The sequence below is a fragment of the Ipomoea triloba genome, chromosome 12 (genome assembly GCF_003576645.1).
Source record: "Ipomoea triloba cultivar NCNSP0323 chromosome 12, ASM357664v1".
In the NCBI taxonomy this organism is placed as follows: Eukaryota; Viridiplantae; Streptophyta; class Magnoliopsida; order Solanales; family Convolvulaceae; genus Ipomoea; species Ipomoea triloba.
Window position 1 is genome coordinate 26334354 of NC_044927.1, and position 66125 is coordinate 26400478.

The 66125-nt window shown below is 35.5% G+C and overlaps 12 protein-coding genes across 19 annotated transcripts; 5 read left to right on the forward strand and 7 right to left on the reverse strand.

Moving 5' to 3' along the window:
* The first annotated feature begins 4479 nt into the window (after positions 1-4479).
* LOC115998251 (21 kDa protein-like) lies at positions 4480-5341 on the forward strand. The gene has a single exon (XM_031237759.1). It carries the CDS (start codon positions 4556-4558, stop codon positions 5162-5164), a length of 609 nt encoding a protein of 202 aa, XP_031093619.1. The 5' UTR covers positions 4480-4555; the 3' UTR covers positions 5165-5341.
* A 417-nt stretch (positions 5342-5758) lies between these two features.
* On the reverse strand, positions 5759-15431 carry LOC115998250 (probable serine/threonine protein kinase IRE). Of its 2 annotated transcripts, XM_031237757.1 has the most exons (17): positions 14826-15431; positions 14314-14381; positions 13999-14175; positions 12520-13872; positions 11193-11362; positions 10730-10979; positions 9851-9943; positions 9603-9743; positions 9417-9509; positions 8581-8776; positions 8404-8489; positions 7323-7411; positions 7188-7239; positions 7042-7098; positions 6783-6953; positions 6416-6496; positions 5759-6092 (listed from the first exon to the last, which is right to left on the reverse strand). In XM_031237757.1, the coding sequence occupies exons 1-17, from the start codon at positions 15175-15177 to the stop codon at positions 5985-5987; spliced, it is 3537 nt and encodes a 1178-aa protein (XP_031093617.1). In that variant the 5' UTR covers positions 15178-15431; the 3' UTR covers positions 5759-5984. The 2 variants fall into 2 exon arrangements, with proteins under 2 accessions (XP_031093617.1, XP_031093618.1); XM_031237758.1 differs by lacking the exon at positions 9417-9509.
* A 1491-nt stretch (positions 15432-16922) lies between these two features.
* Positions 16923-18445, reverse strand: LOC115999590 (receptor-like protein EIX1). The gene is made up of 2 exons (XM_031239431.1): positions 17773-18445; positions 16923-17116 (listed from the first exon to the last, which is right to left on the reverse strand). The coding sequence occupies exons 1-2, from the start codon at positions 18443-18445 to the stop codon at positions 17106-17108; spliced, it is 684 nt and encodes a 227-aa protein (XP_031095291.1). The 3' UTR covers positions 16923-17105.
* Positions 18446-18511: 66 nt separating this feature from the next.
* On the reverse strand, positions 18512-19096 carry LOC115999592 (receptor-like protein EIX2). The gene has a single exon (XM_031239432.1). It carries the CDS (start codon positions 19094-19096, stop codon positions 18512-18514), a length of 585 nt encoding a protein of 194 aa, XP_031095292.1.
* Positions 19097-19242: 146 nt separating this feature from the next.
* LOC115999593 (receptor-like protein EIX2) lies at positions 19243-20686 on the reverse strand. The gene is made up of 2 exons (XM_031239433.1): positions 19328-20686; positions 19243-19281 (listed from the first exon to the last, which is right to left on the reverse strand). Exons 1-2 carry the CDS (start codon positions 20684-20686, stop codon positions 19243-19245), a joined length of 1398 nt encoding a protein of 465 aa, XP_031095293.1.
* A 2211-nt stretch (positions 20687-22897) lies between these two features.
* On the forward strand, positions 22898-32052 carry LOC116000478 (mitochondrial intermediate peptidase, mitochondrial). Of its 3 annotated transcripts, none has more exons than XR_004094113.1 (18): positions 22898-23182; positions 23323-23404; positions 23527-23579; positions 23679-23733; positions 24171-24309; positions 24392-24446; positions 24773-24995; positions 25813-25908; positions 26396-26515; positions 26607-26732; positions 26876-27031; positions 27341-27457; positions 27603-27725; positions 27815-27882; positions 28020-28155; positions 28272-28437; positions 28588-28903; positions 31895-32052. XR_004094113.1 is itself a non-coding variant. In XM_031240567.1 (17 exons), exons 1-17 carry the CDS (start codon positions 23016-23018, stop codon positions 28833-28835), a joined length of 2130 nt encoding a protein of 709 aa, XP_031096427.1. In that variant the 5' UTR covers positions 22898-23015; the 3' UTR covers positions 28836-29093. The 3 variants fall into 3 exon arrangements, 1 of the variants encoding a protein (XP_031096427.1); XR_004094112.1 differs by lacking the exon at positions 31895-32052 and adding an exon at positions 29378-30028; XM_031240567.1 differs by lacking the exon at positions 31895-32052 and having other exon boundaries at positions 28588-29093.
* A 983-nt stretch (positions 32053-33035) lies between these two features.
* On the reverse strand, positions 33036-34592 carry LOC115998194 (protein EXORDIUM-like 3). The gene has a single exon (XM_031237688.1). The coding sequence runs from the start codon at positions 34327-34329 to the stop codon at positions 33319-33321; it is 1011 nt and encodes a 336-aa protein (XP_031093548.1). The 5' UTR covers positions 34330-34592; the 3' UTR covers positions 33036-33318.
* Positions 34593-38678: 4086 nt separating this feature from the next.
* On the forward strand, positions 38679-40748 carry LOC115998390 (40S ribosomal protein S13-like). The gene is made up of 5 exons (XM_031237961.1): positions 38679-38801; positions 38898-38970; positions 39128-39266; positions 39612-39798; positions 40505-40748. Exons 1-5 carry the CDS (start codon positions 38779-38781, stop codon positions 40536-40538), a joined length of 456 nt encoding a protein of 151 aa, XP_031093821.1. The 5' UTR covers positions 38679-38778; the 3' UTR covers positions 40539-40748.
* Positions 40749-41614: 866 nt separating this feature from the next.
* LOC115998409 (chloride conductance regulatory protein ICln) lies at positions 41615-43926 on the forward strand. Its single transcript, XM_031237983.1, has 7 exons — positions 41615-41856; positions 41941-42064; positions 42627-42744; positions 42878-42937; positions 43043-43102; positions 43185-43282; positions 43557-43926. The coding sequence occupies exons 1-7, from the start codon at positions 41699-41701 to the stop codon at positions 43626-43628; spliced, it is 690 nt and encodes a 229-aa protein (XP_031093843.1). The 5' UTR covers positions 41615-41698; the 3' UTR covers positions 43629-43926.
* Positions 43927-44751: 825 nt separating this feature from the next.
* Positions 44752-46262, forward strand: LOC115998356 (40S ribosomal protein S20-2-like). Of its 2 annotated transcripts, none has more exons than XM_031237911.1 (4): positions 44752-44854; positions 44943-45070; positions 45614-45727; positions 45875-46262. In XM_031237911.1, the coding sequence occupies exons 2-4, from the start codon at positions 44959-44961 to the stop codon at positions 46015-46017; spliced, it is 369 nt and encodes a 122-aa protein (XP_031093771.1). In that variant the 5' UTR covers positions 44752-44854; positions 44943-44958; the 3' UTR covers positions 46018-46262. The 2 variants fall into 2 exon arrangements, with proteins under 2 accessions (XP_031093771.1, XP_031093770.1); XM_031237910.1 differs by having other exon boundaries at positions 44756-44854; positions 44940-45070.
* Positions 46263-46374: 112 nt separating this feature from the next.
* On the reverse strand, positions 46375-47136 carry LOC115999594. The gene is made up of 2 exons (XM_031239434.1): positions 47080-47136; positions 46375-46992 (listed from the first exon to the last, which is right to left on the reverse strand). The coding sequence occupies exons 1-2, from the start codon at positions 47134-47136 to the stop codon at positions 46375-46377; spliced, it is 675 nt and encodes a 224-aa protein (XP_031095294.1).
* A 6578-nt stretch (positions 47137-53714) lies between these two features.
* On the reverse strand, positions 53715-59371 carry LOC116000066. 4 transcript variants are annotated; one of them, XM_031240081.1, is made up of 4 exons: positions 56708-59371; positions 55148-55989; positions 54929-55047; positions 53715-54153 (listed from the first exon to the last, which is right to left on the reverse strand). In XM_031240081.1, the coding sequence occupies exons 1-2, from the start codon at positions 58946-58948 to the stop codon at positions 55921-55923; spliced, it is 2310 nt and encodes a 769-aa protein (XP_031095941.1). In that variant the 5' UTR covers positions 58949-59371; the 3' UTR covers positions 53715-54153; positions 54929-55047; positions 55148-55920. The 4 variants fall into 4 exon arrangements, with proteins under 4 accessions (XP_031095941.1, XP_031095940.1, XP_031095942.1 ...); XM_031240080.1 differs by having other exon boundaries at positions 55134-55989; XM_031240082.1 differs by having other exon boundaries at positions 55134-55989; positions 56685-59370.
* Between the last annotated feature and the right edge of the window lie 6754 nt (positions 59372-66125).

The window sequence follows — 66125 nt, forward strand, 5'->3', positions numbered from 1 at the left end:
TAAAAAAAGGATTTGCTTAGGGGCAACTAATTTGACTAATGTTTTGAGGGACGTTACTTATCAATCAATGACTAGATTGAGTAGAAGGTTAGATTCATACAATTTTTTCTTTCTTCCCAAGATTGAATTCTCAACTCCAAAGGCTCTCATATACTCGGATCAAACAGTACATCTGAAAGAATGTAAATCAGTGTAACTCATTTGAACACAAATCAGTTGAATATACCTTACTTTGAGAGGTTATTCTTGTCGTTGGTGATACTCGATCCCTGATTTTTTTTTTTCAAACTTTAAATATTCGATCATACGAAGACTAAATTAAAGAAGACAAAGATGAAAAAAAAGGAAGTGAATGAAAATGTTGTTGCCAAGTTTCGGGAGTAGGTTTACACATTAATTTCTTCAAATTTGGACAACATGTCAAATGGGTTCTCCAAAATTTAATTAAGAAAATAGAAAATTGTTACCTTTTTCAAATTGGAGAAATAACATGTCATTTCTACAATTTTCTATTTCTTAAAAAAATACATTTTCCTAATTAATAGAAGCACCGAGTTTGATTCCTATAAAATGATGATATGGAATTAGCTTGTTATGGAAACAAAACATTTTTCAAAAAAATAAATAAATAAATTATATACTAAAGCACACCTACAATTTATCTTGTCTACTAAAATTTTAAGATAAAAGCATGCATTAAGAACTTATTAGGGCATAATTTTTTTTGAGTTCTATCACATGCATTTTTAATTTATACTTCCTTACTTTTACTCCCCGATGTGACAAGGGATTATAAATTATTTTGATCCTCCGAGTGTTTAGGAAAATGTCGAGCATCAACATTTTGAGTGAGTGAGTAAAATTAGAGAATAGAGCTTTATTTGTTGAGTAAATGTAAATGATGTATTTATATACTCAGAAGTATACAAAACATGGGGCATATATCTCGGTCCAAAAGAAAAGTCTCAAAAGCGAGCCAAGCCAAATACAACAACAACCATTGAAAATAGACGCTCAAAGATAAAATAAAACACTAATTATAAAATACATAGAAATTTTCTCAAAAAAAAATAAAATACATAGAAATTAAAGGTGGGAATCCAAAATTGAAGAGCCATAGAAATGTGAGGTGTCATCTGAATACAAGATTTTTGTCACGTATTTTTCAAGTTGTGAGATCCAATCCCATTCCTTGCTTGCATGACACAAACTTCATGGCTGTCTGAAATCGACTATTTAATTAATATCTATAGCAGGTAGTATGTAGTGCAGCATTAATGCTGCCCTTACCGCCGCCCCACATGCCTGCCCCAACATTTCTACCATGCTCACACTATACATGTTCACATACATACACGTACCAAAATTATTATTTTTTTGGTGATAAGATAAATATGTGATTACTATATGAGAGATTATATTGAAAGTATATATTAACTAAATTTTGTTTTATAATTTTAATCATATTTAATAAAGAATCACAAGAAAATAGTCACTCTAAATTACTCATATATAGTTAACCCGTTCAAATCAAGAATTTCAATAACTACTCTACCCGAGAATTGAATTTGAAATATTATAGTTATTGAGTTAACAATATGATCAATTTAATTAAAATGTCATTTAAATTATTATTATCCAAAAACACAATGTTTATTTTATGCACATTTTTAAATTATAGTTGTAAGTTTTTCTTGACATCTTTAAATAAAGAAAAGAAGAAGTATTGTTACCTGCGACAATATATCTTACGAGTTGAGTTCCGGTACGCAATTTAATTCTTTACCCGCTACTTGTGACGTAACAAGCTATCCATCTTTTGATTACTAATTATTATACACGGTATACCACAAATAAGCAATCCAAACGCATACTTAGAGCCAGCCCATCCCTCAAAGGAATGGACATGCAATCTGGCATGGCAAACTGTCACACTAATTATGGTCGAGTGATATAGCAGTGAGTTTTTAAAATAAGAAGTCATATATTGTAACAAAGTCAGTAATATTTAAAAAATATAATAGTAAATTGTAAATGCTATAATATAATAGTAATATTCACTTTTAAAAATTTTAAAAATATAGATAAAAATAGTCTTACTACACAATATAATATAATTAGAACATGCAGTCTCTATCAAACTCCAGTCTAATTGGTCAGGTGGTTGACTTGATAACCATAAGGTTCTATGTTACCTACCTTCTCATTTTTGAGTTAATCAATTATGAACAATTTAAACTGATTTACCATTTTACCGACTAGAGTCACAAATCACAATACTATCTTCATTTTCTATTAAAAAAAAAAAATCTTCATTAAATACTTTTAGATAGTGACTCCAAAATCAATAAATAGGCAGTCTCTAGGGAATGGAGTCAGTAACGTGGCCATAGACAAAAGAAAATAAAACCTATACGATTTAAAAATGAGTGCAGGTAAGAAATCAGAATATTGTGCTGTATGGTGCATTTGTCATGTTGTTTATCAAGTTCATTCCTGCCAGCTTAATTCATTCCTCCTTTATAAAAAATTTATAATCACTGCTTATCGTTATTCATAAATAAGAGAGCAACCCAAATTAGTTGATTAAACAGTTAATTTAATAATCACAACATTTTAAATTGAACCCCTATAAAAACTATCTAAATTAATTTAAATTTTTTATTGGTTAGATTCACAAGGTAGTAACATCTTTATTTGATTCGATCAAATATAAATATTCCAAACAAATTTACTTTTTGTAATCTTTTACCGACTTAAATTACAAAATAAATTTCACTAAAAATATACATTCTTTTTTTTTTTAAGTGCTAAAAATATACTTCTAAATAATAGGTGTGGGCCTTTTTCATAAATCTCTACTAACATTTATAACCTAGTGGGGTAGCTCAAGTGGCAAGTGAGCTCTCTTTGTGGGGAGGAATTTCGGGATAACCCGGGTTCAATTTCCAGAAGTGATGATTCCCCCTGGGCCAGCTCCTGTGCCTCTTGGAGCGAACGTGGACCCCGGACAACAAAAAATAAATCTCTACTAACATTTATGTCTTTTGAGGGAGTTTGTACCAATCAAACTTTTTTTCCAACAGGCCGGTGCCTAGCTATTATAATCTCATGTGACTTGACAAAACAGTTGTTTGTGATCAGATGACCTGGGGGATCCAGAACAGCTTTGAACTGTAAAATCTTGTCTTCATTGAAATCTACACAACAAATATAATTATTTATAAAGGAAAAAGTGTCTTTTAAAAATATTTTTAATTTTTGTTTTTTTATTTATAAATTTTATTTATTTATTTATTAAAAATATATTATATAAAAAGTAAATAAAATAAAAAATAAATAAATAAACAAAAAAAAAACATAGCCACCGTCGAGACCTCCTCTGCCGACGTTCTTCTCCCGCAGTCCCGCGTACAGTGAGCAGCGAAACATCGATCTATGGTGGACGGGGTGACTGGGACAAACTTGAACAACAGATCCGGTGACCTCTTCTCTCGCCGGCGTTAATGGCCAGAGAGATCAAATACATACCACGAGAAGCAAGGACATGGAGTTGCAGAGAAACGAATAAAAGACGCCACCTTTTTTACAGCAGCATCAATGTTGTCTTTCTGGTTATAACCAACTGTGAATGTTACCAAATACTTAGGTCCACTAAAGCAGAACAAATAACCTGTTGATGATAATTCAAGAATCCACTAAACCAGAACTGATAAATCGATATTATGAAGCCAAGAAGCACTGCAATGCAGATAGTTAATAAAAGATCCTCTACGCCGGTAGGAGCTACTGTTGGTCGGAGAACCAGTCGCCATCTACGCCGGAGAAAGCTCGCCGGGGATTCGATCCATCCATCGTTGTTGTCCGCCAGAACTGGCCAATAACGCCGGCGAGAGAAGATGTCACCGGTTCTGTTGTTCAAGTTCGTCCTAGCCACCCCGTCCACCATAGATCGATGTTTCGTTGCTCACTGTAGGCTGGAGAAGAACGTCGGCAGAGGAAGTCTCGCCGGTGGCTATGTTTTTTATTTTTTTTATTTTTTTTGTTTTTGTTTGTTTTTTTTTTATATAAAATATATTTTAATAAATAAATAAATAACATTTATAAAAAAAAACAAAAATTAAAAATATTTTAAAAAGACACGTGTCAACCATGCGAAGACTTAACCTGTTAAGCAAGTCACTTTGGACTTAATTGAACAATTTTACAGGTTTAAGGGATCTGAATGGAGCTTTTTTTAGTTAGGGGCCCAATTGCACTATCCGATCAACTTAGGGGACCAATTTGACACTTTTCTCATTATGAACAGATATTGACTCTTTGTGCTTAGGTTGAGAGAGTAGTTATGAACAAATACTACATTGTAAATTTGTAATCTAGTCAGTAGTACTGGAAAAAACAGTAAAAATTAATTTTTAATCACTGCGGCCATATATATTATTTATTATTATATATGATCCCCACATGAGCATGGTGGATGCTACATTATTGCCCTCGTACAAATGGGTTATAAACCCAATAACCCACACCTTCTTCTTCGTCCTTCTCACTGAAAATGGTATCACTTCGCCATTCCCATTCTGCACCCATTATCACCATTCTCTTCACATTACTGCCATTCTTCTCAACCGCAAGAATTCATCAATCCAATTACCCACACACAGACATTAAGAACGAGGAATTCATCAAAACATCATGCGGAGTAACGTTGTACCCAAAGCTATGCTACGACTCTCTCTCCCCCTACGCCAACTCAGTCTCCACCGCAGCCCAGCTGGCGGACGCGGCCCTGGACGTGAGCCTGAGAGCGGCGCGGTCGGCGTCGGAGACGGTGGCGAAGCTGTCGAGAGAGCGCGGCGGTTTGGGGGCGCGTGAGGCGCGTGCGGTGGTGGATTGCGTGGAGAACATGGAGGACTCGGTGGACGAGCTGGAGAGATGCGCGGGGGAGATGAAGGATTTAGGGGGTCAGAGAATGGAGGAGAAAATGGGGAATGTGATGACTTGGGTCAGCGCTGCGTTGACTGATGAAGGGACTTGCATGGATGGGTTTCAAGAGAGTGGGAAAATTGTTAAGGGGAGAATTAGGAAGTGTATTGTGCATGTTGCTCAGTTAACCAGCAATGCCTTGGCACTTATCAAGAATCTTTCATCTTCTTTTCCTTGATTACCTCACAATGTCTTCAAGGAAAGTGATCCTTGTCTCCAATTTTTTTTAACCTCATTATGTTTTAAAGGGTGTAATTTAATTTGTGCTTGAAAGATGTGATCAAGTGAGTAAAGTATGATCGTTATTTAAAGGTCACGAAATTGTAATTTATATTAAATATAGATTTTCTCTCTATTTTGTTACCTCCATTTTGGGTGAGTGACATAAGAAAATCTTATGTAAATCTAAATTATTCATAGCTGAACGGTTCAAACCAAGAAGATCGGGGATTTCATGGGATCAAATTAACAGTCATAAAATCTTGTGAGTTGTGATTACTAAATCCACAACCAAACTAAGTTTTGCAGCCTTTTCTATGGACTCTGTAGTGCATCATTATTTGCACCAGATTAATAAATTATATGAAACTTTTCCTGCTTCTCGAGAAGTTAAAGTAGTTCCTGAGAAGAAAAATAGAATTACTCTGTTGGTGTTGGGACATATTATTAGTTGTCTCCATCAAATATATGTAAATGTTTTTGAGGGTAAAAACATTTTTTTAATTTCATTGTTTTGGAAATAAAAATAATATTTTTATTAAAAAAGAAAGTCGATTTTCAAAGTAGTACATATTACATAACAACTAACAAGGTGTCAGGATGCCAGGTAATTTATGCGGTGAAAGGCATCTGCAACAACTTTGTCGTCTAGTCCTTGACACGTTACTGTTTCCTAGTTTGAATAAAATACATATACTTACCCGTATAACATTCTAAGGCTTCTGTTTCTTCCCAACTTCTTAGGCTAAAAGGAGGAAGAAAGAAGAAAGTCTGTTGATTCATTCAAGTTCATGGAATGGATTGGGTGGCTTCTTGGCAGCTTCAGCTGATTCTTTAGCACCCTTTACAACCATATCATAGTTGATCGAAGCCAGTTGTGACAAGTTCTGAGATAATAAACATGTCTCAGAATTAGCTGCCATCACCAGTTTTGTATATACAAAGCAATGCAAATTTTCTTAAAGCCACTACTCGAAGGTGTGCACGGGATAAACTATAATCCCTATGTATAGCTAATAAACTACACAAGAGAGATAAACTATACTAGGGAAGACCTGTGTAGCGGACTTGACCAAGAGGATATTGACAAGAATTTAACTTGTGACCTTCAAGTACAGAAATCATACTTCACCTACTTGGCCACCCCTTTTCGGGTGCAAATGTGGTTTCTTGAACTATGATACTAACAGTTTGGGATGGCAGATCTTACCTTGAATGAAAAATTACTGAAAGTATATTTCAAGTTAGGGGATATAGCACCAAACTCTGCAAAATATCCAAATTCCTCCCCCTGTTTCAATGGAAAGAATAGAATTTTAATTTCAGAAAAGAAGAATAGAATTGTAATTGTCACACACTGCACAAAAACTTTCAGTACTAAAACAGTAAACATGGAGCCTGGTAGAGTAAACTGTGCTTTTATCACAAGACCAGTCCTTAGAATATTTATTCGGCTTTAGGTAGGTAGGTAACAATAGTACGATAGTGCAGTGACGACGACCTTGGTTCAGTTTCATCAATATATACGGAAATATAATGCCTTAACTAAGGTGTTGTTGCATTTGCAACAAGCATACCTCATCATCCTGATAATTGCTATAAGAACTGCTGCTGCATGAAATACTCCCTGCCTCACTTGTCTCATCAAACTCGCTACAGACATTAAAATCTTCATCTTCTGGATTCCAAATGTAACGGCTCATAAAATAACTAGTATCATGTGGTTCAGCAGCTGGTATGAATGCAGCCTATAGGCAATAAGAGGAATGTAAGTCCTACTTTTCCAATAGCCAATTTCCTTAGGATATTTTGTGTGTATGAAAGAAAGATAGAGACCTTTCGCCTTGCCAATGTGTCCCAGTTGATGTTCTTAAAAAATGTATGTTGTTTTACCTAAGTATAAGAAAAGCAAAAGAAATTGGATTCCTTATTATAAATTCGAATTCTGGCTGGGTGGGGGATGGTGGTTGTAATTTTCTAACCTCTCCGGCCCCACATGCACCTAATCTTTTTACAGGGCTTTCAGACAACAACCTAATACAAAGATTAACCAAAAAATCAGTATTCATGAATCACATTCCAGCATTAAGTCAAGAATATGAGCAGTTGTAACTTACTTGTTAATCAAATCATATGCTTCAAAGCTCATTTCCTCTGGTACCTTAGGCCAAGGTATGTCTCTATTCATGATATTGTTAAAAATTTGCTGTATAACACAATAGAAAACTTTGAGACACACCAATCAAATTGTACAAACATGATGTGTGTAATGAAGAAACACATTAAATTTGAGAAAATTAATTAAATATGCATCTCATAACTTTTGGCACGTCAGGTTCTGTTTACAATTCACAGAACTTTCATAAAATTTAAAATTTGACTGCACTATTTTGCAGTTGATTAGGGAAAGAGCCAGATCAAAAAAGCACAAGGATGCCCACCCAAAAATAAATTTACTAAAAAATATACCAGTACAGCCAGCCAGTTACAGAGATACTGCAGCTTAGAAATCATTCAAAGAGAAATATATCTCTCTGATCATCTGTAAATAAAAGGAAGACTATATAGGAGTATAGGATAGCACAACACCCAAACTGAAGGTTCTGTTCCCCCCAACCCGATTAGCACATGTCAAATGTCATGCCTCCCCAAGTAGATCCCCTACTGCCCATTATGGCTAGGCCTCTGCTCACTCCTCAAGAGGTCCCAACCCACACTGGTTCCTAGATTTGAAATGTGAGATTAGTAGATATAGAGTGGTTGGGCATTGACTACTTGTGCCCAAGTAACATATCAACTCTGCCATTTTATGTACCAAAATGAAGTGTCATAGTTATACATATTTTTAAAAAAGGAAATACTTGCACAAGCAGGCAGAACCTTGCATCAAATGAACACCAAAAGCCAAATTGTCATGGCCTACCCGGCTACCCTTGAAATGAGAAATAACTACAATTGGACAGCTGTTAAGTTGCCAAGTTGGCAATGAAATAACAGCGAGAACCTCATCAAATGATGTAAGAGATTCTTTCAATTTTATACGAATCAGAACATAATTGCAAAAGTTACCACCACTTCCACTTAGTATGTGAGAATTCCATCCACATATTGATGTAAAAGGTGTAAAAGAAAACTGACTCTGGCAGCAATAAGCTAAAACCTCTCTTAATGCTTTGGTTTGCCTAAATGTACAGATACCTGAGGCTGTTCTGCATTGAAAGGTGGAATACCAACAAGGAGCTCAAACATAATTATACCAACAGACCACCAGTCAGCTGTTGCACCTACAAGAACACGAGAAAAAATAGGATGCAGCAAATGGGCCAAGAACTTGATCTGTTTTATGTCAAATCAATCATCAAAACGGATTCGTACCATGTTCCATACCAAGGAGTATCTCAGGTGCCAAATAATCTGGGGTTCCAACAACTGAATTCTTTTGCCTCTGTTCTCTTTTAAGTGATGATTGCAGTTTTGGTTTATCATCCTCAAGAAATGTGGAACTTGATGGGTGTGACAAGTAATCAGTGCTATTGATAAGACCTGCCTTGGAGAGTCCAAAATCTGTCAACTGAGATTGGAAGAATTATATCTATCAGGAACTGGCAAGAAAGACAATCACAATAGATATTCAAAGACTTTTTGGAGGGAAGGGAAGGTTAGATTTGTCAGGAATTCAGGATATGAACTGCCAAGAATACATTAAAAATACAGGTAAAAGAGGTGCACAGTTTAACTTGCATGAAAATAACAAAAGCCGAATTACTTTTTAGGGTAACACTTGTGTGAGACCGTCTCACGGGTCTCAATCCGTGAGACGGTATCACACAAGTTTTTGCCTACTATTTATGCCTAGAAAATTTTACAAACTGGTAAATTTTCCCTGAGGCATGCTAGTAACTTTGAGTGAGACAGGAGAGAGTAAAATAGATTACTACAGAGAGCTTTTAGCTCTATCTAAAACTTTACATACTTGTTTTCCTTTACGAAAGTAGAAATATAACTCCCAGACTTATTTCTATTCCATTCCTCAGTTGCAGCAGCAATGAATATATGTATACTAGTAAAATGTGTTTGGGGGGAAGGGGGGGGGGTGGGGGGGAGTGTTACACCAGACAAAAAATGATTCACAAAGTTATATGACACATTAGGAATTTCACAGGAATGCTAGAAAGCACCATTAATTTGGGAAGCAATAGGGAAATTATGACCTTGATGTGACCTTCTGGACCTATCAACAAATTATCTGGCTTCAGATCTCTATGAATAATATTTAAGGAATGGAGATATTCCAAAGCAAGAATCTGAGAATAATAAAAACAAAAATGCATCATTCCATGTAAAACCTGTTTGTTGAAATTTCTTGGTAATGGTAAGGGGCATCAATATGTACTTACAACTTCAGCAATATATACGCGAGCCATATCTTCTTCAAAGCAGCCAAGATTTCTCAGCAAAGAGAAAATATCTCCACCATTTAGGTATTCCATGACAAGATAAAGATTTTCCCTGCATGTGAAAGAGTAGAAAAACCGGACCTGTTTCCCATCAGATCTTTGAATTAGTAAAGTCAGTTTTGAAAATTTCCTGCAATCATGCAAGAGAGTATAACAAGAATGAATAAATAATCTAAAGATTTACTAACCACAAATGGATTGCGAACTGATATTAAGATATCACGTTCGGCCAATATACTCTCCACAGCATTTTTGCGTATCATGTCAGCTTTTCTCAAAACCTGAAAGAACTTTTGATTGCATGAGCAACCGTAGCAAACTGTATATAGCCCCACAAATGCAGAGATATTGGGGAAGATATCATATAATACTTTTATCAAGACAAGTTTCAGCCAAGAATACAAGAAGCTAGGAACCATTAAAGTATGCCAAAAAAAATTTTAAAAAAATAAAAATAAAATAACAATAATAATAAAAGACATGTAGATAAGAAAATTATTGTCTCCAACAGAGAGATGCAAGCAAATCAGGGAGAACAGATGATTGTGTACGTAGCAGTCCTATTGAATGAATTATATATTTTGATTATTATGACTATGTTTCCATTGTTGATTGGTGTAAGAGCAAACCCATTGGTAATGGAGTTTGTTATGAGTTTTTGCAGGAAAAAGGAGGCCAACAAGGAGAGGGAGAGAGAGGGGCCAAAAAACAGAATACTCGTCCACACGTGACTTGCTCAGTTTTTTTGTTTTTTTTTTTTTTTAAGATTTCTGACAAAAACCCATTTTAACAAATAACCCACCCCACCCCCTACCCCCCCACCCACCCCTCTATCCTCCACCTCCCCACGCCACAAACACAAAAAGGTGTATAGAGAGAGAATGACAGATTGCTAGTTGCTAGATATATGCATATTGCATTTGATCACCAGATATCTCTGATGAGAAGGGTTCTACTTGATTTGAACTCAAATGCACACTGATAAAAGGAGGATGTAGAAGAGAAAAGATGTTGGATATTGCTCAAAATCTTAGCCATTCACCCTTCCCTAAGTTTAAGATTTTAACCTTTATTGCAAATAAATCACCAGTGGCCCGTTTTTTAGCCAAGAATACTCGCCCAAAAGCACCCCTGCTGATTGGCTTTATTATCTCAAAATCTTCAATAGATGTTCGATCCTTAGAGCATTGGTTCATAGGACTTGCACGCAAACTGCGTACCGTATCCTCATCCGTTGAACTTTCCTCATCAGCTGCATTATTTGTTGCATCTGATTTTTCATCTTCAATATGTCCATAAAGTAGAACGTATTTCTCTCTGTAGAGTTTAGAGAACTGGTAAATATGGTCAGTGGTCATAAGAAAAGAATGCATTAGTAAGCAGCAGAAGGCAAAGATAAATATTAATTATTTCTGATATGTTCAATCAAACTAGCTTTTAAGTAGTTTAAAACCACGGCAATTTTATTTCTTTTGTACAGGCCACAATATAATCTTTTGAAGCAAATGCACAAAAATGAATTTAACTCACTGCAATAATTTTTCGATGCGTCTTCCAATTGTCTCCACAACAAGGGCATCGACTTTTCTGTCTTGAATGGCATACTTTAGGTCATCTAGACGGTCAAGCAAATATTCCAAAGAACTATCATTGTTGTTTATGGTAGCAACAGATCGAGCAATTTGCAGTAGCTTATTTATCTGTCATGCCACTCAATGTGGTCATTAGCAATTTTAAGAAAAAAATTACGAGGGAAAAATGAAAATTAAGACTAGATAATAGCTCCATGTAATCAAACTATCAAGGAAATAAGTGCATCATTGCAATCATTTTCTTAATAAAAAATTAAAAGATAAATTAGCCATGGACAAGAACCGGTGATCTATTCTGCTGGAAATGAGTCAGGATAGCATAGCAACAACAAGTCAACAACAACAATCAAAATAATTCAAGAAACCAAATTTGAAGAAAATTCAATATCTTCAAGAAATAACAGGAAAAGAAAAAGAAAAAGTTGAAAACAATATATCTAGGTTACTTGGTCAGCTTGAAATGACTAATGTGACTTTTATAATTAAAAGGCCAAGTGCTCAAGCTTTGAATGTTAGGGCATACTGGATTGGATGAGTCACTTTTAAAACATGAGTAAATTTGGGCAGGTTGAATTTAAGCTGCACTAGAAGCGGGTCAAAATGAGTTGCATAGAATATAATTCATCCAACTTTAGTTTTTCAATTCATAATAGCATATTTTATTTATCTAATAACCTAACTTCAATTCTCTTAAACAATTTTACTTGGATGAAAAATATTAAATTTTGAAGCCACCCAAATGGCTCGGCCTACCGCCCTACCCTCTAATATGTTCTTGGCCTGGTCTTCAACCCATTGTAATTTTGGGTGGGTTGAACAAGCACCAAGTTTTTCCACAAACCTATTTTTTACCTGCCCAACCTACCCAATCTATCACCGATCGACATACATCTAAACCCTAAAAAACAACCTCTCAAAAGAAATAAAAGGTTGCATGCATGGTAAAACTTCCTGTCCCAAAAGTTGCAGGAGCTTTAGCACTGGGTTTAACAGTATTAGAAGAAAGAACCATGCAAATGCACACATTTTATTAACCCAAAATGGCACTAAAAGTTGTTGAGTGTCATGCAGCAAAAATGAAATCAGTAAAGAAAAAATTACAATTGAAGACCAAATAATTGGACAAGAGGATAAAGCTATCCATTAGGACCACACATCAAGCAAATAGTTGCATTGTTAATGAAACAAGCTATGTTGCAGTGAACAATATCAAGGAAAGATGAAGATTCTAGGTTTTCAAGAATGTCAAGAACACCGTGAAATACCTGTTGATAACTTTCATATTCAGATATCATCTTGAGCCCACTGAACAGCAATTTCATCTGGTTTGTTCTTGGTGTCAGCAATGGTGATCGAGGTGTTGAGGTACCAGCTGATGAATCCTTCCTAGGCAGTTCAGACAGACTGTTGAGATCTGTAACAGAAATAGTGTCGCACTCATGGATGCAATTTAGCATGTCTTCAGAGCACTGACAAGACAGACCATTCTGCTTTGGTGACAATTCATCCAACTCTTTGGGCAAAGTCAAAGTGGACAGTCTTACTAACTCAGGACTTCCCAACTCATTGTCAATGCTTTTCGGTGTCCATGATTCAAGTATCTTCTCAAGAGTTTCTGCAACTCTTTGGAGTCGTTCATTTACTGTCAAACCTTTTAAATCACATCTATCAGCAACTGTACAAATTCTTGAGTGTTGTTCTACAAATATAGTAGGGATTTCAACTTCACATATGCGGCAGATAAATGAATCCTCATAAGAGATACTATGTTGATCCCAGTCTCCCCAGGTTACTCTCCTTTCATTTGAGGTTTCCTCTGAAACTTCAGGGTGGCAAAGTGGAGTATCCAGATAAGTCTTGTCAGTTGCTTCTTTATGTTGCAAGAGGTCAGATTTAATAAAAGATGAGGTGTCAACAGAGTCATGGACTTCACCTTTTCTTTCAGATGCACAAGGATGCTTCTTCCAAGAGGACATTCTACAACTTCCTGAAGGTGAAGCAACATTCTTTACAGTGCTTTCCTCTGTAACCTCTACTCTTAAATTTTCCTTAGTATGGAATTGATTGATTGTTGGACTGATATGGACCTCTACACTTAAATTTTCCTTAGTATGGAATTGATTGATTGTCGAACTGATATGGTCATGCCCCTGAGATTTCTTATTTCTTCTCCTTTCCTTCCCACTCAGTGAATGATTCAAGTCTTGGCCAATAGGGCAAACAATTCGTTCTGCATGGGCAAGATCACAGAGTTTGTGAGATGCCAGAATGTGTTCTTCAAAACCACTCTCTTTTTGGAACTGCACAAGCCGAGTGCATCGAGTGAGTATGAATAAGAGGCGGGTGTGGGCTTGTTTAACGGTGCCCATTGGTAACTCTTGCCTGCGGTCATCTAGATTCTGAACTATTTTCTCACACTTCAACCAGAAGTCACTAGGTGACATTTTAGCACATTCCCTAGCTATAACCAACAAATCTTCCAAATTTTTCCTCCATTGGAGATGGGATTCGGAGGTCTTGTCAATAATACCAGCTATATCTCCAGTAAAAATGCTCAAGTCAGAGTTTACCTCTTCCTTTAATTTATCAAATTTTGAATGAATGATGGCCATAATCTCCTAAAGAATTATATTTAGAAAAATTATAAAGTTATTCAGAACCCCTACAATAACTTTCTGGGAAACAAAACTAAGATAAGAAATGTTGGTGAGCAATGTTCATTCTCTAGCATAAATGAGTCATACCTCCACTCGTCCAAAAGCACGAGATCTCCAGGATGGAATAGGTCGGCCTCCTTTGGAATTGAGCTCATGAGAGAAACTTCTAATATCTTGTCCTCTTTTCTTGCGACCATTTGTGACGCGTAGTATAGCTTGATACCGTGGAGATTTCATTTCCTTAACAAAAGCTGCATGATAATCCTACAATAAGCAAAATGACATTTTATTTTGATAACAATAACCACAAGCTGAGTTACCTAACTAACCACTTTTCAACTAACATGGTTATAGGAGGAAATTAAAAAATAGTCCCATGAACTTATGTAACAGGCAAACTACCTCCGAGCCCGAACAAGTGCGTGATAGGACATTTAAAGAATTAGCCTGATTCCATAGGACCCTTTTGCCTGGAAAAAATAATGAAGTAATACAACATTCAGATCAGCTATTCAGAATTATAAATAAACTTTTCTTATATTTAATTTAAGTGCACCTATCTTAAACCCCCTCCTACCCACCTTCTTCCTCCTCCCAAAAGAGAGAGAGAGTGTGTGTGTTTATGCATTAGGTTCATGGACAACTACACACTGGAAACAGGAAAGATAATTGTATCTTGAGCTCTTAGTAAAGTATATTGAATTAAAGAGCACAGCAGTTAATCCAATTCTCTTGTATTTCCTAGGTAGCAAGAGCTTTCTATCCTATATTGATCAACTCTACCACTCAGAATGCCATTAAAATAAATAAACTATAAACCAAAAAGTTTCACAATGTCTTACTAAATTAGTTCTGTAGCATATGAAAAATAAAATATTCTAAGAAGAAACAGAAATGGGGAAGAAAAAAATGACCTTGTTCAGGAAAATTTTCAGCAGATTGATCAGCAGTGGATAACAAACCAGACTGCGAATAGACTCCGTCTCCATAATCAATAGGCATGGAAATGGCATTCGAAAGCCTACATGGCGGCGTAGTGTTGCGAGTCCTAATTTGATTCAGACCGAGAACCCTACCCTCCATCATCAACGGATCTCCTCTCCCACCACCGTCGTCCGCCTCCACCGGAGGGTAGGGGATTGGAGGAATGTCGCGGATGTGCTTCGCGATGGAAGGGGGATCATTATGGTCGGAGGATAGCGGCGAATCATTAACGGCGTTGCGATTCAAGGTCCTGCCCGCCTCGGCATTGTGATCACTCGACATTGTAGCTAATATTGCAAGTGGAAATTGGTATTAGGGTCTCCGCTCATTCTTGCATGGCAATTGGCGAAGAAGATGATTTGTTAATGAGAATTTATATACGGATTCAATTTTCACCCAAAAAAATATATATGGATTCAATGAAAACGATCGAATATGAAATCCTGGGCAAAAGGATATCCAGGTATACAAAACTATGCGATAATTGGAGCTTGAATTTTGCAGAAATGTTCAGAGATGGAGGTGAAACCGTGAAGGGGCGGTTGGGGCAGAGATTGGAGATTTTCGCGGGAAAGATGAAACGTTAAAACGCGACGCTGAGTGGTACGGTGGTTATATCCATACACCGTACTGTTGCGCACTATTGATGTAGACGCTAAAAAATGTTGTCTACGGAAAATGAAAATGTTATATCATCCCTTTTTCACTGCTAAATGACTGGTAGTTATTAAAAATCACAAATATTTTTTTTATTCTTTGAATTTATTTCAATCTTAATTGTTTTAGGTAACTTTATAAAACATACATAAAATTAACAATATGGACAATATTACACATAAAATAAAAATATATAAAATTAGATCTTGCACTAACATATTATCATTCCATAGAGTAAATCGAATATTTCAACCGTTAAAATAAAAAGTTAATAAGTAATGTGTTTGAATAACCAACAGCCACAACTTTGTATGAAGTTGACAGGAATATAAGCAAATATGTGGTTTGGCACTTATAATTGGAGTTGTGGTCCGCTTACGAATCTAATGGCGTGCATTAAGTAAATTGTGCAAGTAAATACGTGGCTTTACACTTAGGATTGGAGTTATTGCAAGCTTACGAATTCGATTGTGTGCACTTGATAAACTGCACGTGTAGTTCGATCAAGAAGATATTGGCAATAATCTACTCGTAATCTTTAGGTATAAAAGCTAGCGAACTAACGAGAAGAAACTATAGAGTTTTAAAGAGATATAGATATGTTATATACAATTCTTTTTTTTTTTTTAAATAAATTGTATATATATACTAATGCAAACCAACACAAATTTCGAATGTTGAATAAATGATACTGATTGGGAATATACTTAGTACCCCTACGTATAGCACACTTGATCGGTATCCGTTCAGGTCACCGAAAATGACTATTCCCAACCAGGTCCGACCTACCCGACATAGAGCTCAGGATTAAGCCGACCAAGAACTATAGTTGGCTTGCATGGCCTGAGCGCCAAACTTGACTAGTTAAGGTCGGGACGGTCATCCTGACCAAGATCACTTTACGCTTGGGTCACCGACCGTGGACTAATCATTTTAGTGGGCACTCAGGCATCTTCGCACACGTGGCTAGTGAGGCGCTCTTCTCGAGCACGCCTACTGCATGCACGATACGTGTTGGCATGCAAGCGGTCTGGCATATGCCCCCTTTCCTTTCCTTATAAAAATCACATTTATTTATGGCGAAGATGGAAGACTTTGGACACTATGCGATAGTAATTTATTAGCTCGGGACATATGCGTAAGATTGAACAATTTTACCAGTTTAGAGAGTTTGAATGAAGCTTTTTTAAGTTAGGAGGCTTAATTATTGCACTATTCACCCGATTTAGGTGTCTAATTCTACACTTTTTCCTAATAAATTACATACATATAGATCAAGACAAACATCAACTGCAAATCTCATCACAACAACCTTCATTAGATACGAAGCAACATACCAAAATCCAAAATCAAAAAAAGAAAAAAAGAAGGAAAAAAAGGAAGGCATTATCATAAATGGTAGTCCAAAATACAAAAACTACATCAACACCCAGAACATGTAGATGAGATTGTCTGAGTTTCATTCAATTATATTTAATCTATAAACCTGTGGTCAAACCAAACAAATACAACGAGCACACAGTACAAACACTCATCTGCATTTGCATTAGGTATCAACACTGACCTGCAAAATTTGTTATAAAACAATGTGATGAGTAATATATTTCATACAATTGGCATTTAGTATAATTGTGTTTACGTACAATAAAACAACTGTTTACAATCAACAATTGTGTGTTTACAATCAACAATAGTGTTTCATAAGATATATTTCTCAATTTTTATATTAGAAGTACATTCGTCATTTAGTAGCGACTAAACATTATAAATAAATTCTTAGCGGTGTTTAAATTTAAAAAATAAAAATCTATTATTTTAGAATGAATTATAACTAAATAAATGATAATCCTTCAGATTTTTTGATCAATTAGTCAATCACTACTATATCAAAATATTGAACATTTCAAAAATTTGATTTCACCTCATAAATTTACATTTTAACTTGACAAAAAATGAATATACGGAGTATATAATATCAGCATAACTTATTATTCCGAAAACACATATCTTATTCACAATATAATAATTTATTATAGCGATCTACTAACCATTAAAACTTATTTGATTTTCTAATATTTCATAATTTCCTATACTTTGTATCCAAATCAATCCACATTAACCTCCTTAACATTCATATAAGATGAGATGTTACATGTATATAGTGCATGCGTGTATAGTATAGTAAAGTGACCTTTAGCCTTTGATGAAAAAATTACTTACATAATATTTTGTTGTAAGCCATTCCCAAGAATTTGAAGGACGCATGACGCCAAGATGTCTTGAACAATAAAATGCTTAACACTCCAATAAATCCAACAAAAAAATCAGGTCCCAAACCAGCATAGAACCACATGAAAAACTCATGATCATCATTACTACCAGTTTCTGTAGGTTGACTAACAAAAGATGGTACATCACCTGAACAATTCTTTAGAAGCGGGGCACCACAAAGGCCTTCATTGCCAATGTAAATAGATGGATCATTCAAGGTCTGAAGTTGATTTCCTGTTGGTATTCTTCCATATAAATTGTTGAATGACAAGTTCAAGTAACTTATAAAGCTTAGAGATGATAAACTTGGAGGAATGGGACCAGATAATGCATTCCTTGATAAATCAAGAGACTCAATATTTCTTAAGTCACCAATACTCTTAGGAATAACCCCACTTAGATGATTTCCAGAAAGATTCAAATTCTTTATGGCATGCAACCTTGTTAACTCCACAGGGACCATTCCAATTAAGTGATTCCCAGAAAGGTCTATAGATATCAAAAAAGGAATGGTCTTATTATACTGCAATGTTAATCCTTTTATATCCTCATAAATTTCATCATCATATTCCCTTCCATCAAAAATACCATAACCAAGGTAATCTGATCCATCAGAAATCATTCCCGTCAAGTTGTCAAAACAGTGAGGGATGTACCCAGATATATTATTATGTGCCAAATTCAACAATTAAAGATTAGGTAGTTGACAAAGTTGCAGCGGAATATCCCCATAGAAATTATTTGCATCCAATACAAGAAATCTCATACTTGTTAGCTTTTCTCCCATCCATGAGGGAATAACATCCCCTAATTCATTCTCACTTAAATCCAACAATACCAAACTTCTTAAGTTCTGCAAACTTGAAGGGAGTTTGCCTCGAAGTCCATTGTTTCGCAAGCTTAGAGAACGCAAGTAATATAGAGATCCAAACAAATTTGGAATGTGGGCATATAGATGATTGTTTGCCAAATTAACAACTTTCAAATTTTTTAGTTCTCCTAAACATGGTGGTATCTCTCCAGAAAACTTATTTGTAGAAAGATCCAAGAGCCTTAAATCTGTTAAGCTACATAACCACTTTGGTATTTCACTAGTCAAATAATTTTCTGAAAGATGAAGATACCAAGTCAACGCTTTCTTGTAACCTTCAAAACGAAATTTTGTGAGAAGCTCTCCTCTTATATGATTATTAGAAAGATCTATATCATCGCAATTCCAAAACACATCCCCAAACCAATCTGGGATAACATCTGAGATACTTGCATTAGACATGAACAAGAATTGAACATATCTTTGAGTACGAAGCCAATGAGGAAAGTGAGGACCAATTTTGACGAATTCCATGTAAAGGCCTTGGAGTTGAAATGGAGGAACCCAATTGGAACTTACATTCAAAACAAATGAATTTGAAGATATGTTCAATTGGCTGAGCTTACTAAGTTTTGAAAAATGGGATTCTGAGACAACACCAGTAAATAAATTATCTGATATATCTAATCCTACAAGGTTTGAAAGTTTTCCAATACTTGAAGGCACGCTACCAGTAAACTTATTTCCACCAATAAACAACCCATTTAACATTGACAAGTTCCCAATTGAATCTACTATTGGACCAGAGAAGGAATTTGAATAGAGAGAAAGAGTTTCCAGATTTTTATTCTTGTACAACCAATCAGGAAGTTCACCTTTGAAATTGTTATCATGTAAGATCAAATCTTTCAATCTATAGAAGGGGCAGTTAGATGGAACTCGAATGGAACCTGTCAACTTATTTTCAGAGACATCAAGGAATTGCAAGCTACAAAGATGACTTAAGTTATTCGGAATTGAACCTGTAAAGCTATTCCCTCTTAAACTGAGAGAAGTTAAAGAAGTCAAGTTTCCAAGACAATCGGGAATTAAACCATTAAAATGGTTCGCACCGAGATCTAATGACACCAAATTGTGCAACTTGCACAAAAGAATTTGTCTGCCTATAAATTGGTTGCCAAATAAATTGAGATGCTCAAGTCTTGTGAGATTCGACAACCATGGAAATATTGTGGAATCCAAACTATTTCCACTGAGATCAAGGGAAGTGAGGGAAGTGGAGTTAACATGGGAAGGAGGATTGGTTGTGTTAAGGCCACAATTTTTTAAGTTTAAAGAAGATAAAGACATGAGGTTGTTGATTGTGCTCAACCAATTTTCATCACAACAAATGGAAATCCCGGGCATGTCAAGACTTTTTAGAGAAGAAAGGTTAGCCAACCAGTTCAAGTTATCTGAAGTCAAATAATTAGAAATAGGATACCCAAGTGATGTCCCTAGATTGAGATGCTCTAAACTTGAAAGATTTCCGAGGTTGGTGGGAATGTTTCCCACAAAATTAGAGCTTCCAAGGTTAAGATACCTCAAGTTTTTGAAGGATCCTAAGAATTTTGGAACTTGAATTCCAGAAAAGTTGTTCAAGCTCAAATCAAGGTAATTCAAATGTGCTAAATTGACAAGTGAAAGATTGATCTCACCTCCCAAGCAACTATTGCTATAGTTCGCTGGCAAACCACTATAATACCCATTCTGAAAATGATCATCTGCAATCGTATTGTGTAAATCAAGCTTCAGGACATGGCCAGTTGTCAAACTGCAAGAAATTCCCTCCCATTTACAGCAGTCAAGACCAGTCCATGAGGAAAGACGATTTGATTTATCGATTAGGCTTTCCTTGAACCGGAGAAGAGCATCTCGTTCTCTTTCAAAGCAGGCAACATTATTTGAGTAACAATACTCAAATTTGCAAATCAAGAGAAGAAAAACAAATGGTAGCATAATATTGAAAGTGGTGTGTCTCATGGTGTGTAGAGTGTAAGCACAATGTTTCATAGTTCCTTAAGAGTTTAATTTAGTACATGCATGGGAACAAAATATATAGAAGCAACATATACGCGTAATGATGGACTAGTAGACTTGTCAATCTCCTATACTATAAAGACACGTATTGTTTTCTCCAAAAATTTCCTACCTCTATATTTTCCTTCCATCTTAAATATCTTTTAATTAAGAAAAAATAAAATAATAACGTGTTGACCGATTCTATATTCCTTCTTGCCTATCTTGCTAGGATGTAGTATCTATTTATAACTACTTTCTCAACCAAAGTTCGAACCAATCCTCTCTTCTCATGTGGGGTGCAATCGGGTGCCACTAGACCACAAAGTATTTGGCTGATGATCTCTATAATTTTGGTGAATTTATGTTAATGTGGAAATGATGCTTCAATTTTAGACTTTTAGTACGCAGCTGGCTGCAATTAAAGTCCAGTCTTCGCCAAGCTATGTGGTCATCGTCACCAACTGTTCTAATCCACTACAATGACTTTGTAAGACTGATATCATAAAGTCTATTTTGTCGTGCTTCTACGTTTCTTCATCAGTGACTTTGCATTACAGGCATAGGCTCTGCTTCCACATAACTTATTTAGGAGTTTAGCTTATTTTAAACTAGAATCCATAATATATAAGTTACAAACTCTATTTGGTAATATTTCTCAAAATAAGCTAATGGGCATGTTTGGTAAATCGCGATTTGAAGCAGTGATTTGCAACAAAATATGTTATAAAACAATGTGATGAGTAATATATTTCATACAATTGTGTTTGGGTATATTTTAACAGTACATACAATAAAACATCTATTTACAATCAATAATAGATAGTGAATACTATAAGATATATTTCTCAATTTTTTTAAAAAAATTAGAATTACATGTCATTTAGTAATGTACTGTTGCATCTATATAGTGCAAGCACTAAGTGGCCTTTAACCTTTGGTAAAAAATTACTGACATAATAATATTTTGTTGTAAGCTATTCTCAAGAATTTGAAGTATGCATAACGCAATTAAGATTTCTTGAGTAATAAAATGCTTAACAATCTAATAAATCAAACAAATAAAGAAACCATGTATAGAATCACATGAAAAACTCATTGATTTTTTTTTTTTTTTTTGAAAACAACTCATTGATTATTATTGCTACTAGTTTCTATAGATTGACCAACAAAAGATGGTTCAATTTTTTAGACTTCCTATATTAGAAAAGGGAAGTAATAAGTTTGAATTAGTATATACACACTTTATTTTTTAAAGAAATTTAAATTGTATAACATAAAGAATATTTCGGGCATAAGAATGCAAATCAAATCCTAAAAGGCTTGTCCATGCAGATATTGGTGGATTACAACTCTAATTCTAGCATGAGCAAAAACATGAAGGATATGATTAGCATTGTCAACCAAGAAAACAAGAAAAACATTAATTATATATATCCCAATAGGGTTTATATATGGTTTTTATTTGGTGCATACAAATAATAAAGTGACATTTTAAAATCAACATAAATTGCATATAATTTTATCAAAGAGAAAAAAGAAAACCAAAAATAAGAGAAGAAAGTGAAATTAACATTGATACCACATACAAGAAGTTCAAATTCGACGAACTAGCATCAACACCTGCAAAATATATTATAAATTAATGAGTTGGTAATGAAAACGTCACATATGTACTTATGTTGCATTAGTTAAAAAAGTGATAATTTTAAGACATTTGAGTGTAAGCGTAGAAGAAATTTTATTTAGAGGTTAATAATATACACGTATAGAATAAAGAGACTGACATTTAACCTCTAATAAAAACCTTCTGTAATATGTTGCGTAAGCAATCTCCAAGAATTTGAAGTACCCAAAATGCCAAGATCTCTTTAAAAGTAAAATGCTTAGCACTCTAATGAATCCAACAAAGAAATCAGGCCCCAAACCAGCATAAAACCACATGAAAAACTCATGGTTATCGGAACTTGTTTCTGTAGTTTAATCAACGGAAGGTGCATTGGGACTAGGGTTGCAACTTTTTAGAAGTGGGGCACCACACAATCCTTCATTGCCAACATAAATGGATGGCTCATTGAGGGTTTGACACTTTGACTTAATTAAACAATTTTACTGATTTAGAGAATTTAAATGGAACTTTTTTTTTAGTTATAGGGCCAATTTGATATTTTTTCCTTTAATATAATACAAATAAACATTTATTATGCTTGAAACGTCACCAAACGGCCCCGTAACGTTGGGTTTCATCAGCATACAGTACATCCTCCCAATCCACCTAGCTCGCGGCATTTGCAGCAGCGACGGCGACGGCGGCGGCGCCACCATGAACGCGCTGATTCGGAGGTCCTCCGCTATTGTTGGCTGCAGATTCCACTTCTTCCACACAGCAACGTCCACAGCACCACTCATCAACGACACTGGCCTCTACGGATACCATCACCTGAAAACTGCCAAAGGCTTTCAACGATTCGCCGACGATGCTATCGAGAGGTATGCGAGAAGAAAATGGAAAAGTGATAAAAGCAAAAGAGTTGCATCATTCGAATTCTCACAGCTAGACTGATTGAAGAATTGCCCCGTTCACATTCTATCGTTCTGTTTATTGACAATAATGCATTTGAATATGCTAGGTCTAAAGAGCTGCTGAATCACATCTCTTCAATGCCGGCGGCTTCGGAAATCATTCGAACATTGGATGAAATATCTGATACTGTATGTTTAGGAGTTTAGTGTCGTGATACAGCTTTATGCGAAAAAAAGCACACTGTTTCACTTACATGCTTGCACTTTACTTTAGAATTCTAGGATATGACTGAAGTACTTCCATCTGATAGGTATGTTCAGTGATTGATGCTGCAGAATTATGTAGACATACACATCCAGACAGGTTTATATTGCTTTGAATTTATGTATAATCCTAATTTCTAGGATGATCATTTTTAAAATGCTGCAGAGTGCAAATATTGATTTTTATTTAATTTTTTAGGGAATTTGTTGAGGAGGCAAGCCAGGCATCTTCCAGAGTTAACGACTTTTTACATGTAAGAAAGCTAGTGTCTTTGTTTGTGCTTGAATGTATCTGATTTTTTGCAAATCAAAGCAATAGATGAATATTAAAAGCAACTATTTCAACAGTAGGCTTATTTGAAACTTTACTATAGCTATTACTGGTAAACCATCTTGAACAATAGGAAGAAGAAAATGAAAGTTGATTTTTAGTATGATGAATAAACACCTAGCACTTGAAGAGATGAAGTTAAAAAGAAAGTAAAATTATGTGTTTCCTTGTAGCTTATGGAAATGAATGACATGGATCTCAACACTTGAGTTGCATGTCCTTCATTAATGATTAACCTATTATCTCTGGAAGCTTGTTCTCATGTAATCTTGCTTAAACCTTTTTTTTTTTTTTTGCCTTTACTCTTTAAAATCCTCTATCAAAATAGTGTTCACAACATTTTTTATTCTTGTTGTGCAGTACCTTAATTCAAATCATAGTATATATAAGGCAGTTTTAAAAGCAGAACAAGAAGGCAATTCACTTACCGATGAAGGTAAAAGGGCAGCTCGTTTTCTACGCATGGATTTGGAGAATGGTGGAATTCATCTTTCCCCTGGTGCGCTTCCTATAAAAAAAATGGTCTCTTTTCTTCAAATGCTCTTTCTTTCAATGCCCAAACATACCTGTTTGACCTACAGAAAGACTGGATCGAGTGAATCAGCTCAATATGGAGATTGTTCAGTTGTGTAGACAGTAAGTACAGAATTATCTGTGTGTTGATAATTACCCACTTTGACAGAGCTTTGACTTTCATTACAAATAATATCCAGCCTACAGATTGTGGAGCTTGGTCTTTTCTAATGGCAATTATGTTACTCATCTGTCATTTGGTTTGTTTACACCCATCACACACAATGTACATCATGGCTTATATCTTAGGTCTTTCTGATAGTTTTTTGCCATCCTTATGCACTGCATATGCATTCATCTTTCACTTTTTGAATTTTGCTGCCAGTCTTCCATCTACATGACTGAATACTTACAAGATACTTCTCTATGACTTTATTTTTTAAAATCAGGTTTAGTACAAATGTTGTCACTGACCCAGGTCAAGTGGATATATTTCCAGCTTCAAGAGTTTCTAAAACTTGGCGCCACCTTGTCAAGCCTATCTATCGTTTTCCACGGGGTACCTCCAAGGGATCCATATTGTCTAGAGACAGCGTGAAGGAGAAGGGCTTTAGATTGATAACCTCCCCAAACAGTTTGCAGCATGTCCTTCAATGTGTATCAGATGCCGAGGTAACATTTTGAATTTTGATGCAGTTCTAAATAATTAATTGCTATTTGTCATGTCCTTGTCCTTAAACTTCTCTTTTAACTGAGTGAAGAACAACCTATTTTTATTGTCCATGCCTGGGTTATTAGACATAATCAACCTACTTTTCTTTATACAGCTTCTGTTTCATTGTGCAATAATCAGCCTCTTGTTTTTTCTTTTTTTTTTTTTCCTTTTTTCTTTTTTTGCTTGTTCACAAATTGGAGCAAATGACAGCTTTCTGAACCCTCTTTTTTGGGGCTCTCTTTCATAAGCACATGCCAAGGGGCCAAAATTCTGAACCCAAGTTGACATGTCCCATGCTCTTAAAGGAACACACTCGGTCCATATTAATATATTATGCTTTGGGGTTTGGTTGAGAAAGGAAATGAGAAAGATACCACTAACTGAAGAAGAGAAGGGAAAGATACCACTAACTGAAGAAGAGAAGGGAAAGAATATACAATGACTTGATCGTGTCAGTACCATTAGGAAAGAAATAAATTATATTTGATAAACAGAACAGAATTTGGAAATGGAAGAGTTGCTTTAGGACCTCAGGCTTAGCAACAACTTTATTGGAGGCTGTAAATTTAGTTTTAACTCTCTGTCTGCCACTAATATGAAGCACAATCTGCTCTTTGTTCCTTAAATCTTTATATCTTCTTACCCTTCACCAGCATGTATAACCTTCAATATCCTTTGCACTGAGTACATTGTAACTAGATGGAAGCTAGATTACCATATTTTTTATTATTCCATGATTTCCATCTATTTTGTCAACTTCTGAACTGTGTACAGGTTAGGAAGATGGCATATATCCAGGGAAATTCTGCCCCACGCGCTAATCTTGAGGTTCTTGATAAGCTTATTTCTGCTCGCCACGAAGTTGCTCAGGTTGCATTTCTGAAAGCAAACAGACCTTAGGACCTGTTTATTTGTCATACTGAAATCTAAGATCATATTTGAATTACCATATATTAAATAGTAAATTATTCTAAAAATAAAATAAATAAGAAGAGAGAAGATTTTGATTGCTCCATTCCTTTTTTATTTGCAAAGTATCATTTCATTTTTCCTTTATAAAAAAGAGAATCATTTGATATATTACTTACCAAAAAGAGTATCGTTTTATTTAATTTATATTCTCATAATCCATGATGTGCTTCTATAGTCATTATCTGCAGATTTTCTGTGATCTTGCAATTCACGTGTTCATTATTCCCATCCTCATTTCTCCATCACTTTGAGTGGGATGTTAATTTATTGGGTTCTCATTGTGCATTATGGGGCCTAAATTTTTATTGGTACCAAATTATTTGGCCAACTAGTAAAATATTTACACAAATTTTTGTTGCCATTAATTTGTTGGGCTAGCTTGCAGATTCTGGGGTATAAATCTTATTCTGCATTTTCTCTACATTCAACTATGGCTGCATCACCGGAAGTAGTCTTTTCGTTTTTGCATGAGATGAGCAAATTAGTTAGAGCCAAGGCTGACAAGGTATTTTGTTCAAGCTTTTACAGTATTTCCTGCAATTATTCTTGATGCATGTTTTGCAGAAATTGTACTCAGAGCATGATGCTTTATGTAGGAATTTAAGGCAATTGAGGAGTTTAAGAGAGTGAAAAGTTGTGACCAGGGTGGAGGCTTAGAGCCATGGGATGAGGGATACTTCACGTGGTTGATGAAGTCTTCAGCATACAACTTGAATTCCTTGGTAAGTGGAATGTCTTTGTTTTTGTGAGTTCACAATAAATATATTTTATTTATCTTCTCTACACATTTTGCCAAAATATGAAAATTTGAAAGTTACTTGCAAAGGTTATTCTTATACAGAGTATTTTCCTCTCAATCTTTTAGGCAGTGGCATCATATTTTCCTTTAGCACGATGTATAGAGGGCTTAAAGATTTTGGTTGAGTCACTATTTGGTGTGACATTTAGACAGATACCCCTGGCCCCTGGTGAATCATGGCATCCAGATGTGATAAAAATATTACTACATCATCCTAATGAGGTAATATTCTTTATAGAATACTTGTACTCCTTATGTACTGGAAGTTATATCTCTCATCAAACTGATTTTTGTTTCTAAATTTATTACAAAGGGTTCACTAAAAGCTCTCTGCGCTGCTTTTCACCCAGCATATTTTGGAAGTCAAAACTTTTTGTTTTGTGTTACATTTTCGTGCGGCTGCATAGTTTATATTATCTTGTTTAGATATGTGCACTTTCTCCCCAGGATACAATACTTGTTTTTACTGTTAGTCTTTATCACCCTTTTATGCTTTAACTGATCCATAAGACCATAACATATATATGTCAGGGTGAATTGGGTTACTTATACCTTGATTTGAAATCAAGAAAAGGTAAACATCCCATTTGTGCACATTTTGCTATCAGAGGAGGACGTCGCATTTCTGAGACAGAGTACCAACTTCCTGTATGTAAGACATTTATTCTACCCTTTTTTTTAATTGTTAATATATTTTATTATTAAGACTTCTATACCTATAGCTTTAGTTTTTTTTTTTTTGGGAGGGGGGTCCTATTTACATGCATTTTTATATATGCATGATAACTTGCAGATTGTTGCTCTCATTTGTGATTTCTCTGGTCCAAGTTCAACATCAGTTATGCTTAACCAACTTGAAGTAGAAACACTTTTTCATGAATTCGGGCATGCTCTTCATTCATTGCTCTCAAGAACGGTATTGGATGGACTGCCTCTATATTCTCTAGTGGACACTGCTTAAGCTTCATCATTTTGATGAGTTTTACTTGATGATTGTTTGTCTAGGAATATCAACATTTTTCAGGGACTAGAGCTGTTCTTGATTTTGCTGAAACACCTTCAACACTCTTTGAGTGAGTATAACATACCTTCTTTTCATCCTGATTTGTTAGAGTAGCAAAATCAACGATTGGAGCAAATAGTGTTGGTCCCAAAAGCCACCTTGTTGCTGATTGTTAATTGTGATGTCATTTTACCTTGGTACCTAAAGGCACTTTGCATTGGATTATCGGGTTTTAAGGAGATTTGCTAAGCACTACTCAACTGGTGATGTCATACCAAAAGAATTGGTAGAATCAATGCTTGGAGCGAAAAATATGTTTGCTGCAACAGAATTACAACGACAGGTTTGTTGTTCAGGGCTTGAAATTGTTAAAACCATATTTATAAGCATTTGCCAGAGTTTACTTCTAGCAGGATTTGGAAAGCATTCACCTGCATATCTTCTTTGTCATTTTATCAGATTTTCTACGCGTTAGTTGATCAAACACTTTTTGGAGAGCAGCCGTCCTCAGTCAGAGATTCATTATCAATTGTTGCTGATCTCAAAAGACAACATACAAGTTGGAAACATGTGGAAGGGACACATTGGCACACCCGATTTAATCATCTTACAAACTATGGTGCAGGTACACTACTTGCTGCAATATACAGCCAGTAATAAAGCTGTCTACTTGTTAGCCTAAAGTTATATCTAACCATGGGAATTGATCATGTCTATGAGATATGGGATATAGCCTTAAGTCATGAGATTTATCTGACTAAATTAAATTCTACAGGCTACTATAGCTACTTGTATGCAAAATGCTTTTCAGCAACCATTTGGGAAAAGATATGCCAAGAGGATCCACTATCACCGGCAACAGGTTCAGCTCTAAGGATGAAGTTCCTGCAGCATGGAGGAGCCAAAGACGCTACTAATATATTGAATGACCTTGTAGGAAACGGTATTACAAGGCCTGCTGGTGAAGGCGTAATACCTGATGTCACAAGCCTCTGCAATATGTTGGAGCTAACCAAATGCTAGTACGAAGAGATCCCCCACTTGATCTGCCAAGAGGGGTGGAGAAACCATCAATATGTTGTCACATAGAGGTAACTTTAGCACTGCTTATACTGAAAACAACCTGCATTGTTTTACTAGAATGCAATTTGCACTTTTTATTAATGCCAACTATATGGTATGCCCTTCTCTAGTTTTTTCCTACAACCTGCATTTTTTTAAGCGCTACTGACACTGTTACAATGTAGTATATATTCATAACTACTTTCTCAACCTACTGAAGCACAAAGAGTCTATACCGCCTCACTAGAGTTCTAACACATGACCTCCCATTTGAAAAAGTCACTTTGTGCCACTAGACCACAAGGTCATTGACATTTTTTTATTAGAATGCAATTTGCACTTTTTATTAATGCCAACCATACAGTATGCCATTTTCTCTTATATTTTTCCACTCCCTGACAACCCGAGTGTCATATACTTTGTTCTTTCTTGAATTTTTCAGCCTTACTGATAATGCTGGAATAGGTCACCTTCTAATGATACATTGTCTATACTGCATATAGGAATCCTCTGGTTTTGATAGTAACTTTACATGAAGGGAATTGATACTCGTATACACCCCCATGGATTCACATAAAGTTAAAAGCAGAAAAAGAAAAAAAAATGGAGATGAAAGCAACAGTTTGGGGTTGATTCCTGTTTGGTTGGCAGCATAAACGTTGTGATTTGGCCCTTTCAGGAGAGCCCTTTTCCCAGTAAGCTGTCTTTGATGTCTCTTACTGGCGCAAAGGTGTGGTAAATTGACACTATTGAGCTATATCCTCAGACTACTTAACTCCTTTTGTCATTCTCGGCCTCCCATTCCCCCTTATAGTGCCCATCAATCCCCGTCAATTCCAGAATAATATGCCTCCCCTCTCCCTCTATTGGATGATCATGATCCAGGTCAAATTTAGCTAAAATTTCTAATCCTGTCTCTGTCATCCGAACCGAATCTGATCTGGCTTTAGAATGGGGGGAGCGTGGCCGATCAAGATTGGTGGCACTAACCCATCACCAATTAAAGCTGTTAAGTGCATCATTATATCGGTTTTATTGGCAACGCAATCATTTTTGTCTCTTTATAATCATCATTATGGAAGTCGAATTGCGGTTCAAGTGAAAGAAAAAGGGGTTTATATTTCATAAATTTAATAAGAGGGGTGGAGAGAATATCTCCAAATTGTCTGTTTATAATCATAACAAAAGTCGACCAGCTATTCAAGTGGAATGAAAAATGTTTATATTTCATGATATGAACGAGAGAGGTAGAGAGAATATTTTAAAATGTCAGTTTATAATCGTTATATGTAGAAATCTTTTAGGTAGCTAACAACCATTGATAGAATATTCCCATATTGCTAATGCTATCTACTCTCAAATTTTGACCTCCCGTCTTCTCCTCCTTACATGACAATTTCAAATCAGACAATTAACTTTCTTTTTAATTAATGGTAGGGTCACCCAATTCATGGACACCACTCATTTTAAGCCACATCATGGGTAAGAAAAAAATTTATAGGGAAAATATCATTTTTCTTCCCAAATTGGTTTTAAATAACTAATGACCAACCATTCAAATGGAATGGGAGATTATATTCATGAATTGAACTAGAGAAGTTGGGAGAATATTTTCAATTTTTTTTTGTTTATAATCATTGCGTAAGCATTTTAGATAATTAACTAGCGCCCTTGGTAGAACTAAAAGAATTTAGTCTGCACAAATAATTACATTAGTTCTTATATGACAAATTGTGGACAAGAATTAAAAGAATTCATATATCGCCAGGACAAAAAAAGTTAATAAAGTTATTCCTAAATTAAATTAACAATAATTTAACCTTAAATTAGTAAAATCTCAATACAATTATCAACATAAAAATCATGATGCAAACAAAAAAATATATATAGTTTAGACCCATACATTATTTTAGCAGTCACGGAAAGATGCCTACCTTGCAGGTCAAAGAACAGCCTCCTTTAGGCGCCCCGTGCCTTTAGCTTTTGACTTAGATGACAAATTAGTGTTTGTTATAAGTAATTAAGAATCCAATCAATACACATTATGTCACACTTTATTTTTCCCCATACTTAATTAGGCGAGAGTAGCCTCATTGTCTTTTGTTTTTTATTGTGAAGAAAAATTGCTTTTATCATTTAAAAGTGCACACATACTAAATCTCGTTTTTGTGTAATAGTAATCAAATCACACTTAAAAAAAAATTACATTAAGAAGACTACGTGAGATGAATTCAATCAAAAAAATATTGATAATAATTAAATTTGTGATATTCTGACTGAGAATCATAATTCACTCATTCAACCCCTCTTCCTGAACAAGCAATCTCATTGTTAAGTGATGGGTCATGGGTGGATGGTTTGTTTATTTCATAGGGATAGCTAAAAGTGAACATTCATTTGTCTTCTTGGGTTTGTAGTTATAGCGGTGGTTGCTTAATTTTGTAATGCCATCTCGTCAAATACACGTCTCCTCATCACTATTTGCATTCATTCTTGAAACTATTCTCCTTGGAGAATGATAAAAGGTGTTGCATTCATAGCTTCATACATCACATTTGTATAGTTGTGTGTCACATATGATTGAGATTATCTAAAGACTAAAACAATTGAAATTACAGATTAGTTAATTAATTAAAATTTTTTAATCATTTTAATAATACTTAGTATAATTATGTATATCATACTTAACTGTATTGTGTACCATTAATATTATTTTAATAGTATATTTAGTTACACTTAACTATTGGTATTTTTTTTTACCAATTATCACTATTAAAAAGTCTTTAAAACAACACATCAAAATATAATAAAACATTTAGCACTGATAGTGTGACAAGACTAGAAGTTTAGAGTTATACCAATTCGTCGAGGTGGCTCTAGCACCTTAGACTCGTAACTTTTCTTTTTTTTTTTTCTTTTTTTTTGGTGTGTGTGATTACTACTTAATTTTATGAGTTAATTCGACTATCCTATATCCTCGTAAATGTTCCAACACCTCATTAAACAATATTGATATTTAGGTGCCCGGGCATGAGCAGTTTAATTGGTCACATGTATGAAGTTTGAGAAGAAAAATCATGAATCGAATGAGACCAGTGACAGTGTGGAGCAACTTGTCAAAGTGAGGAAATTCTTGTGCGTAGTAAACAAAGATAAATCTAGTTTATGTGTTCAATTGAATTACAATGATTTATATATTCTTAGATGTTCTGTCGGATTGGAACGTGACAGACCCTTGAAATTTGAGATTCAACCTTTTGAGAAGATAATATTAATGAAAAAAGGTATTGACTTCTTAAATAACATTCCCTATAACTTCAAAAAAAAAAAAAGAAAAAAAAAAGTAACATTCTCTAGAGCACATATACGTATAATTAAATCAAATCATCAATCCACGAGCCACTTTGTAAAAGAGCCATTGCATTTGCATGCACCTCACTTTCATTTTGTTTTTGTATAAAAAAGTAAAAGGAAGAAAATAAAAATAAAAAGTTTGTAAAATTGCATCATACCCTCATTGCACCAAAACCAATACATTGACAAACACTAGGCAACAAAATCCTTGGCCTTTGCCCATTGGGATTTGTAATTTGTAAATGATTACCCAAGCCTAAAAATTGCTAGCATTGGGAACTGCATAATTTCACTTGGGCCCCTAAAACTCTACCTATTATTACTTCTACGTCCTTCTTTATCTCAAATTTACACACATACCCCTCATACAAACAAACTACCATTTTTGTCCAATTTCTTTTAAAAGAGAAAATGACTTTTTAATCATCCCATCATGACATAATAACTCCAACCACTAGTAGTTTTTTCACTATTTTTGAAAAAAAAAACATAACTTATGTGAATTAGAAAGAAGGGCATGGGTCTTTCTGTAAAAAGAAATTTTTGTGAGGCCCGTCAAGAGAGAGAAAAGGTAAAGGAAAAGCGTCAACGCCTACGTGTTAAACAGATTATAAGTTATACGGGTTGGATTGGAAATTCTCCAATCCTGACAGCTTAAAATGCAGGTTAAATTCATTTTGACAGATCTATTTGAAACTCAATCTGACAATTTATTTTTTTTAATACTATTGCCTCTGTTACAATGTAATATGTGACTCAATCCGACAAGTTTTACCATCCAAATATTTTTACCGAATTGAATAACCATTTTGCCATATACCATACAAAATTACCATTATAGCCTCAAATTTGAATACCATATTTCAGAGCATCAAATACTCCGTACAAAATAACAGCGTGAAAAATGGATAAAACCACAACATTTTACAACTGTACAAAATGGGTATATACAGTAATTATTACAGCGTTCAACTTAAAACAAAGCTTAACCAACTTAACTAATTATCCATTACCAGACCATAACGGATTGAAGAAAGGAAATCGAAATCGAACGCCCAAATTACCAAAAAGCCCCAAATATACGCCGAAATTAATCCAGCGCATTGGGGCCAGTACAGTAATTCAAAATGGGGTTCCAAACCCACTGCACCAAGAACCTCCGCCTCACCCCATTCATGTTATACGTGGCACCATCTGCGCCGTTCAACATCTGGCCGGTGTACGATCCCCCTCCGCCGGTGCCGTAAATCCCCTCGCAGAGATCGGCGATTTCGACGGGGAAGCTCGGGTCCCCGCCGGCGTACCACGCGTTCACGAGCGGGTTCGTTGACAGCTCAGCAATCTCGTGAGCGATCACGCTTATCATCCCGTCCACTCCGGGGTTTCCGTTGGGGGATTTTAGGGGTTTCAGACCCGGAATGTAGTCGGGTACGGCGAACGGGTACGCGCAGATTCCGGGGCATAATTTGGCCGAGTTTCCGACCCACGCGTACGGGAGCGTGTACCCCACGATCGACGGGAAGGTGAAGTAATGGAAGCCGCAGACGTTGTTGCAGAAATCCTGGACGTACACGTCATCGGAGGTGAGCAATAGGTAAACGCCGCTCTTAGGGTTTGTAGGTAACGGACGGGACGGCGCCGTGACGGCGGATTTAATCACGGACTGGACCGTTAACCGGGTGAGGGACTTGCCGTGGGAGTAAAACCGGTCGTTTTTCTCGGCGCCGAGGATCACATTCCGGGAAATATTGGCGCCGGTCTGGTCGGTGTAGAGCCGGACCGTTTTCCACCACCCGGCAACTGACGGGCGCTTAACTGAACCCGCGGAAATAGCGGAAATGAAGGCCCGGATAATCCGCTTCTGAGATTTGTCCCAACGGCCGTACCAAATGGGATAAACGGTTATATTCGCGGTAAGAACGGGGCCCATGTGGTATCTCAGGTGAACAAACTCCGACGAGCCCTCGTATTTTTTCGACCCGCCGAAGATCAAATCCGTCGAGTTGGGTTTCTGGGCGGCGGGCCACGGCCGCCACCCGTCAACCCCGGCGGAGAAAATGAACATTCCGACGAGAACGACGAACACGAAACCCCGACGCATTTTAGAGCAGAAACTAAAACGTTAAAACTTAGAAAGAGAAAGAAGGAAAAAGGAGAAGGAGAGGACAAAGGTTTGAATGGGGAGAGTGGATTCTTAAAAGTGGTGGAGCTTAGCTAAGGGGGAGGCGGGTGGGGCCTACCGAGATGATGATGGCGACGGCGGGAGAAGTCGCCGTCGCCGGATCACCTGTAAACAGTGAGGCGATGAGCGAGCGAGCGCGGGAAAACGGGGAGGGGGGCAAGTGGGGAGGGGGGGAATTCGTGTAGGGTTTTGGAGCAGTAGTGCAGTACGAGAACAAATAAGCACGGCTTCTTCATTAAGGACGTGTTTGGTTTGGTTTCACTTGGGATTCGAAGCTGCGCTAAACTAAACCACTTCGCTGCGCCATCTGCCATCACCTATTTCACTACGTACTATATACCATCTCCCTTTTTACCATTTTCACAACATTCGAGGTTGGACTTTCATGTGTTATGTTACTTGCTTGCATTGACACCACATATACTCCCTCTGTCTCATTTTACCTGTCTTATTTACTATTCATTAGTTAAACCAACTCTTCCTTCTTTGCTTATTTTCCTTAGTAATTTTTTATTATTTTTAAATTTAAGTTTTTGTATTTAATAGTACTTTTAATGTAGTTTATAAATATATAAATTTTATATATTAATGCTAAACTTAATAATATGAAAAATTGGATTAAAAATTACTCCAGTCAAGCCTCGTTAAACGAACCAGACAACCCTTTTGGGACGGAGGTAGTACTATTTTGTAATTGTCTTTGTTTGCTAGCCCATTTTGATTCCTATGACTGTTATTCGACAAATTATACCTTGTATTGTAGACCCTACCAGTTAATAGCAGTTTCTGTACCTGTAAGATTGTAATTATCAGATTATGTGTCAGTAATTATCAATTTATTTGTTTATATGTACAAATATGTACAGAATGTGTTAACTGAAGGTACATAATTTTTGTATCGTGGTTCACATTCTGGTCTATGGTATAACAATTGCTATTATTCTTAAATAGCGATGAGTTTGACCTAGGGGTACTAATAAGAATTAAAAATTGAAGTCATGAAATTTTGATATGATAATCATACTATACTTATTCGATGAATGTTTTTCGGAGTGTTTTATGAGCTAGTTGTATTTAACAAAAGTATACATTTTTTTCTTCTTTTTTTTTTTTAATATTTCATAAAACATGCAATACTATAAAGTAAGTCATCATAAAAGCTAGGGTGCCATGAGGGCAAAATAATAGGTTTTCTAAGGAGTGTCTTCTTGATTAATTTAACACTAAGTGGGTAATTAACATCTAAATAACCACCAATTAAGGAGTAAATCATTGTGTAGAAGTTATCATACATGTGTATCTAATAATTATGCCAAAGTGATAGAGTTAGTAGTATTCAAAAAAAAAAAATTATGCCAAAGTGATGCTGCATTCTTCTTTTGAATTTACCTTTTAAATATTAATATTTGACTGAGTGAAACTTCTTTTTTTTTTTTTTTGATATTTACTATGAAAAGAAATGAACACAAAATTATATGAAACATGTTCATGTCACACTAATGATTTATGTATAAATGATGGGTAGTGTTTCGAAACGGGTTGTTAAGTGCGTGAAGTTTATTAGAATTCTTAGCATGTATTTGAATCGATGAATTTATGCTTATTATTTATGCTGTCCTATTTACTATTCATTGGTCAAACCGGCTATTTCTTCGTTACTTATTTTCTTTAGTAATTTTTTATTATTTTTAAATTTAATTTTGTGTGTTTAATAGTACTTTTAATGTAGTTTAATATATATATATATATTTTATATATTAATTAATGCTAAACTTAATATTATTAAAAATTAAATTAAAAATAACTTTCAGTCAAACATCGTTAAACGAATCAGACAATCATTTTAGAACGAATGTAGTACCGAGTATTATATAAAAAAGTTGCGAGGTAAAATGGGGACTGATTGTGAGTGGCACATATTGTGGTGGGTGGAGCTGATCGCAGGCGATACAAACCCGCACCGAAAGAGGACAAAAAGAAAGATAGGCACTTGAGGTTCGAAGCGTTAAATCACGGAGTGAATGGCGCGGACCCTTCATCATGTTTTCAGCAGGGAGATGGACACAAAAAGAGGAGACATCAGCTGAGCTGTCAGCCACCCTGGGCCCACTCCCAGAATTTCACACAATTGTTTTACCAAGATGACCAAGCTTCAAATTCTGAAATACTTTTATTACTTCAAATTTTACTCTTCATGTAGCAAATTCGGATAAGCTACATTTTCCACATGAATCACAATACAAGTGTTTACTTATTTCCTTTTTAAATTTTTCCTACATTAATTTATCTCATAATGCGGTTTTTATTCATTGGTTGTCAATAAATTGATAACCCACCACTAATTAAAAATAGTATTTAGTTACCAATTAGATGTTGTCATGTCATGAAGGAGAAATATGAGATGTATCTAGCATTACTCGTATAAATAAAAACGTAGCATAAAAAGTACACTTATATAAATCTCCGAAAGATATATTCAAATGAATAGAACATAATTTTCATATCTAAAAAATAAATGGATAATAACAATAAATTTCTTTCATCATTATAAACGAATAAATATTAATAATTCAGTTTGTAATATGAATTATGATTTATGATCCAAGATATAATTTGTGAAATTCACAAAGAGGGGAGAATCTAGTTGGGTTTTGGCATTGGGCCCAATTGGCAGCAGATTAGGTCTCTTTTTGGCGATATTTGACAAGGACTTGTGTCATACTGTCCACAGCTCACAGGTTTCTCTCTACGCACACACGGGACGGGACACCAATCATAGCCCCACCCCACGCCTAAGTCCTATGTACAACCACCAAATCTAAGTACCCTTTTTTTCATTCTTTCCTACCTCCCCATATTAATACTACTTAATAAATGAGTTAATTTTTGTTCTACTTCTAGTTATTCTTTTTCATAATATTTCCTTTTTATCCTAGTATCATTGTAGCAGGATTATTTTTGATACTTTATCAACAAAGTTGTTAAAATATTGTTAAATACAATAAGATTTCGGTCATGTTTATACAAAGTAAGTTGACCTGTTATACTTTTATTTTTATTTAAAAAAAATCATAATTGAAGACCTAAATGTCATTGTATTTTTGTCAATGCGTTTCAACTGAGTCAAACATTATATCATATTTTAAATTTATTTATTTGATTGTAGATTATTTCTTTGCACTTTGTTCACATTCAACTACTAAAGTTACATCTTCTCGGTCGAATCCGTGGCACATGATCTTCTTGGTATGATGATCTTTATCGTGTGTTTCTTAACTATTACACAAAAAAAGAAAATTATTTAATGCACAATTTCGAATAATTATTGCCAACTTCTCTCACCCTTAAACCAACGCCCCCTCCCCCCCCCAAAAAAAAAAAAAAAAAAAATTCAATTACATCCTCAAGGTACAAATACACTTTCGGTGTTGATTGCCTGAGATGGCTCCACGGAAATAATGGGCCTACGCCGGTAAAAGCTTTGGCCCAACACCCTTTTTTTTTTTAATTGTTCAATGCGTTCTATTTGATTGCCCAGGGCTACACTAAAATATGTTCATTTATTTTAAAACTTTGGTCTTTAGTTTTCAAACAGTCTTCATCTTTTTATTCACACATGTAGTCTTTGGTTAAACATAAGAGACAAATAAATCTTCAAACTGCCCCAAAAGAGGTCACCAAGTAGGTGAAACATCATTCTTATATCAGAAAAATTACGATTTCAATTTTGATAACACTCTATTGATTTAGTCGATATGCATAATTTTTTAGTGTAATTTATCTTTCTTATGTGATTTGTGAGTTGTTATTCAATAACTTTCTCAATGCACACTTTTAAATAGTAAATGCGAATTTTACTCTTCACAACAAAACAAATATCTTCCAATAATACTAAATTGTGCAATTAAACATATGTACATAAAAAAAAAAACTTAAATTACAACCTTAAATACATAGTTACACCAGGGTGGACCGCTATAATTTACATAGTGAATGTTCACAATTCAAATTGTGAACATTCAGTATGTAAATTGTGAACATTTAGTGTATAAATTATGAATATTCAATATGTAAATTGTATATTTTGAACTCAGAATCCACCTTGCAAGGTGGACTTAGGTCCACGAAATAATTTGCCGGGTTTATACATAAACAGGAAAAACTGAAAAAGGGTTGGTAATATCAAACATTCAAACTGCTACATTAGGCCCAAGAAAGTAGCAGGCTGAATAAATATCAGGCTCATAATTTTGGGCCTGAATAGGGGTTTTATACATAAACCGGAAAACGTTAGGCACGAAAGCTAGGGTTTGTCTCTGCGTATCCAGTGGGAACTGAAGTTTGCAGAGCTCCGCCACCTCCGCCACCATGGGTCGCATGCACAGTCGCGGGTACGTCAGTGATTCCAAATTCCTCAGCTTTCATTATTCAATTGTATAGTCAGATCGTGATTCTAAGTATCGGTTGCTTTACTTGTTGGATTTCAGTAAGGGTATTTCATCTTCAGCTCTTCCATACAAGCGAACCCCTCCCAGCTGGCTCAAGATCTCTTCCGGAGATGTGAGACATCAATTTGATTAGTTTTTGTTGTTCGGTTTGCATTTTATGATTTCCGATTTGCCTAGCGTTGATACGGGACTTTGTCTGATATGCTTGAGTGCTTTTTGGAATCTATGATTGGTTTAGTGTATTCATAGTGTAATTTTGATCATATAAGGTCGAAGATAACATCTGTAAGTTCGCCAAGAGGGGTATGACTCCTTCTCAGATTGGTGTTATTCTCCGGGATTCGCACGGAATTGCTCAGGTGAAGAGTGTCACTGGAAGCAAGATTCTCCGTATCCTCAAAGCTCATGGTATTGTTTGCCTTTCAGAGTTCTTAGCTTTGCTAATTTCTAACTGTACTTAGCTCTGGTTTAGTGTTGAATGTGGCTTGATTAAAGTTGTAAATCAAACCAAGCTCCACCACTGTTTTGAGTTTTGTTATTATATGAGCCAGCCAAGCATAATCCATTTGGTGTTAAATTAAGAAAAGCTCAATCTCCTAAGAGATTAATAGCCCAAGTTTTAATGTTTAAATGCCAGTTCTAGACCTCTAGTTCAACTTTGTTAATTAATCAAGCCACCCTCGACACGCTTGGGCTTCCATGAGTATGGTCATTTACTACGCTCCTAGATTTGATATTCGTTTGGGTGTATAGGGCTTGCTCCTGAGATTCCAGAGGATCTGTACCACCTTATTAAGAAGGCTGTTGCCATCAGGAAGCACTTGGAGAGGAACAGAAAAGACAAGGACTCCAAGTTCCGCTTGATTCTTGTGGAGAGTAGGATTCATCGTCTTGCTCGCTACTACAAGAAGACCAAGAAGCTCCCTCCTGTCTGGAAATAGTAAGTGTTGCTCCACTTTTCTCGTGTTCTTTTGTTTCATTTGAGCTAGCTGAACTTTATCATACGATATGACTTCGTTTTCTTCAAACAATATATATATATATATATATATATATATATATATATATATAATGTATGTTATAATTTCTAAGCTTCAACATATCTGGATTAGATTATTTTTGCATCTCTTGTCCCTCAATAGTTATGTTTTACCAAATCATATGGTTTATTGTGCTGAACTGCTTAATTATTCCAAGTCTCTAAAGTATTACTCTACCATATATTCTATTTCCCACATGATGCTTTCTTCATGATTATTTCAGTTTTGTTGTAAATGATTCTCAAACCTTCACTGTAAAATGGTTGTGAATTCTTCAATCTGATTAAAAATGATCTCAAGATTTTTTTATTTTTATTTTTTAAAATCCTTCCTATTGCACTGTTCCATAATGTAATGAAGCTCACTTGATGCAATATGGTTAATCAAAGGAACTTGCTAGTCAACTGCAAATTTTGGACACCATTACCATATTTTCAATATCAAATGTTTCTGTTGTCAATTGAGATGGTACTAGACATGAAGTCTTGTTCTTAATTAAAGGCGTCTTAAGTTGCTAGTTGATCCCTTGTCTCAATGACTATTGCTTAGCCGTTGAGATCTTCTAACCTGCCATTTACTGATTACTTTTTTATATTTTACCTGCAGCGAGTCCACCACTGCCAGCACTCTTGTGGCTTAGGCTAGGCTAGAGTGGAGTAGTTTCGAATTATGGAGAGCGTAATAGAAGTGTTCTTTATGGAGAAATGTTTGTTAAACCAAATTTTGTTATTTGATACAATTATGTTGTTGGACAATTCATAATAGCTGTTTGGGAATGTTGTTTTTCTCAATGTTCTGCACTACATATTTCCCATTACTCATATATGGTGTTTGATTGGTTTGTTAGAAAGATGCATGCTCAAATTCACCAAAATTGGTAGTGTTGAGGCTGTGTCAAAGGCCATATTTATCTTCTAAATTTCTAATTGACTTTACTAGTATACCTTAGTAATCAATGAAGATTTAATCATTGTAATATACTCTGGCATAGAAGTTTCATGAAACCATTTAGCAATTTACTTGGTACCTTTGATTTACGGTAAAGCTTGTAATCAATATCTGAATGTGTGCTTTGATAATGTCTTACGACTTTAATTGGCAAAAAACATAGAAGTAAACCAATTTATTACTATAATTTTTTGACAAATCCAACTACTAGCATGGCGAGTATTGATTCATGGAATGGAGAAATTCAAATAATGTAAAATTATTAGTTAATCTATTAACATTACATAGAGTAACTAATTTAATTTATAGGTAAAAGCACAAAGCTTGCAGCAATGGAATGTGATGGTTGGGACCCTTTTTGAAAGGATTTGAATGGCTTTGGAACAAGAATATATGAAAATCTAGATACACATTGAGAGATTAAGATTCGTCACGTCTACCAAAAATAAAATAGATTTGGTAATAGCACATAGTTAAAAATGCGGTATAGCACATAGTTGAAAATACGGTAATTGACGATCATATGAACGTCTCTGGGTCATGAAGAACAATCGTTGAGAATCATCAAGTAATTTAAGCATTTGGTTATCCATTAACCAACTAATTATTTCAGTTAATTTGCAAATAAAAAGTTGGTTCTGTAAAATCATGATTCATGATCCAGTGAGGGGCCAATGTACAATTATGGTAATTTATGAGCCTGAATTGTAATTAGAGCGGGGCATAACTGAAACAACCACAAATAAATACTTTTTGGCGCCCGAGCGAAGAAAAACCCTAGGCACGGTCATACAGCTCAAGAGCATAACTAGCTGAGCAATTGGAACTTCTAAATTGACCGGAAATTGGAAAATGGCCGGATTAACAGTTGTTACCGATAGAACCCCCGCCGGGCAACCGGTCCTCAACGCCGGTAACGGCGAGGAGCTCGTGCACGTTCTTTCCGGCGTCTCCCTTGTGCTCGGCAACCGCCTTCCTCTTTCCCCCGGCACTCTGTACATCACTACCAGGTAGTCCGTTCTCCTACACTCTCTTTATAGGATTTATATTTTGCTGTTTGAGTTTGATTGAACTTGGTTTGAGAAAATTTGAAGGAAAGTGGTGTGGTTGAGCAACACAGACACAGAAAGAGGATATGCAGTCGATTTCTTGAATATTTCACTCCATGCCGTGTCTAGGGATCCGGAATCTTACCCGTCTCCTTGTATATATGCTCAGGTAAAGATATCTTTCATAGTATTTTGATTTGAACTTCTTGTCCTTTGAAGTTTTGGACTTAGTAATTCTGTATTAGCTTCAGAATTATTGTATAGCATTGAAGTTAAGTGATTCTATTTGATGAATTTTTCATTGCCTTTATTTGTGCTAGAAATGCATCTAACTTGCCATGGAATATATTTTTTCATGAGAAATGTTCACCCACTGTGGACAATTTGTCTAAGTATTTCTCTTACATATTCTCATTATGTACTTAGTTAATAGCTGACATATGCGGCTCATGATTTGCATAAAATCATATCGTGGATATTGGAGGGTGACAAGCAGCTTAAATACTACTCCGTATGTGTTTTGGTTATTGTCTTGTCACTATTATTATGAGAGTTCATGATCAGCTTGCTAGTTGTGTTATTTTGACTCTTTTTGACTTTTCAGGCTTTAATTAATCAACTATTTATGCATTTTCTTGTCCTTGTCATTTTTTTTCCCAAAAATAAGTGCAAGTGCCTGATTTATTGTACCTTCATAGTAAAAACACATGTTATTTGCTTTACTTTTGAAGATTGATATTGGGGATGAGGATGATGATGATTCAGAGGGCTCTGATACTGAGGGTAATGAGACATTAGACTTATCACGGATCACTGAGATGAGGGTTGTTCCATCAGATCCTAATCAAGGTGATACGGATTTGTGTTCTTTATATGTGTGCTTTGTGTCCTTTTGATTTGCATCATTATAATTATATATTGTTGCCATGATTTTTAAGTGACCAAGGCTAACATTCATTTCCTTTTATTTGACACAAAGCAGTGGATGCATTGTTTCAGATGTTTTGTGAATGTGCTGAGCTAAACCCTGAACCAATTGAAGGTAATTATCATTCATTTTAACAGATATATTTCTATTCTTTTACCTGTTCTTTACTGTCTGCATCACTTCCCAAATGAACTCATGCCTTATCTGTGCTTATTGTAGAGGAGGAAGAAGAGCATAATTGGATTTTCAGTGCTGATCAGTTAGAAAATGAACCACCAGGTATGAACTTGAATGGCTTCCCTTTGTTGTTCTGGATATCTTTTGCTTTGTATCACTAACTTTACATCCTTTTAAACTGCAGAGGAAGGGGAGGTAACTGAATGGGTGGTTACGCAGAATGGCTCACATCCAATTGGTTGTTCTAATGAGGACCCTGACTTAGCTCATACAGTTCTTCAGGTATGCTTGCTGGCTTCAGGTTTATTTGATTCCTGTATTTCATAATATAGAGTTGAATTTTGGAATTATGTTATTATATCTTCTTGAAAATAGTATCATATTTGTTCTTGTATACAAGTCTAATGTACCCGAGTAGCTGCTTTTCATTTAATATTGGTGTGAAGTTTTATGTAATTCTCTTTGGTTTAAGTGTAAATGTTCTGTGATTTTCTTCCCCATTAATTTTATTATTCAAAATGCTGAGTCATGGCTATGCCATTTTTTAAAATTGCAGCTTCAAATTAATGATCAACGGTTTGAGGATGCAGAAGAGATGGATAGCGATGATCACAACGGGCAACACTGAGCTGTTACAGACCCAAACATTTGCATTCTGTAGTACCTGTCCTGTTATACGCTTCTGCTTTGGGTGGTCTTGATATGGTCTATTTAGGCGTGGGACTTTTGTGTATATTTGAGTTAGGAACCATGTAGGTTTTCGCAGGTCATGTTTGACAGAATTGTCCTTAAACTTTTATCCTTGTTTGTTACACATGCACGCAAGAATCTTGTGCTATGATGGCATCCCTATTGAATTGAATTTCTGCACTCTAATTGTTTCTGGTATTAAGGCAGTTTGAACATGAAGCAGTTTGTTTGGACCTTTATCATCAACCAAGGTCTACCTTGTGTAAGGTTGGCCCTGGTTTACAACGGCATTGCTTTATTATGTTATTAAAATCGTCAATCAATTATATCATGTTTAATAGCATTGAGAGTTTGCATTTAAGTTCAATGTTTAATAACATTGATAGTTTGGTTTTGGGTTGAAATTTGAGTCTTGTAACTAGTTGATTTACTTCCCTATGAGCTTGAGATGAATTCATGAAAGACATAATATGTGACATCATAAAACTTAATTTTATCAAGAATAACATTTATTTTGTTCCATGTTCATATATTTATTATATATGTTCATAAACCTAGATTTTAACATACATAAATACAAAATTACATGTACTTCATATCTATTTTAACATTACATTCATGTGTAACATGGCTATTCTGTGTGGCGAATAGTGTTACTTTGAAACGTCATTTTATAACAAGGTTTACAATATATCTACTTTGAACGTCATTTTATAATAAGGTCCACAACATAATCATTTAAGACAAAGATCCAAATAGGCAAAAAGGGCAAATTATAATATGGACCATGATAAATATTTATTTTTAGCATAATAAATGTTCATTATTAATGTACTGAAAGTTTATTTTTAAATAGAATACTGAATAATGAACCTTCAAAAATTAAATAATCAATACATTAAAAATAAATATTTAATATATTAAAAATAATAATATGTCAGCAGTTTATTTTGTAAGGAGAACTATGATCTATGGTATAATGATTGGGCAAAATGTACAAATAGTTATGGGCTTATTGTTATGTATTTTGACAAATGAGCCCCGGCCCACATTTAGTTAACCCTAGCGCCACATATATACGTATGATATGAAAATTATGCAACCATCGCAGCCCTAGCTCTGAAGTTCATCTCTGCATCAGCCGGAGTACTCCACTTCTCGCCGGTAAATCTCTCACCCTATTCGTTTGTGTCGATATTTATTATTGGGTTATAGAGTGATTGAGTTATGATATATATCTGTTCTATAGCAGAAAGCAAATCCAAGTAATGGCATACCAAGCGGTGAAGTCGACAAAGCCCGGGCTAGAGGAGCCACAGGAACAGGTGCACAAGATCAGAATCACTCTGTCCTCGAAAAACGTCAAAAATCTCGAGAAAGGTATGTATTTTATACTCAAAGTCATAAATGCAAACGCAAAGCAAATATGTTCGACTCTAATTGCTTTCTTTTGTGAGCTTAGTGCTTTGATCTTTTAATTGTGCTAGTTATGCCTGATTGACATACTTCCATTTTGCAATAATTGTTATCGGCTTAATATTTGTAGTATTCTTCACTATATTCAGCCTTGTGTTGAATTTTAAATCTGGAATTTTGATCTGTTTTGCATTTTGAGCTGTTTTTTTATCTCTATCCAATTGCATTATGTTGGAACATTATAGTTTTGTATTTTGTTTGGTTATAGGGGATAAAAAGGTTTAAACTTTAAAGCTTGAATGTTATACCATAATCTAATAATGTAAACCAATAATTAGCTCAGTTCACTGGATACTGTGAAAGGCAAGCAAGCGGGATTATTATTTTCTTTGATGGCATAGGTAGAGAACTAGCTGCTTGTACTCTTCATAACTCTGGTTTCTGCAGACTGTGTGCATGTTTCAAATCTTATTCTGAATGATTTTCCTATGTTATCGCATTTTACAGTTTGTGCTGATTTGGTACGTGGTGCCAAGGATAAAAGACTCCGGGTTAAGGGACCAGTGAGGATGCCTACCAAGGTTCTTCACATCACCACTAGAAAGTCTCCCTGTGGAGAAGGTATTATTCTTTGCATTTTGTATAGTCATACATAGTAGCATAGACTTAAGTATATGCTGATATATCTCTATTAGTTTGGAGCCTTATAGTGCCATACTCTATTATTCTAATGGAATATAACTTTGCTGTTATTATTTTGATCGCCAGGTACCAACACATGGGACAGGTTTGAGCTCCGTGTTCACAAGCGAGTGATTGACCTATTCAGTTCCCCAGAAGTTGTAAAGCAGATCACGTCTATCACCATTGAACCTGGGGTAGAGGTCGAGGTTACAATTGCTGATTCTTAAAACTTCAGCAAGCTTAGTTTTAATTTTGGTTTGTGCTTCCAGTGATGGCTGTTTGGGAGTTTTTCTTTCCAGCCTCCAAACTGTGCCCTTAAACATTGTAGACTGTGTACTCTATTATGAGTTTTGGTATTATATTTTCAAAGTTAAGAAAGACATGATGTGACAACGAGAATTTTGCGAATTCATGTGGTGTAATTTTCCCGCATTCAATTAAAGTGTCTGGTATTATGGTGGTATCCTGTTTACATCTGAATGTCACTTTATTGTTTCATTGTGGGTGTTATAATGCTACTATGGGTAGAAGTATTGCATATGAAGTTTGGATGGTTTCCTATTTACATCTGTGACAGTAAAGTCTCAAGCTTCAAGTACTTTGCTTGGATGTGATTTTACTCTGAAAACATGTTCTTCCCCTGTGCAGTTATCTACTTTGATGATCCAGCGACCTCTCTTCTGTGTCGTGGGACTATTAACCATCTTTTTCTTGGCTCTTATTCTGGTCAGCAACAATCCTTCTCCAATAGGCAACAGATGAGTATGTAAGCTGCTGCTCCTCCAAGATTGTTTGCAGAATGTATTGTAGCCCAAGACAATTGCGTCCTTGTACCTTGAAACTCCCTGCACTGATCTGAGAATGCCATTGTGATTCTTGAGGTTGCAATCGATGGCCAGAAAATCTGCCTGTTTGTAGTGATTCAGCAGCAGGTTCTGAGCATCCCCATTAACAAACTCAACACTGTTTCCTTGATTAGTGCTTGGAATCAGTTCAGAGACATGTGGCTCTTCTTGCCCAGCTTGGAGTATGCAAAGAACGCGGCCTCTGGTTTGTTGAGCTGCTGCTGCCAATGCTTGCATGGTGGGGTCTGCTGCACTGGTGCACACGACGACCATGAACTGTGAGTTGTTCCCTGCCGCTAGTGCTGAAATGAACTCTGCCCCATTTAGCCCTTTTGTGCGCTCTCCCTGCATCGAACCCTAGAAAGTAAGACAGATGATATAGAGATAACTAAACTATGCACTTGCCTTGATACATCAATCCATTCCTGAGAGTCTGATACTCACCATTTTCATGGTTCTGATATATGCTTTGGCAGTATTTTCAGCAGACCAGAAACCCATCTTGTTTTTGATGTTTCACTTCCCTTTTCTTTCAATCTTTGTGCAGACCAGAGAGATGCCTCAAATGCAGGCATTGAATGCTCGACTGCTTGAGCAATGTGCTTTTATACAAGCATGTTTTGCAGAGAATTCATTTGAGAAAATAGAATAATGAAGATGCTTTGATGTGCAGGCTTGCAGCACTGGCTCTTCAAATTTATTTAAGGCAATAGAAGCCTCTCTCATAAGCAACAGTTTGCAATGTTGTATTCTGTCTTTTTTCCTATTTCTCTCCTACCTACGATGGATCAAACACCTAAACATGTTTTGATGGCATATATAATATTAGGGATCCCATCAAAACATTTTGCTTTGCTTACCCTAATGAAATTGTGGAATCGTTTATTGGGATTGGCAGAACCCCAAGACATCCTAATAGGTAATACCTTCTCGGCATCGAAACTGAAATTCATCATAACTTTTAAAAGACATTTGAAATTTGAGACTTTTAATCAATTATTAAACTTTGAATATATGTTTGTAGCTTGCTTAAAAGATGGGTGTTAGAATTTTCAAAGTAAAAATTACCTCAATAATGGCAGATAAAGGGAGTAGGTTTCGTATGAGGCAAATTATGCTGTGGACCCAGGTCCACCTTGCAAGGTGGACATGGGTCAAAAACTACGTCGTTTTTTGTCTTCTTCTTCTTTTTTTTTTTATTTAATTAGTAAACATATTGCTAAATATAGAGTTGTCTAAAAAATGTGTTAATGTAGAGGTTTCAAAGTGTGAATGTAAAGTATAGGAATCGTGAATGTACATTTATGATTGCGTGAATGTAGAGTTGCCCAGAAATGTGTGAATGTGGAGGTTTCAAATTGTGAATATAGAGTATAGAAATCGTGAATGTAGAGTTATGCATGTGTGAATCTGTAATAGAGTTAAAAGTTCTAGCAACTTGTAGCCCTGTAATGTGTGAATGTGAAGTTCTCAAATTGTGAATATAGAGTATAGAACCTGTGAATATAGAGTTTTGAATGTGTGAATGCATAACAGTGGTAATATAGTTACTAAACATATAATCTTGTAATGTGTGAATGTGGAGTTTACAAAGTGTGAATGTAGAGTATCATATAATCCTATAATGTGTGAATGTGGAGTTTACAAAGTGTGAATGTAGAGTATAATGTATGTGAATGTTGAGTTTACAAAGTGTGAATGTAGAGTACAGTGTATGTGAATGTAGAGTATAGTGTATGTGAATTTAGACCCAGGTCCACCTTGCAAGGTGGACCTGGGTCCACGGCATAACAATTGTTCATATGACTGTTGGGACAATGATGAGAGAAAATATTATTAACCTCTAAAATAAATGCGCCGGAACATGTGCCTAGTTGTTTGGGCCCCACAGGCCCAAACCAAAGCTCCGAAATACTTTAAAGCACCTAGACATCTTTGGGCTTGCATAAAGCCCATTGTTTCACTTTGTTGAGGCCCACTTGTGTATAGGCCTTTAGATGGCCCAGACTTAATGATTTGAGTCCGTTCTTGAATCGGCCTTATTTTGGGCAGTGAGTCAGCGACTCATTGCTTCTCACTAGAGCCGTCAAAACGGGCTTAGTCCGCCGGCCCGCCCCGCCCCGCCCCCTACCTAGGGTTTCGAAAATTGAAGCCCGCCAAAGGGCGGGCTTGGCGGGGCGGGCCTGGCGGGCCGCAGGCTACCCGCCTGTTTTTTTTTTTTTTAATAATTATATATATAAGTACATTACTTATATATATATATATATATATATATTATTAAACTATATATATATATATATTATATAGTTTGTACTGTGTGTACATATGTATATATATATGTACTGTGTGTATATATATTACATACACACAGTACATTACTTTTATATATATATATATATATATATTAAACTAACTAACTAACTAACTATATATATATATATATATATATATATATATATATATATAGTTTATTGTTTGGAATGTTTTATTATTGTTATGTTACTAATATGATTATGTACTTATGTATAATCAATTATGTAATGTTTAATGTTTGATGAATTATGTTTTATGTGAGTTATGTATAAATTATTTTAATTATTTTTTATGTACAAATAACAAATTTTTAAAAAGGAATAATAACTAACAATTTACACACAAAAAAAAAAAAAAAAATTGGCGGGGGCCCGCCAGGCCCGCGGGCCTTATGCGGGGCGGGGCGGGCCAACAAAATTCAAGCCCGCCAAGCGGCGGGCTTTTTTGGCCCGCCCCATTTAGGCCTTAGGCCCGCCCCGCCCCGCGAGCCCGTATTGACAGCTCTACTTCTCACGATTGAATCGTTGGTACAGTCTCGACTCTTATGCAAATTGAGTTCACAAAATTGTAACCCGTTTAAAAAATAACTTGTCCCATATCATCAATCACTTTTTTGTTGGCTCATTACATGCCAAATCATATGGAATAAGTTAACCTGTTTTAACCGCTCTAATGGTAAGAACAAATATCCATAATGCTATGTAAAAAAAGAACATCGATATCAATAATAAGTAACATCATGTGCATGCACTCGTCTTAATTACAAAAATATCACAATATATTATTTATATTATAAAAAATTTTAAGTCTTTTTTTTATCATTTTAAATAAATGAATGAAAGTAATACATACGTTCTTACAAAGCTACTTGATGGATACCCTCCGAGTAGGGTACTAAGTCAGGAGTATACAGGAGTCTGCAGCTCGACCATGTTACCCATATGACAAGCAGGGCCCGGTAGTCTGGTCGCCTGCATGGCATTGACAGTTAGGTTGTGGTACCCGACCACGGCGACCAGGTGTTGCACTTAGAGGCGGTTAGCTTAGCTCTTCCAGAGATTCTCCAGATTTTGCGTGGGATTTGTTTTTTCAACATTAGAAAAGAAGTATGACGGTTTGGGAGGCTTTCTTAAGTCTAAATTTGTAAACTTTCCTTCTTTCTTTTCTAAGACATGTAAATGTTGTATAAATACCCATAAGGCACATTAAAACGAGTTCTGGATTCAATTCACTTACAATTACTCTGTCAATTTTTCTCTTATTATTTTCTTGTTTATTTTACGATTGTGTTGGCTCGTCATCAAAGTACCCATTCTTATTTCAATTTGATTCTATATATTGTTTTAAATGAAATTTTTTGAAATAGAATAACACTTGGAAAGGAAATTGAACGTAGGGAGGGATGGAGGTCCATGTCGGACATCATCGGCTATGACAACAACATTAATCACATGAGTTGGGGGAATGTGTCCCAGTCAGATATATGAACGAGAAGTGAGGGAGGGAGCAAGAAGACAAACAAACGTCAAAAAACACAAACCCCGTGGGTCCCAACGAGCATTACATACACGTAGTATAGAAAAGTATGTACTCAAACACCACTGGGCCCCACCCACGAACCAATTTATTGATAATGTTTTACTTTGGATGTAATACAATCATACTTTTAGGTATGTGGTCAATTCCATCACCGTACAAAGTTTATTTATTTATTTATATAATTATATGGTCACAAGAATATATGAGCAAAATATAATTATTAGGTTAGTTGCAAAAAGGCATAGTGAAACCCTAATAATAACTACTACAATAAAGAGAGCATAGATTTGATGGCAACAATCATTTATTCCTCCCATTAATGGCAGACAATTTTTAAAATCAATCTCATTTTTTTTTACAGTAGGGTTTCGCCGATACCAATAATATTTGATATAGGGAAAATGGTACATTTTTCCCCCTATGTTATGTGCATAGAGCACTTTTTCCCCCTGTGTTATTAAAGTGGCATTTTTTTCCCCTGAAATGTTAAATTGACATTTTTATCCTAAAGAATAACTATTTAATTTATTTTTCTTCTCCAACAAATTATTACTTATATGTATGGATGATTACGATTCGGTTCCAACCTAACCAAACACTATAGCAATCATACCGAAATAGTATGAACGGTTCTGGTTACGATTCAAAACCGAAAAAATAAAATTAAATAATTGTTGAACCGTGAACCGGAATTGAACCACAGTCATATATAGTGAAAATGATCAAACACCTATTTTGATAAATCGGTACGATTCGGTTTCAATTTTTCGATTTTGAACCGCCAATCAAAACTTATTTATTTATTTATTTTTATAATTTTATTTCTTATTTAAAAATAGTCTAAATTCAACAATTATTTTATTTTATTTTTTTCGGTTCTGAATCGTAACCGTAACCGTCCATACTATTTAAGTTCAATTGCTACGGTGCTCGATTAGGTTCGTATCAAACAATGATCTTTCATACATATTACTAATAATTGGTTAGAGAATAAAAATAAATGAACTAGTTATTTTTAAGGGCAAAAATGTCAATTTAACATTACAGGGGGGAAAACTACCACTTTTAAAATAACTGAGGGGGAAAAACTGCCACTTTAATAACTCAGGGGGAAAAAGTGCTATATGCACATAACATAGGGGAAAAAGTGCAATTTTCCCTTTGATATAATTAAACATACTATATATCGAATATTATTTATATTGATATGAACGATATGTATTTATCAGTATCGTTGCTAATCAAAATGGTAAAGATTTTTTGAACTCTCTCGTTAAGTTGATGTGATTTATCTCTCTTTGTGGTGTTTTTGAACTCTCTCGGAAAAATATATCCTTCAAATTGTATTATACATCACGACTTTTTACTCTTTGCTATCTATTTATCTAATATGAATATCAATCATTGGTATTTTTCTTTTTATGTTACTTAATCAGTGAGTAACGTGTGATGAGAATATTACTTTTGTGAATTTTTTTTTTAGAATTTCTTCCTTTTTTTCATAATAAAATTACTTTTGTTAAAAATTCATGATTCTTTTTTGGGTGAAAAGTGCAAATTTCTAACGTAAATTTTGGATTTTTAAAAGTCTTGGCGTGGTAAAAAACAAAAAAGGTAAAGGAAGATTAATTCTTCTACCTAACAAAATTTGCAGTATGGCCCCCAAGTTCTTGAAATAAAAGGTAGGTCTAGATTTTTAGGCACCAATTACCTAAGTTAAACATCCCATGAATTGCCCCGAGGCTTAGAGCATAATACTTGTATTAGAATTTTTAATTATTGTCAATACCTTATTGGTTAAATGCTTAAATGCTTTCTACCTCTCTTAATATTTTACCCCTAAATTTCCCTCCAGACATGCCTTGTAAATTTGTAATCAATAGATATTTATTTTGAATAGATTTCAATACCATTTTTTATAGAGTTCTATTAATATTTTCTCTTTAAAAAACCACCCACTTTAAATGCTTATTGGAAAAGACATGAAGATAAATATATTGATTTTACTTATTCATATGTTCGGGTCATTTTGTACTTCCTTTTTCTTTATCATAATTTGGTATTCTAAACTTCTTTCAAAATTTATTCTCTTATTAGTTTTACAGTTATTTGAAATTCAAATTTTACTTAGATAGATTGCAAAAGGTAAAATGTAAGATATGATTGTATATTCTCAAGATACCGAGTTACTTGGTATTCCGAATAATCCCATCCCATATCTGTGAATAACATCGTGTAAATATTTTTAGGTAACTACATAATTACTCTTCTAGTCCATGTCACACCCATTCACAACTCTATTCTACTCTCGGTAGATATATATATATATGTGTGTGTGTGTGTGTTCACTTTTACATTTCAAAGTTGTTTGGCACACTTTTCGATTCGCCATCTCCCCAATTCCATTTAACTATATTTAAATACAATACGGGAATAATTACATTAAAATATTTTATTTAGTATGCGTATATATTACCATACATCTATATGAATATCATACACTTATACTAAAAAAAATCTTCTTTTTTTTGCTTTTATAAAAACAAGTAGCTATGAAGTATGAAGTGATGAATATCAATAAATACATTTGTGAACATTAATATTTAATATACGATGAGGAACGTGACTTTTAGGCCGTCGCAGTCGTGACACCCCCCCCCCCCCCCCCCCCCCACCAAAAAAANAAAAACATAAGTTGGAGCTATCGAACAAATCACAAAGAATTTCGTTGTCAATTTGAACTAAAAAGTTAAGGCAACAAACTTATGTATATAGTATAGTCCAATCTGCACCCCGATTGAGCTCTCTAGTATGACAAATTATACCATGAATCATGATCTATCTTGCATTGTGAATCCTAATCCAAAAATAACTTTCAATTTGTATTTATAATTAACACATTATGTATATGCAGTTAACAATTTTTGTACATGTAGTTATTATATTATGCATCAACAATTATCAAGTTATTTATTTACATGTACAGAAACGGTTAATTGTAGGTATATGTGTTAATTGAAGGTACAAAATTTTTATATATAGATTCACAATCCAATATGAATTCTGGTCCATGGTATAACAATTGCTCTACTATTTAACTTTTACCAAGGAAGAGTGATATTACAAGTGACATTTTACGCGTTTACCGTATAATTTTCTACCTTAAATTCTCTTCCCTTCCCTAAAAGGATACTCAAGTATGTATTATTAGCCACCAAAACATGACAAAACTCAACAAATGACAATTATATAAACACACAGCAGATTTAAGGACCACACGTACTGGTGTACACAAAAGCAGCCTGAGGACCACACTAGATAGGGCTGATATGATGCAGAATGAGTGCATTGCCAAACATAACCAAAAACCCTCCCAGATTTATCATGTTTTCGCATCGTAACATGTTCGACCATTTGTACAACGTAGTCAGCATGAGTTGGATATCTATTATCCTCATCGTTTGCGCCAACAATACCAGGTTAATACACCCAAGAAAACCACGAGATTTTTAACCCGAGAGAACAAAAAAGCACACTCACCGACCCAAAACCGCTCCAAGGAAATGAAACCCGAACTTATTCCCATTGCGTTTTGTCACGCTACCAATTCGAGCTATGCATACCGACTGTTAGAGCATCGGCCCGTATATTTTTCCAGCTGCCCACCTGTACAAACACGGTATTTTTGGTAAGTATAGGTGAATTATTATTGCAGTTTGCAGAACAATCATTCAATGGGGCTACAGCTTCCATAGCTAAATATAGTATCTCTACACCTGCACGCTAACTTCTTTTTCGAATGCAAATTCAAGGGGTCGGTTCATAGGCCATGGGAATGGGACGAAACCAAATCATTTCAGCGGTGAAAACATATGAATACTGGTAGAAGTAGCAAAACTGTAAAAGAGATGAAAAAAAAAAGGGAGAAAAAGAGCAATTATGAGCAAGCATTGAAAAAATGGAGATTCTCGTGTAATCATTTTATCTCCCCCCCTTTAACTAGAAAATGAACACATCGAACAGCGAAGCTATAGTCCAAATACAAACCCTTTTTTTTTTTTTTTTTTTCTCGTCTAGTTGGTGAGCAGTCTATTAGTGAGTATTACCAACATGGCCCTGTTTCTCCACCAACTCGAAGCTAAAGCAGAATAAAAATGGACAGGAAGTATAACCTACTAATCATCCCACTCAACATGAAATCAAGACCTTTTCAATTCCGCCTTTTACTAACATTACTCAGTGGGAATCTTTCATATTTATATATATTTTTTTTCGAGTTCAGATAACTTCCCTTTGTACTCTGGGGAAGCGTCTACTTGTGGTAAACGAACAATGCATATTATTTTTTTCTGGGAATATTAATCCATTAGAAATCACAGTGTTCCACAAGAATGATTGGAGATTATAATGAAAAAAGCAGTAAAAGGCATAATTCACGTACCCCATTATGAGCAGTGCAAGTACATTCTCTGCCCTTCAATCACTCTCCAATATTTTTCACCACCCCTTTCAGTATTTTCATCCCGAGAACATTGATAATCAGCACCTACTTCTCAAGACCTGCGTAAAAGCAGTAATTAAGCTGGTGAGATTGTGAGAATGTGAGATTACCCGTATTCTGCAGAGTTTAATAGATCAATAATTACCATACACTCCTTACGGGTTTAAGGTCCATAGAACTGATTGGCAAGTGTAGAAAACGGGGAAAGGTGTACACCTGAGCAGTGCGACGAGTAAGAATACTATAACAGCGTGTACAAGAGGTGTAAGAAATTAAGAATCAACCCCACACAATACAGAAATGGGACGGTAAGTTCAAGTTAGTTGCAAAAGTCCTTTCAGGAATGACATGTAACTCATGATTCCGATTGCCTTCCCTTGCTTAAGGTTTGCTCAAGCATCTTTCTGCAATCAAAGCTAATTAACTAATGACTACAAAATTTCATCTTTCGGCATTGGGTAAACCTTCCAAAAATGAAGTTCCCTGCGTGAAAAAGTAAGAGATAAGATTTTCAAAAACAAGTTAAAGTAGCATAATCAGGGTGAAGTTTGCTTTACAGATACAAAACCTAAAGATTAAACACCAAATGGGAGTGTGTGTGTGAGAGAGAGAGAGAGAGAAAGAGAGAGAGAGAGGCAGATAACCCTTCCCTTCAATCTTGATTCTCTGTGGCCACAACTCACGTAGAAATCTGCTCGAAACTGTGGGGTGGGGCTCTATCATCTCATGATCAGAGACACTCTAGAGCAGATTTTCTATCTACAAAAATTTGGTTCTTGATTGCACCCACATTGACTCATTTGATAAATCTCCGGTTTGCTATGCACCCAACATATGCAAAGAGACTTGACTTCAGAGAAAAGGTAGTATCATATCAAACAAGAATTCATTCCATCCCTTTCATGCCATCCATATTTCCATCCTTCCAGTCATTACTTATTATGAACAGGGAGCCATCCTAATGTTACTGTTATAGAAGCCTTCGTATTCGAATAATTTCCCTGCATGGATCATGATTCATACCTCCAGTAAAGAGCTAAGAAGAGGGTTCAAGGGATATTAAGCCATGAGCGTAAACAAACATATAAATGGTACTCTACGGTTGATTGTAGTCTTGGAACATATTGACAAAGTTTAGCCACACACTATCAATTTATGAACACTTTCGACCAAAAAATTTACATTCATATGGTACAGCACGACTTATATAAGGTTAATTTATGTAAAAAATGTTTATATAGAGTGTTTTTGAGTGTGTATAATTTCTGCAAAAATATCAAAGCAATGCAACATAATCACTCCAAAGGTTAAAACATATCTTAGGACAGATATAACAAGTTGAAGAAAGGAATATGCTTGTACATGATTTATATCACATAATGCTAGCATTTAATAGTTACAAAGTACCTATTCTTTTACCTTGAAACTTTCTCTACAAACAAGAAGAATTTCCTGCCTACAAACCAAGAACCTCTGATTTTCCCATGCAAATGGGTCGTGAAATCAGTGTCTATATTAAGTTCCTAGCATACAATGCTCAATTCCCTGTCCTTTCCTACAAAAGATATCTCCAAAATCTTCTACTAGAAGCAATAAGTGGACGCAGGAAAGAGAATGTAAAGAATAAAATTACCTACATATCAATTTTCTAAGCGACTTAAAAATTGTAATTAAATAGAAAAAAAATAAAAATTACACTGAGGGTGCATCAACATATACTTCATTGAGCATGTCATCATCACCGCTAGCCGTTGCAAACACTTCTGCATCCTTCTCTTCTTCGCTATAAATGTCACCTCTCTCGAGTTTTGCGTGAGCTGCAATAAAGATCATCCTCTGAGCTCTGTCCAGGCCAGCTCGGGAGTGGCCTTGCAGGCAAATCCATCTCATGAAGGACCAGTTACACTTGACCCCACACGAAGTTGCGTGAAGAAAGAGAAGCCTCACAGCGACTTTGCCCAGTGACTTAAACTCTTTCAAGCAAGTTTCCCAGACAAGTCTACTGCTCTGAGGGTTCGCGACTTTCATTCTGCCTGTCACTGGATCCCGCTGTTTCACCTGAACAGCCTGAGCATAGAGTGGGTCCAACCCTTCAGATCTCCATTTCATAAGCTCCATCAATGCAACAGGAGCTTCCTCCCTCGAGACCAGCCGTGTTATGAGTTTGTCCACGTCCTTTTCTTGCTCATGTGACAAGCATTTAAACGGTGGAAGATATTTCCCGCTCACATCTCTTATCAAGTATAATGGATCAAGTACGAATGCAGCTGACCATGCTGGGTGATAATTTTTCTTGTACCGCCTCTCGACTATCTTTTCAACCGGTTCCTCAGCAATGCTAAATTTTGCACACCAATCTTTTATTTTTGATCTCAAAGCCTCCCAGAGAGGAAGGCATTGCCCGATCAATGGCCTCTCAGCCTCAATTTCTTTAGCCATCTCCATGATCAGCTTTACTAGCGAATGAACAGCCTCCACGTTATTCCAGAACCCAATATCTTGCACCATCTCTGCAACTTCTCGAGCAACAGGATTCTCCAAACACACTGTTTTGAACGAATCGTCCATGACGACTAATTGCAGTATCCGAGCATAGCTCCTCACGTCCTCTAACATAGCAACAAAAGGGCCAAAGTTTTTAGACATATCACAGCGAGGCGAAGGAACTCTAATCAACCCAGCAAGCTCAACCCCATGAGACCTAAACTTGAGCAAATGGTTTCTTACCTGAGACTTGCTATTGAAAAGATTGGCAATCTTGATACAACTATCTGTTACAATTTTGAAAACCGGAAGCTCCCTACTAAAATCTTTAATCAAACTCATAAACCCTTGAAATAGACAAGATAAATTGACCATCCAACTGTGGCGTATCTCTAAATTCCTCAATGCCTTGGCTTTATATCTATCTGCAACTATTCCTACACATCTGGTAACAGCATTCCCACACATCCCTTCTATGGTTTCCCACAGAACCTCCTCTGCATATTGTGATGGCACTAAGCCACCCTTGTACACTGCCTTATGAAACACCCGAGAGGCATTTGGAAGATTGACCATAAACTTAATAACACTATCTTCCCCATACCCACAATTACCACTCTTCCATCCATCAGAAGCCACCTGGAAAAATGCAGCATCCTTAATTCTAGCTTCTGACTCCATTCTTGCTTGCTCAAACTTGGAATCAAGATTAGCCCCGGAAAATTCCTTCTTTGAGACCGCGGGTAACCCCACCTGGTTCAAGAAAGCTTTGAACTTTGGATGCTCGAGGCACGAGAACGAAACGGAGCCGCAGGATTCGTAGAACCACTCAGCTAGCAAATTGAAAGCTGAATCGACCTGTTCCTTTTTTAGAGATGGACCGGGCGAAGGTCTCTGGCTTTTAAGCTTCTTCACGCTATCTTCCAGCATTGCTAACGCGCCCAAATCCTCTTTTCCGCCGGACAACACCACCGGCTGGTGAGTCAGAGTCATAGGGAGCGGAGTTTGTGTCTGTGGTGATGAATAAGTCGTTGTTTCATTACAAAAACGCGGAGAATCCACTAGCCCTACGGGGTATGAACTTGAAGACGCCACTCCGGCTTGCTTTGAGCTCCGCTTCCGGTAATTCTGCGATGTGGGAGAAGTTAAAGGCGGCAATTGAGAAATGGGCCTCAAGACCGCGCTGAAATTCGGGCACGTGCCTCTCTTGAGATGCTCCGTGGCGGTCCGCGACGGGTTCGAAGCCGAAAACGCAGCGTCGCAGAGATTGCACTTGAGCTTCACAGCTTTTGGGAGGTTAGTTTCCGGGCTCCGAATCAAAATGGGCTCAAGATGAGTCCAATACCAAGCTCCTTTCCCCTTTATTGCCTTGGTACGAATCGCCACCAGACCTTCATACCGCTTGTTCACCGCCTTCACCGCCCCGTCTTCCCGTGATGACGAGGCGTCAGCCGCGTTCGTGTTGGCGTCAGCCATTGCAAAAGGAGGAGCGTTAATTTCTCGGAGAAGAATCGCGAAGAAAAGTCAAGCTTTTTTTTTTTTTGTTTCCGTTCTGCTAAGCTCTCAGTGAGTTTATCTCTCTCGCATTCATCCCGGGAAACTACTCGAGACTAAAACGGTTATCCGGAGTCGCCATAGCTCCACACCGACATCGCCGGAAAAGAAGGAGTGCATGGGAGGGAAAAAAACTCAAAACAGCGATGAAGCCTACAAACTGTTCGACGAATTGCTTAGCAGAAATAAAAATGAAAACTTAAAACACGGCCCCCCCTGAGAATAAAGGCGCTGCGTAGAGAGGAGGAAGAAAGAGAGCTTTGAGCTTGTGTTTGTCTTTGAGAAATGAGAAGAGAAAAAAAACTATGGGGGGATGAGGTAGGCGGACCACGTGGTGATAAAGGCGCGTGTGGAGAATCTACCAAACGGAGTCTTAGATTTGTCAACAGGGCATATTATTATTTAACCCTAACCCCACCAAATATCAATTTATCACCAACATAATGAGGAATATTTTTTTTCCCTTTTCTTTTTCTTTTTTAATTAATTATACTAAATATAATTATATTTATTAATTATTACTCCCTATTTTATTTTATTTAATTCCTTTCATGATTAGTATTCATTCAGTATCAAATAGTTACCTCCCTATACTGAGTGTGACTTTTACATCCACTTTCTGCCCACCATTGACTTTATAATTTAAAAAAATCAAATCATTTCGTCAGACAAAAATACATACAAAAAATATCATAATAATATATTTAAATAAAATTGTACTGAATAAAATTTTATTAAAACTAGACAAACTCAATCACGTTTCGTAAGATACAAGTGTACACAACATGTTATAAGCTTTGACGGAGTTAATTGTATGAACACCAAAAAATAAATGAATGAAGACTTTAAGAAACAATAACGAATATTGATACACATAATTGCACGGGGCACATTTTTGTATTACATAATGGGAATGTTTGGTAAATAGTTTTTTTTTTTTGAAAGGTGGTAAATAGTTGTTATAATTAGCTGGTTGTAGAAAAATGTTTTGTAAATTAGTTGTTAATTTATAGCTTATTTACAAAACTTTAAAAAAAAAAGTTAATTACACTTTTTTTTTTGAAAACTTTAAATTATTTAAACTTTAAAAAAATAATTAAACATGGGTTGTTAAATTATTTATAATAATTACAATTAATTCATTCAAATATGAAGGAGGAAGAAAAAACTAAATGCGATACAGTGAACATGAATATACTTAAGTTATAAAAGTATAATTATACATATATTTGTGTAATTTACTATTAATAATTGCCTAATAATAATTATGATAATTAAACTAAACACTGATCGTTGAATTTATTTTCATAATAATTATAATTAAATTATTTCTAATTTTTCCCATATTTATTTTAGTAATAATATAATTACATAAGTCATATTACATATTGATCTTTTTAAAATAATTGTAGACAAACAAGTCATATATTATTCAATTAATTGAGTAATACTTTTGCACTAATCTTATAATCAAATAAATGTACATGTTCAATATTAATTTTTTTTTATAATTTCATCTTTATTTTTATTATCTAAATATATAATAAAAAAATTTATATGTGCATCGCACGGGTAATTAGACAATTATTTGATGTTAAAATAAAATCGGTCCAACAAATTTCATTAATTGCGCTATATAATATTTGATGTTATAATTTATATAATTTTATATCGATCCATATATTCTTAAAATATTATAACAAATCCATTCCGTGCAACGCACGGGCGAAAATACTAGTTTTAGTAAAGGGATGTGTATATATTTGAGCGTATATATTGTAACCTGTCAAAGTTGTTCACATGGTACTATTTGTCAATTTAGTTTTTTCCCAAAATGGTTCCCCGACTATTGCTCATTCTCAATTTTGCATTTCGACTTTCAATTGCACCTAATGTGGTCCCTCGACTTTCAAAAATTCACCCAATTTGGTCCTCCATTACATATTCCGTCAAATCAGTGTTAAAATGGAGGGTATTTTCGTCCATTTACCTATTGTTAGCCTAATAAACATTGAGAAATAGTTGAGGGACCATTTTGAGAATAGTCAATGGACCATTTTGGGAAAAACTATTTTATTTATTTCATTTTTGTTTATTTTCATTTTTTTAGACTCTAAAATTAGAATTTCTATACATTTTTTTCTTACAAATATAGATAGTTAAAATCGCGCAATCCAACCTCAAAATTTTTGACTTTCTTTACAGACTTTTCTCCTCTAAATATACAAACTATTCATATGAAGTTTTACAATAAGTTCCGTAAATTTCATAAATACTCATATACTTTTTTTTATGTTCATAGACAATCAATCACTATGTATCACATTAAATATTACTTTTACCATTGAAAATAATATATTTTTTTCAAGCGTAGACACCCAAAGAGTGTAAAATGTAGGGAAAATATTGGACCGAAAGGTAAATTTTTATAGTAAACTTCTCAGGTGAGCCGAAAAGTAAAATCTCGTCAATGTTTCCTGCAATATTTTCTGTATTTGATTTAGAAATAATTATTAAATTTTATATTAATTTACATTATTTAAGATATTGTATGACATCTTTTATATGTTTTCCTCTTCTTATTTTTTTATTAATTATTAATTATTAAGGCAAGTATAATTTATTTTGTAATGTGGACACATTATTTTTAATAATTTTGATTTAATTAAATTATACCTTAGTTATAAAAATCCTACCTAATAATTTTAGTATGTTACACATGACACAATAATTATTATAAATAATGTTTAATAATTGTCAATTTGTATTCAACAATAAAATTTATAGTTAATTTTTAAGTCAATCATAAAATCTTTTGTGCTGTGGGCACATTATTTTTAATTATTTGAGTTTAATAATATTATATCTTATTTATAAAAAAAAATCCAAAGTAATATATTTAGTACTACAGATGTGACTAAGAATTATTTTAATCGGTGCTTAAAAAATGAGTATTTATGAAATTTACGAAACTTATTGTAAATCTGCATAGGAATAGTTTGTATATTTAGATAGAAGGAAAAAGTCTATAAAAAGGTTAAAAATTATTATGATGAATTGCACGATTTTAACTATTTATATTTGTAAGAAAAAAAAATTTATAGAAATTCTAATTTTATAGAGTCTAAAAAATGAAAATAAACAAAAATGAAATAAATAAAATAGTTTTTCCCAAAATGGTCCCTTGATTATTCTCAAAATGATCCCTCAACTATTTCTCAATGTTTATTAGGCTAACAATAGGTAAATGGACGAAAATGCCCTCCATTTTAACACTGATTTGACGGAATATGTAACGGAGGACCAAATTGGGTGAGTTTTTGAAAGTCGAGGGACCACATTAGGTGCAATTGAAAGTCGAAATGCAAAATTGAGAATGAGCAATAGTCGAGGGACCATTTTGGAAAAAAACTCTATAATTAAAATTTAACCCACTTTTAACTTAGGTCATAAAGATATCGGAAGTAGGTTAACTACAAGTAATATTTGGTGCATTTAATATTATGGAGTAATTTTCTTCTTCTTCTCCCAGTGGAGTAATTTTCTATTCAATACTATTATTTTATTTAGTTTACATTATTTAAATATTAAATTTTTAAAAAAATAATTATGTTTATATATAATTTATTAAATAATTCATTTGTACCCGCCTCAAATACTTTCCAAACAATTAAAAATTAAACATAAGGGGATGTTTGGTAGATGCAAAAGTTTTACCATGGAAATTGTTTTCCATAGGGAGGAAAATATTTTTTTTTCTTTTTTGTTTGGTTCATGGAATTCATTTTCCATTTGGAAAATGGAAAATGAATTCCTCAAATTTAAGGAAAAAAAAAATCTTTGTTGGACATGAAATTTGTTTTCCATGGAAGATGAAAAAATTGGTATAGTTTGACTATTTTACTCTTTGTGTTATTTCTTAATTATTATTACTTTCATTAATTTATAGGGGCATATAAGTCTTTATACTCATTAAGTCGTTATTCTTTACAATTATAAATTCAACCAAACAACGGAATCAATATTTTCAGTAATTTTTTTCTACCAACTAAACAATGAAATTCATCTTCCTACTAATTACTTTTTTATTAAATTTCAATTCATCAATTTCCCTTAAAACATTTTTCACGAATCAAACGATAATTTCATAATTAATGTATGAGTGGATGAAATATTATTTATCATATCAAAAAATAATTTATTCAATTTTTTAAACACCTACTCTATCAAACTTATTACTACTTCTTTATCAAACTTATTACTACTTTCGTGTATAGTTACAAATTATTACATACGTATCCAGAAAACCCAATTGTGTCAACACCCAGCAAAGGTGCTTGAAGGGTGGGGCCCACCCACAGGGTTTTTGCCAACAGAAATTGACTACCCCATTATAGGGTCAATTGGTCAGCGATACTATCTCAGCTCTGGTAAATGGTTACTGCCCAGGCGACATGGAAACCAAACTATATTTTAGTATGACAGCGAATTTTCTTAAAAGTGTTTAAATACGCATACTTATAGGTTTTGGATATGAGGTGTGTTGATTAGCCACACGCTAACAATAAAGATTAATGATACATGAGATTATGTAAATGCTACAAGTGATTAATCATATCTGATAAATTTATCATCAATAATGACCGATTCATATTGATAGCGTAAATGTAAACGGGGTCTACGATTACGCTACGGATACGTGTGTTACGGGTGGTGAGGAATGTCGTTCGGCCGGTCAGACGATCGGTCTACCGGTCAACGACTGAGCGGTTCGAAGCTATATCGCTCTACGTATGACGAACAGTAATAAAGAGTAAGCAGGAGAAAGACAATCGGCAAATCACAAGTGTATTAGTGTAGTACTGATGAGTTCTTCCTCCCCCCTCAGCGAGGGGAATTAGCCCTATATTTATACAAAGTGGATTCACTATGCACATGGTGTCTGATATGCAAGTGGAGGGCATATGGGCCGTCACTCCGCAAAATGCGCATCGGTTTGCTCGAAGTGGTTGAGTTACTCGAGGTGATGAAAACACGGATCCCTTGTTCCCGAAAAGTTGTCGGTCGTCACATCAAGCAACTGTTGCGCTCGTGAGCCTCCAATCCACAAGGTGTGTTGCTTCCGATCATGCGGCCGACGGACCGGGTGACCGTCGACGGACCGGTTGGGTGACCGTTGACGGACAGGTTGGGTGACCGACGGACAGGTGATTTACGGACTGACTAGTACATGTGCATATTTACCCATCACAAGTCCCCCACTTCTTGAATCTGCGAGAGTCGTCAGGTTCGAGAAGTAGAATGTGCTCCAGGCGGCTAACTTGTTGCGAGCAAAGTCTCCCTGGCTTGAATGTCTTGATAATCCGTGATGAACCCCTCAAGTTTGATTTGAGCAGGAGGGGCGTGATTTACGCGGGTTGCCTCGTTAAAAACCTTAGACTAAGAAAAACCCTTTGGGAAAAAACCTAGCTAAGGGAAAAAGAGTACAACCGAAAGCATAATCACTAAAGACGGGTTTGTCCTGGTTGTTTCCGGTCGTCGAGCAATGGATCATTTAGCAGGTTTTGTTCACATCTTTTCCATGGTTTGGAGATGGGTCTTCCCTTGGTGATACCTTGGTCGTTGACGGACCAATCAAGTTTTCCACGGCTGGGGATGAGGAAGGTAGCACATACGAATCACCGAGTGGTTGACTTGACCAGGCGGATCCAGACCAAATGGGGTGATTGTTACCGGTCAGCTGAGTGATTTTTATGATTTGACCACCTGCGTGTATATTTCCTCCAGTTTGATACTTTGGACTTGCCAAGAACAATGCTCCCACTAGTAGTCTTCCAAACTATCAAAACAAAAAACAAAACAAAAACCTTTTTTTTTTTTTTTTTTTGGGACCAGATCTGGAAAATCCAGATCTGGTCCAACCAGTCGGCGCCCCGCCGACTGTCGACATCGACCGACTGGGAAATCCAGTCGGTCGGCGTCGACTGACTAGGACCGACTGGAATTTCCAGTCGATCGACTTTTAGTTGACCGACTGGGAATTCCAGTCGGTTGCGTCGACCGACGATGTCGTCGTCGATCAGTCGGTCGACGTCGACCGACTGGACGTCGACCAGCCGGTCGACGTCGACCGACCGTCGGTTGACCTTTTTTTTTTTTTTTTTTTTTGTACAACTAGTCCAATCTACACAAACCAAAAATTACATGTGGTCTACAAGTTGATAGCACTTGTTCAGATTGCATTGCTGACTCTATTCTGGTGCAAGTCGCTTGGTATCGTTGGTAGTCCTGTGCAAGTTGCTTGCCATTCAAGTGGATGGTCGGTCAACATATCACTTTGTCAGTTCGCAAGTCATTTGACATTGAAGTGGTTGTCGGTTGCTAGGCTTCCAAGTGGATGATCGACCAGATTGCATAGCGTCCAAGTGGTCAAATTTTCCGGGCTGGTTACACGAAGTGCTTAGTCGAGTGCATGTTGCTTGATTTTCAAGGTGTTGGTCGACCGATCAACCATCTTGCAAATTCCTTGAGATAAGATAATATTCAAGCTTCTCTATGCTTTCTTGCAGTTTTTCAAGTAGTACATTCTCTTATTTCTTCAAGCTTCTCTATGCTTTCTTGTAATTTCTCAAGCAGTATATTCTTCCACCCAATTCTTGCTGCTAACAAACTTGCACAACTTGGCTGCTTGATGGTTACATTTATTCGTGCATGTCGAACAAAACCCCAAAGCAGGTCAAACAAACCCAAAACGAGATCCGTGCAGGTCGAACAAAACCCACTGCAGGTAACCAGCAGGCAGATCGTCACCACGGATCGTGCAGGTCGAATAAAACAAAGAGACGTGCAGGTCGAACAAAACCCAAACGGAGATCCGTGAGGTCGAAAAACCCCAAACGGAGATCCGTGCAGGTCGAACAAAACCCCAAACGGAGATCCGTGCAGGTCGAACAAAACCCCAAACGGAGATCCGTGCAGGTCGAATAAAACCCCAAACGGAGATCCGTGCAGGTCGAACAAAACCCCAAACGGAGATCCGTGCAGGTCGAATAAACCCAAACACTGCAGGTGAATCAAAGGAATCGGGTGATCATAACCC

Coding starts and splice junctions, on each gene's coding strand:
- LOC115999592 (XM_031239432.1), bottom strand. CDS start 19,096: ATGTCTAATGCAAGTATCTCAGATGTTATCCCAGATTGGTTTGGGGAT.
- LOC115998250 (XM_031237757.1), bottom strand. CDS start 15,177: ATGTCGAGTGATCACAATGCCGAGGCGGGCAGGACCTTGAATCGCAAC. Junction 7,412..8,403: donor TCAATGCAGAACAGCCTCAG/GTATCTGTACAT, acceptor TGTGTTATACAG/CAAATTTTTAACAATATCAT. Junction 6,093..6,415: donor TCAGTAATTTTTCATTCAAG/GTAAGATCTGCC, acceptor TTATTATCTCAG/AACTTGTCACAACTGGCTTC.
- LOC115998390 (XM_031237961.1), top strand. CDS start 38,779: ATGGGTCGCATGCACAGTCGCGG. Junction 38,971..39,127: donor TCAAGATCTCTTCCGGAGAT/GTGAGACATCAA, acceptor TGATCATATAAG/GTCGAAGATAACATCTGTAA. Junction 39,267..39,611: donor CCGTATCCTCAAAGCTCATG/GTATTGTTTGCC, acceptor TTGGGTGTATAG/GGCTTGCTCCTGAGATTCCA.
- LOC115999594 (XM_031239434.1), bottom strand. CDS start 47,136: ATGGGTTTCTGGTCTGCTGAAAATACTGCCAAAGCATATATCAGAACC. Junction 46,993..47,079: donor ATATCAGAACCATGAAAATG/GTGAGTATCAGA, acceptor CTTACTTTCTAG/GGTTCGATGCAGGGAGAGCG.
- LOC115999590 (XM_031239431.1), bottom strand. CDS start 18,445: ATGATTTCTGATGGATCAGATTACCTTGGTTATGGTATTTTTGATGGA.
- LOC116000478 (XM_031240567.1), top strand. CDS start 23,016: ATGAACGCGCTGATTCGGAGGTCCTCCGCTATTGTTGGCTGCAGATTC. Junction 24,996..25,812: donor AATGTGTATCAGATGCCGAG/GTAACATTTTGA, acceptor AACTGTGTACAG/GTTAGGAAGATGGCATATAT. Junction 27,726..27,814: donor ATTCATTGCTCTCAAGAACG/GTATTGGATGGA, acceptor TTGTTTGTCTAG/GAATATCAACATTTTTCAGG.
- LOC115998409 (XM_031237983.1), top strand. CDS start 41,699: ATGGCCGGATTAACAGTTGTTACCGATAGAACCCCCGCCGGGCAACCG. Junction 42,938..43,042: donor AAACCCTGAACCAATTGAAG/GTAATTATCATT, acceptor TGCTTATTGTAG/AGGAGGAAGAAGAGCATAAT. Junction 43,283..43,556: donor TAGCTCATACAGTTCTTCAG/GTATGCTTGCTG, acceptor TTAAAATTGCAG/CTTCAAATTAATGATCAACG.
- LOC115998356 (XM_031237911.1), top strand. CDS start 44,959: ATGGCATACCAAGCGGTGAAGTCGACAAAGCCCGGGCTAGAGGAGCCA. Junction 45,071..45,613: donor CGTCAAAAATCTCGAGAAAG/GTATGTATTTTA, acceptor CGCATTTTACAG/TTTGTGCTGATTTGGTACGT. Junction 45,728..45,874: donor AAAGTCTCCCTGTGGAGAAG/GTATTATTCTTT, acceptor TTTGATCGCCAG/GTACCAACACATGGGACAGG.
- LOC115998251 (XM_031237759.1), top strand. CDS start 4,556: ATGGTATCACTTCGCCATTCCCATTCTGCACCCATTATCACCATTCTC.
- LOC115999593 (XM_031239433.1), bottom strand. CDS start 20,686: ATGAAACATTGTGCTTACACTCTACACACCATGAGACACACCACTTTC. Junction 19,282..19,327: donor TTGGAAAACTTTCAAACCTT/GTAGGATTAGAT, acceptor GTGTTGTCTCAG/AATCCCATTTTTCAAAACTT.
- LOC115998194 (XM_031237688.1), bottom strand. CDS start 34,329: ATGCGTCGGGGTTTCGTGTTCGTCGTTCTCGTCGGAATGTTCATTTTC.
- LOC116000066 (XM_031240081.1), bottom strand. CDS start 58,948: ATGGCTGACGCCAACACGAACGCGGCTGACGCCTCGTCATCACGGGAA. Junction 55,990..56,707: donor ATGATGACATGCTCAATGAA/GTATATGTTGAT, acceptor TGATCCATGCAG/GGAAATTATTCGAATACGAA.